Source organism: Toxorhynchites rutilus, chromosome 2 (assembly GCF_029784135.1).
Source record: "Toxorhynchites rutilus septentrionalis strain SRP chromosome 2, ASM2978413v1, whole genome shotgun sequence".
NCBI lineage: Eukaryota > Metazoa > Arthropoda > Insecta > Diptera > Culicidae > Toxorhynchites > Toxorhynchites rutilus.
The window spans coordinates 159,530,642-159,602,730 of NC_073745.1; the positions used below are offsets into that span (position 1 = coordinate 159,530,642).

Below are 72,089 nucleotides of genomic sequence, written 5' to 3' on the forward strand. Positions count from 1 at the left end.
GGACACAACTCTTATAGTCCTTACAAACATGAAAGGGGTTTATATTACTTTTTTCGTCGACCGGTCGGACACCGTCCAGTAGATGGGCAACATTGAGCCCGAAACCGGTAGAACAAAAACGTAGTTTTAGCTCTTCTAATGCTTCTAATGCTTCTAATGACTAGTGTTACTAATCAAAACAACTATTATGAAACCGTAGAGCGCGCCTGCGAAGATCTGGATCCATATAACAGATTCTGATGGAAAGCATGCCGAAGCGCCTTAGCAGGTTCTGAAGGCCAAAAGAACGACCATTAATTAACAAAATGGTTTTCTTTTATTTTAGGTTATTTTTTCTGGAGACAAATTTCAGTGGGCACTTTTTTGTCACAATTTTTTTTATACAAATTGATTGGTACCCAGGATCGACAGAACGACACATAACATCATTTATTCTTCCTAAAAGGCTGTAAATGTGCTTGTGATAGTCACGTTCGAATGATACACCGCTGTGGAATGTAATCGTACAAAAAGATTTTTGTGATATACAACCTTAGCAAAAATATTGCTGACACTTCATAATGAGATTCCTAGGGTTCCGGCTGAAGCCATTTCACAACTATATCCTATATTCATTCCACAATTTCTGGGGTAATATATGGTTTGCATGTATAAATCCACGTCATCCATAAACAATGTATCGCGATCGAGCGGTTTGTTTCCAAAAAGATGACTAGTAAACCGTCTAATCTACCACAGACGAATCCTAATTTGAAACGTTTGAATTAAATAAAAGATCCAACATGCCAAAATTTACTAAATATCGTTGTGGCTCTTTGAGAACACGATAATCAATTGCGAACAAAACTATTGAACATTTGAACAAAGTTTTGTGTGCTACATATAAACACCTGTTTGTCCTGTGTTTGTATACCGCAAGAATACTCTTGCGGTATATTGACAGTAGAAAAAAAAACAAAGGATAGGTTTTCCTATAAACCCAACCTAATGTTGGCAAAAAATATGCATTTTCGTGTGCTGAAGAGGGTGAAATGAACAAATAAAAGCATCTTTTTCAAATGCTTTAAAATGTTTGTATGGATGGGAGCAGACATCTCTTTCTCTCAGACTAAACGTCAGCTTGGGATTGTACCCAAACTTGGGAAGTTCAAACGACGTTAACGGGGATCGAACCATGGCCGGCTGGTATGCAATGTTGTTTTACACGACCACGCTACCCACATAGCCATTGCTGTGCTGTTGCATAAATTCGTGATAATATTACACCACATTATAAAATGAAGCTGGAAAGTGTTTTCTAAAGTAAAAAATATTCTTATCGGTCTGGGCCGTGTACGTGGCAAACTATGCGAAAAGCTTTAAAACGTACTTATTCGCAATGTGTCTCTTGTTTCGCACTCTCATATTGCTCTTATATTGCTATGTCATATATATCATACCAATGCTGTACCAGTATGTGAGAGTAGCACATTTTTTGTTATTTTTAGGTTCATTTGATGTAATAACTTGAGATGCCAAAACATGTGCTAAAAATTAATTCAGGGTGTAGTAATGATTTAAATAAGCGGTATTTTTGTAGAGGCCCTCAAATTTCGTACCCAGCCTACCATCTGCTAGTGATTATCCGTTAAAATGCCGTTATTGTACGCGATTCCTGCAAAAATGAAAAATGAAAGTATTGAGGTTGTTCTCTAGCATCCTCTCAAAGCCACTCCGTGAAAATAGGTGACACTATGGGCCTGATTCTCGAATACACTTCACGGTGGAAACGGAATAAAACGTATCCGCGATGACTACGGTACGGTGTCGACATCTGGATACGAGATTAGTTTCCCACTAAACTTATCATTATAATATCAAATTATCTTCAGATGAAATTTTTGTATGAAATTATTATATCACATGAAGAAAACAATGTTTTCAACTCACATTGAATACCAGTTTTATACGAAGAAGTTAATTTTCATTAATGATTTTTTATTTGAAAAGGGCTTATTCTGCCTAAAAACTCATTATTGTATTCGACACTTCACTAACTCGTAAAACGTAGTTCAATGGCGTGCCGTTTATTTCGTTTCCACCGTGAAGTGTATTCGAGAATCAGGCCCTATATCTACTCCTTTTCATGTACCACTTGTTGATCCTCAGGGCAGTCACCTGGGTTCATACATACTTCTGATGTATCTAAATGATGTAAATTTTAGTCTGAAGTGTCTCAAACATTCGGTTACACTTGAATCGAGCAACCCAAATTTCTGCTGTTTCAATTGAAGTCCAGTTTTGAGAATCTTCAAATTTGGTTTGACATTAGGCCTCCAAAAAGGGCAGTGAACATGATATTAATTTTGTCCATTGTAAAAATACTGTTGGCTTAAACCTTAAACAGCGAATGGATTGACAGATCTTTTGGAACTAGAGTTCATCAAAAAGTAGTATCATGATTATACAGCGATAACCGTATAACCTTTTTTTAAATTGAACATAAAACAATAAAAAGACAGATATTGAACAAGAAAACGGAAAATAGGTCAGAACAAAACAATTCGATGGTTTGTTTTAACTCATCCGTCTAATTTGTTAAACGGGGTTATGTCAGGCGACAATCCTTATGAATTTGTTTTTGATTTTATCCAAATTGTAACCAATATAAAACTGTGCCCTAAATACATACGATTGTCGATAAGTCTCTGTAGATTATTATTCAATAACCAGAATAAACAACAAAAACACTTTGAATTCGTGGATTCACATAAAACCTGGCTCGTGCACTACGGAACTATATTGAGATAGTCTTGTGAGAAAAGAAGTTAACTTTTATCATGCTCCGCAAAGATATTATAAACCGAAGGCGTAGGCTATTATATCAACGTCTCACAACTTCAATCCTTATTAATACATTTTTTGATGATATGATAGTTTTTATAATAAATGTCGAAACTAAAATTATATTCCCTCATTTTTACTTTTACATTCATTCAACATTGTTTGTTATCATGACAACGTGAGGATTCGAAAAATCAAAAATTGTTTCACAATGTGATGAGTTCACCTAAAATTGGATTTAGTTATCGTTATTAATTTACCATGTACAAGAGAATTAAAGGTTAAAAAAGGGTATTCATGATCGCCGACTTCGCATGCAAATGAACGGAAAATTTTGCGGTGAATGGTCTGGGTACACTTTTGTTTTTGTTTTCTACGTTATTTCCCCTAATGCTGGTTAGAATGATCCCGCTAATGGGAGCAAGCTGCATAAACCGCATTATCACATATTTTACAATCCATCAAAATGAGTTTTGCTGTTTTGCTATTTATATTTGGGTGACAAATTCGAGATTTTTCGTGTTTGCTGAATTGAAAGTTTTTACCAAGAGGCATTTGCTGAAATCTGAAATCACCTCAAATGGGTGAATAAAATCCTACCTGTGAACAGATTCTCCAATTTTCGTATGAAAAACTTGCCGCGTTTTTTTTTAATCACCTGATATTGTCAAACAGCAACACAATCGTACCATTCATAGAAACTGCAGTCATCAATAGTGAAGCATAACAATTGTGTTTACAGCTGGTTATATCCTGCAATATCGTAGACGTTCATGTGTTTCGCTTTTTTCTAGTAATATCCGTTATAATCTGCTACAAATTGTCAATCGATCACCTTCACCGCTCATTGAATATACACCATTGTTAATTTCGCACTGCACCAATTTCCAATCAATGTGAAATTTATGAATAATCTCCAAATTTTATATATTGCTGGTGAGATTCAATAACAATCCGATATTCACTGTGCGATTTGCATGGGCTATTTTCACAATTCACTAAGGAGCATCTCACGATGTTATAGCGTTGACACAGCAGAAACTTATCCAGCTTCTCAAGACTCACAATATAGTTGGAATATCATTATTTCACTTAACACTAAATACATGCATATCTTCTCTTCAAATATTCCCAATGACAGGATAACGTCATCCACTTTTGTTTGGAGAGATGATTTTCTCATTCACTATATTCATACACAGCAAGAAATTATTGAATCTTTTCTATCTCTCGCTAATCGGTGAGTCAGGAACCGGAGGCCAAACAGGCTTCTTCAGTCAAGGAAATCCATAGAATCCAACAGTCGCTCACTGACATTAATAACCACACTGAGAAAAAAGGACACACACCGTTGGCTACTTTCAGATGAAGCTTCGGTTCGCTACTCGAAGGAGGGAGCAACTGCTCGTTAGACGATTCGCGGTTTACTGAATTCAGAAAATGGATGCAGCGAGAAAATCCTCCACATCTCGCAAAGAGTTGAGTTTCTTTTTTTTTTGCTTGGAGCCTCTGAGAGGAAAACTTGTGCCTCGATTTGTGCGCATGATCCGCAAAAGGGCCGCTGAATTGGGAGACATCTCTGCTGAATGGAAAGGGGCAAACGCAATCCTGCCGCTGTGTCCATACGAGTGCACATGGATTAGGCCATAGACTTCGAGGGAGATTACATACTGACTTGATGTCCTACCGCACCTATAACCCACATATGTGAGCTGCGGATGCTGTGTGAGGTAGGGAGAAGAGTAAGAGGACCCGGCAGCTCGGAGAAGAAGTATCCCGAAGTACAATTTTTCCCCGAGCAACACACCTAGAAAAACAATCAACTTGATATTTTCTTTTCTATTGAATATGATTGATACAATTGTACATACATTTACTGGCATGACTCAATTCGTTGAATTAGTGGAATAAGCCGATCTTTTTCTGAGAACGCTCATGAACTGAATTTATAAACAAGGTTTCCAATTCATTAATATTGTGATATTCTATCATACATATTACAGAGTACGATAAGATTTTTAGAGAAATTTGTTCGCGCCTTTTTGAATTAGGGTATTATGAAAAATCGATTTTTTGAGATTTTGCGGAATATACCAATATTTTAAAATTCATAACTTTTGAACCACTGCTTGCCACTGCCAAAATGCTTGCTAGGTAAAATTACACCAAACAACTCTCGACTAACACTTGTAATACTAACCTCGAGTCAACCGCGAGTAATCGGTTACATATTACTAACATAGTCTAAGCAAACATTGTCAAAATATTGAACTCCCGGCCCCGTTAGGCTGACGCCATATGAGCCTTAATAAAATATATATTTTGGATAAAAAAAAACTCTCGACTCAGTGGGTCCATTCTCCTTTCGAAGCAACGCAATATTCAGGGTCTATAACGGTAATTCCGTTCTATTGTGATTACAATCTTAAATCAAATGATCTTCTTTTTGAAGAAATAACAGCAGATTAGATCGATTGATACCCGCGGTTATACTCTATCCTTCGATTTTTCCCGAGAAGTTATTTGTATTGCTCTTCATTTTCTTCCTAATTTCATTTATGTTGTGCAATAATCCTCGACCAAAATATTCTAATGTTTGGACAAAAGTGGGATAGCGGGAAAAATCTAATAATGGCGGCTGGGTAGAATGGTAATTGGAGGTTTGAAACCAAAAAGCCAATTAGCCAAATAAGACGCTTTAAATGTATTCTGAGTGGCAATCTCTAGAATACGCGTGATCACAGTGCAAGTCGGAAAAAATATCTTTGAAGAAACACCCGGCCGGAACGGGAATCGAACCCGAACCGCAGGTATGATAAATTTAACACTGACCACCCGACCACGGGAGTACAGTATTACACACATATGGTCGATGAACGGTCAGACCGGACTAAGTCTCAAAATAAGAAAAAAAAGTTAATAGTAGCAAACAACCAAAAATTTCTTAACCTACATTCTTCTTTTATCAGGTCACACTTATGTTGCAAATAGTCAGGTTTATGTGATAAATTTATTTTGACTGATCAGTAAAAACTGATAATAGTATGCAGTCAGAGTGAACCAAGTGCGACTAGAGAGAATCACAGATTATTGATAAATTGATCGAGTATACAATTATATCTTGTTCAGACAGAGTGGACCTAGTGCCATAGAGTAAAAATTGTAATTACTAAACTTTTCATGATTGATTTCAAATCCAACCCTTTCCAAATTCAAGCTAATCCGTTTCTCGTTGAAACATATTTTTTTAGAAAATCAAGAATTGTACTTGAAAATACATACTAATTGATTATTTTTAGTATGCAAAATACTGTTTCAACCCATAAAACCGGTTCTTTAATTGTATAGGTTGAGGAAATTTTACTCAATAAATGATGTAATTTCTTCATCAAATTGTTCAGTCATTGTTGATCAAGTCTCTGAAAATATGTTTTGGTTCAGTCAGAGTGGACCAAGTACAAATAGCCAGTCGTAAAACCCTCTTGATAAAGCTTAAAAGTTGTTTTTATTGTAAGAATACCATTGTACTACCATGCTGAAGAGTAACTAAGAGCTGTAGAAAAACTGTAGAATTATGTTGCTTAGTCCGATCTGACTGAACAACGACCATATTACGTTCAAATAATGGTACATAGCGTCGGTGCTGATCATTACTAACTCAATAACGTTGTAAATTGGGCGTCTCATTTGGGAAAGGTATCCAACGAGAGGATCAAAAAAGCAACTTACATTGCCCGTCAGCTGAGGTGAACTGAATCTGAACATTCCAATGCCAAAGTGCAAATATCTGTTATTGAACAGGTATTGAAGAAATTGTCCGGTAAGTCTCCCTCGAATTATCTGGAAATCCGCCAAGTATTCTGGATATTCCATCAAGTCATTTATACAGCTCTACTAACAACATCTAAAACATGAACCGGACAATTTTAACTTACACAAAAGGTATACCCAAAGTGATAAAAAATAACCCGAATACATATTTAGGGTAGATAGAAAATTTGAACATTTTTGAAAATGCAGAACAGTTTTCAATCATTTTTGAATTCGGAGTTGAATGTGCTTTCCACAAATATTTATTGAACCTGTCCACGTAGATATCTGCAGAACAAAAATGCTGAACAGATTTTATCTTGAGCATATTTTTCGAAAATATTTATTTACGGTTCCACGTGTACCTTCTCTATACCCCTTCTCTCTTCACCTTGGACAAATGTGGACATTTTCATTACCCCTACCCCCCTTAAAGTTGTCTAAGTGGTATGTGGACAGCCCCGAAGACTTCAACTGAAAATACCAAACATCGATGGTCTATTTTTAGGAGAAATCTTTTTTGACGTAGAACTACGTTTTTCATTAAGGGTGCCAAATCAGAAAACAGGTCACGTTTTTATGAAATAAAGTTGACGTTAATAACTATTTTTGCCGCGAACGACTTTTGGCGATTTGCATACCAAACGAATTGGAAATTCCCTAAGATTAGTTTCATATGCTATACATTACAATCCCATAGTGAGCATATGGTTTAAATTAATGAATATTGGAGGCATTCTCATTTCCTCATACATTTGTTCTGTCCATTTGTGTGCTTTCCTGAACAGAGCTGTCTATAACGAGCAATTTATCGACGAGTAACGAAGGGGAAATCGTAAAGGTAGGTTTAGAGTTCCCGTGAACGTGAACGCGGACAAACACTTTTTTAATTATAATTCATCAGTCCATATATAAAACGCGAGGAAAACATCTTGACATCTTGAAACAACGATAAGAAGAAACATTTTCTAGTTGAAAAACATGTCTAAACACAATTCATATTGATAAAAGTGGATTAATTCAATATTTCACAACAATTCTGAATTTCCACCGTGGAATCGAGATGTTGGTGAACTCACCATAGTTCACCGACTTCGGTGAACGTGAACGTGATAACAGTGGTGAATATAGACGTCAAAATATTTCCACGTTCATGTTCACGTTCGAATGTCCCAAGGCATTCTGAAAATTATTTCACCGCGAACTGTAAAAGGATATGTTTAGCAATTCTCAAGTTTTCAATGAAAATTTTGATATGGATGCAATTTCAATCAATCGGATCTCTGCGCGGGTTAAAAAATTGTAAGGGGTTGTATCTAGGACACGACCGCATATTTTCGACGTAGAACTACGCAAGTATATTATGCAATTTACTTGTTTACCACTTCGAATATTATTTTAGAATGCAATGAAATTTTTGTAATTGATTATGTTCTTCGTTACAAGTAAATTTGATGAACGTCCTTTTACGTTTGATATGATGCCTAGGACTACCAAAATATGTGAACAGAAGAATTGTCAAACGATCATTTTACGTACGATCATTTTACGTAGTTTACGTAGTTCCCGAACCGCGAAAGTTCATTCACCTCTAGTATCTGAAATGATGATTTTCCCAGACTTCTCAGTTTAAAAGTACGTTTTAGGGAAACATATTCCGGTCTGCACAACGACAAGCGAGTAAAAAAGTACTCAACATCGAAAAATATCCCCAACATGCATGTATTTGCAAAGTGGATTCCCCCAGACGCATTAATGTTGAAGTCCGTGTTAGGGAAACACAGCTCAGTGGGAAAAATACCCCTGACTTGCATGTTTTGACAAAGCGGATTTTCCCAGGCACATTGATTTTGAAGTCCGTGTTAGGGAAACACAGCTCAATGGAAAAAAATACCCCCGACTTGCATGTTTATTTGCAAAGCGGATTTTCAAAGGTACATCGATTTTGAAGTCTGTGTTGGGGAAACTGTAAACCGGGCCAATCAAAACTTGCCAGTTGGAGCGTTTAGATAACGCTTGACATTTTACAGTTACAGTTAATTGTTCATCTCATGAAAAATAACATTTTATTATTTGTGATAGAAATATTACCTATCAATTGATGCAAATCTTTCCGATCTGTTAAGAAATGTTCGAGTTAAAAGTATTCAAAATACGGGTAGGGTTAGCACACAAATCGGCAGAACTAATATATATGGGAAAAAGGAATTTCTTCCAGTTTTCATGAATTTAAACCGTTTAAAGATTAGCGAATTGTGATGTATAGCATATAAAACAAATCTTAGAGAATTTCCGATTCGATTGGTATGCAAATCATGAGAATTCGTTCACAGTGAAAATAGTTATGAACGTTAACTTTTAACTATTATAACTACCTGTTTTCTGATTTGGCACCCTTCCTGAAAGACGTAGTTCTACGTCAAAACTTCATTGGTTTGGGTTGATTCGTGAACAACTGTATATTTTATCCGAATTACTTTATTGAAGATCGATGTTTATTTACTTCACGTTCACTGTCGAACTTTCAATATGAACGTGAACGTGAACAAAATCATTCTATTCACCACGATTTTTTGAGTTGTTTGTTCGCAATGTAGTTCACCATGAAATGATCGTCCTATTCAACCACCTGTTCAAGTTCACGTTCAAGGATACTCTAAACCGGCTTTAAAACTATTGCATTAAAGTTCTGAGCTACACAATTGTGTGGGGAATCATCAAGCTAGGATATCGTCAGCTCACCAAGAAAATAAATGTTCTGGAATTTTGTCAGTGATTTGGTTTCGCATGACGGTACGATAACTCTCTTCACAAAGGATGATAGCTAAGCTAATCTAGACTGGCAATATTAACAGAAAGGGCTTCTGTTGAGAAGAGCGCAAAACAGAGATTAGTGTGTGTATATGTAGTTGCTTCAAGCCAAGGTCATTTGTGGACATTTGTGTGCGTACGTGCGTGCTTCATAACCCGTACGTAAAAATAGTGCATCTTCGCTACGCTGAAACCCCATTTGTATCTGCTTCCGTGTGCCGTGTGTCCTGTAACGATGCAACAATCGCCTAATTTTTTTATGCTATGATTGACGATTGTTTGGTGTTGCAAATTACGCAGTCGTAATGATAAATGAGGGGCTTAGAATGAAAGGGGTGTAAGCGATTTGATCGATTTCTCTACACCGACTCTCTCTTTGGGTCATAACTTAGCTGCAAATACATTCCCAGCTGTATTTACCAATGTGGAAAATAGGTCGGAACCTCATCTATCGGATTCTATAGCAAACTTAAATTGGAAAGTTTGTGCAGTTGAGTTATTAACTAAATAAAAAGTTGATGAAGAGAAATCGATCAAGTCACTCACACCCCTTGCATTCTGAGCCCCTCAAATATAAACGAGGAGAGAAGATAGCGGGAGGGAAATATTTACGTAATGAATCTCTCTTAAGACAAATATTCAGTGTTTTTCCAAGCAGTTAACATTGTTTGTTTTATGTCATCAATGCATTGAACTGACGCTATGGTGATGCAGGTATTAAGGTTGTGCACCAAAAAAATATTTGGGGAATACCAAGTTATTCAATAACTTATATTAAGTTATTAATTTATTTGGTCTCGCGTGCCAGTCACAAAACTGCTTTCAACTAGGATTACATTTGCGCTAATCTTGACCATAATGAAACAGTGCTACTCTTTTCGAGGTTGTTGAAATTAAAAGATAGAGTTTATTTCGTTTATTTAGTCACCAAGAAAGCAAATGTTCTGAAATGTTGTATGTGATTTGGTTTCGCTTGCCAGTAGCAAAACTTTCTCCACAAAGGATAACAGCTGCGCTTATCTCGAGCATGTATTTTATTTTATTTTATTTTATTTTATTTTATTTTATTTTATTTTATTTTAATTGGCAGACTTATCTCACTTCTTAACTAGGCGAACCTAGCCAGAATTTTCACCTGCCCCCGGGCTTCTGAATGCCAAAGGGGGACTAGGCTCTGCGGAATGCACGTATCTGCATGCTCGTGCTGTTTTAGTCCTGACCGAGGAATTGTCGGACAATCGCGCAGGTGCTAAGGATGACCGACTTTTGGATGCCGGCCAATTCCTTCTCGATGTTCAACACCTTTAGCGCTTCCAGAAGTGTCTTCGGGATAATTCCAGTTCCAGAGAGAACGACTGGAACAATTCTTGGGACCTCCCTTAGCCCCCACAGTTCCTTGAGCTCCACGGCCAATGGTCGGTACTTGCAGATTTTGCGACCGTGGGTCTCCTCCAGATTCTGGTTCAGTGGAATAGCGACATCGATGATGGTGACTTTGCGGTCGCTCTTCAGGTGCAGGCAGGTACCGGTAGTTTGGTACGTTGTCTTCCAGTAGAGCACATTGGAGCGCCAGTTGTCGATGAACAATACGGGCCACGTTGTTGTGGCGCTCGGTGTAGGCTGCGTTGGCCAAAACGGGACAGCCTCCCATAATGTGTTCTATGTTTTCACCTGGTTGATGGCACATCCGGCAAATGTCATCAACGTCTTGATGCCAGACGTACCGCCTGCAGTTTCTCGTCGGCATTATCCTGTCCTGGATGGCTATCATGTCGGCTTCTACTACTGAAGAGAGTTCACCACGCGTTAGCCACAGATTAGATGCGGCCTTGTCGACGTGTGGCCGGTCCAGTTGATGGGGGTGGGCACCATGCACTGCCTTCTGCTTCCAAGCTGCAATCTTTTCCTCCACTGTCTGCAGATTGCAGTTTAGTTGGTACTCCGCTTGCGCCAAGTGCAGAGCGCTGTATCCTCTGTCAGCGGCGCAGACAGCCCGGTATAGCGCGTTTTGGTTGGCGCGTTCTGCGAAGTACTCGCGCAGTTGTCGTACCTGGGCAACACACAGTGCAGAAATGTCGACGATTCCAAGTCCCCCTTCTTTGCGTGGTAGTGAAACTCTCTCCAGTGCCGATTGAGGATGGTGCATTCCGGCCTCTTTGAATGCTTTCCTCATCCTCCTCTCAAGGTCCTCTAGGTCAGTTTTGCTCCATTTGACTACACCAAAACTGAAGGTCAGCAGGGGAACCGCGAATGTGTGGATCGCGCGTACCTTGTTCCCCGCGTTGAGGAAAGTCCTCAGGACGCAGTTCACTCGACTCAAGAACTTGTCTCGCAGCTCCGTCTTGATGTCGGAGTGGCGAATCCCGGTGAGCTGTCGGAATCCAAGATATTTATAGGATTCGCCACGAACCATGTCTCTTATAAACTCGCCGTCATAGACCTCGTAGCCTCCGGATTCGGTAAGTTGTCCTTTCAGCAGGTGGACACAGCGACACTTGTCGAGGCCGAACTCCATACAGATGTCCCTGCTTATGTCTTCGACAACCCGGATAGCTACACCTAGACGCTGACGTGAATCAGCGTAGACCTTGAGATCGTCCATGTAAAAGGTATGGGTCACTTCTTCGTGGGCGCCGTCGCCATACCTTATTTTATAGCCATGACCGTTTCTATTGAGCGTCCTACTGAGGGGGTTCAATGCCAGACAAAACCAAAGCGGGCTGAAAGAGTCGCCTTGGAATATCCCCCTCTTTATCTGCAGCGTTCTAGACTGCAACACATTTTCCCCATCACTAAGGTGCAGAGACGTGCTCCACTGCCTCATCGCATGCTGCAGGAACCTAACGACGACGGGATCAATTTTGTAGAGCTCCAATACCCGGACGAGAAACGAGTGAGGTATGGAGTCATAAGCCTTCCTGTAATCGATATAGGCCATGCTTAGGTTCCGCTGGTTATAAACCGCCTGGCCGACTATGGCTGCGTCGATGATGGCCTGGTCTTTGCAGCCATGCGTATTTTTTCTGCATCCTTTCTGCTCTTCTGCGATGATATGGTGTTGTTCGCAGTGGGCAGAAACTTTGGCGGTTATGATGCTGCTTAATATCTTGTACAGACTCGATAGGCACGTTATCGGCCTGTACTTTGATGGGTTCAATGTGTTGCTGTCTTTCGGGAGGAGGAATGTGACGCCACGGGTGGCGAATTCAGGGAGGTTGTGTGGGTCACGTAGCACCTTATTGAAGCACTCAGCTATCTTTTGATGTGCGACGGTCAGCTTCTTATGCCAGAAGTTCTGAACACCATCGGGGCCCGGTGCTGCCCAGTTCCTCAGGTACCGCGAGGCTTCGCGGACATCGTTCTCTTCGACGATGATAGCTGGCATCTCTCCAATTTCACCACAACTCTCCTCCTCCCGTCTTAACCACATTTGCCCGTCGCGATGTTGTACTGGGGTCTCCCAAATACCAGCCCAGAAGTTCGTCACATCGCTAATATCTGGCAAACCTTCGCGGTAGTCGGGCTTCTCGTCGCTAATGTGGTCGTAGAACGCTTTTTCGTTATCTCTGAACATCCGATTTTGTTCCTGGCGCTTTGCAGAGTCAGAGTAACGTTTCAGCCGTTTAGTTAGGACGCTCAATTGCTGTACCAGTGTGTCGAGTTTTTCCGTCAGCTGGTGAGCTCCCAGCTGGCGAAGTTCAGTAGGCCGCACGATCACAGCAACTTGGCGACATAATTTCGCCGATCTGCTGCCTCTTTTGTACGCCATCAGTCTTCCAATTGCGGCGCGCTTGTTTAGGATCCGTTGCTCCAATCTCCTTCGCCATGGAGGCTCACGCCTTTCACGGAGATGTTGGAGCAGTCCGCCTCTTGGCCTAATACGGTATCCTAAACTTTTGGCGGTCGCCACAGCAGCACAGTAAACTTTCAGTTGCAGCTCCTCCATGTTCTCAGCATCAACCAAGTGCAGCGGAAGAACGTGCTCGTTCATGAGCTTTACTGCACTTGTCAGCCTGCGGGAATGCTGCAACTTCGGGATCCTGGGGCGCGACAATGGGTCTGTGTCGCGGAACTGTGAGATCGCCTCGTCGTAGTGGAAGACCAGATCGCGTAGTAGTTGTTGATCTGGCTGTGGGTCTTCCGGCTCAGGGGGTTGTAGTACTGTGGCCTCCACTGGTGCTGATTCGCGTGCCCCACTCGCGAATGAATTGCTCAGCCGTACTGAACTTCGTCTCGACACATCGCTTGCTCTGTTGTTCCTGGAGCTTATTTCTCTCTGCACCTGCTGCTTGATCTCGTCGATTTGCGTTTGGGAGAGCATGTTGTTGCGTACTATCGCTCTACGCCTCGCGTTCATCGCGTTCTGATCAAGCCTCCCGACGAACTCTGGATACGCTTCCTCGAACATTGTTAGTATTCGAGGGCGACCGCTCATGTCCGTCTCCAAAGCAGTGCAGATGTAATAGGCGCGGATCACGAATTCATTCATTTCGTGTGTCCACATGATCCGGCGCCTAGTGGTACCCACAAGTGTGGACGACTGTCGTCTGGCAGTCGCAACACGTCTCGTAGGCGCAGCGTTTCTTGGGTGATGTCGATGGCTGCTGTTTCCGTGTGGCGGTAGCTCTTCGGGTTGAACCCGGCTGGTGGCCCGCTCTTGCACCTCGCCCTCCAGCCGCTGGCCGCTCGCTCTTACGCCCGTTCCAGGACCAGCTCCAGTTCGGGGACCCTCCTCGGGTGATCGCATTCTAATTACTCTTCGTGAACGTAGCTCCATTTTCTGGGTGTATCTCCTTTGCCCGGGAGACAGCGGGTTGGCAAGGCCTCCATGACCCGGGAGGCCTTCCCCGGGAGAGATATAGCGCTCTGACTCGCTCGCACCCCCTCACTTAGCCACTTTCGACACCCGTTCTCGGAGCCAAGACCAGGTGTGTGTTTCCAGTTCACGCCCGATCTAAAAATGTCGTCATATGATCTTCGTGGAGGCGTGAGATAGGAACATTTGAGACCAACAGGCAGGCTCCTACCCTATGTTGATCCCCATTTGAGAACTATTTTATTTTATTTTATTTTATTTTATTTTATTTTATTTTATTTTACAAACATCACAGGCTTAACATGTTTGCCCTAATGACCGAGAATTAATTATTAAATAATAAAACTAGTGAACTAAATATTAAACCTATAACAATTATAACTACTTAAGAACAGCAGAATAGAGCGCTTTGAGGGACGAACGGGAAAGGTGATATCCAAAAGACGAACTACAAAGATTGAACACACGACACATACTGGTTACGGGTTCATTGTAGCCGTAATTTGTTCGAGATGGTGGAAGGTACAAGTCGTTATGGGTACGCAAATTGCGACGACTAATGTTAAAATAAATTAAGTATAGCAATTCGGAGCAATCGATATTAGATAAAATAATATCAGATACAAAAAGCGCTTTTGTACCATTCCTTCGAGAGCCCAATGAATCCAATACTATGAGACTACAGCGATCCTCGTAGCTGGGCAGATTAAATGGGTCATTCCATGGCAGATTACGCATGGAAAATCGAACAAATTTTCGCTGAATCGACTCGACGTTGTACACTATTTTGGTAATATGGTGACCATACAACGCAAGCATATTCTAGAACGGATCGAACCAATGCACAATATAGGGCCTTGATGCAATGTACATCTGTGAATTGCTTCGTGACACGGAAAATAAAGCCGAGGACTTTGGATGCTTTAGAAGTAATGTAAGCTATATGATCACAAAAGGTTAGTTTAGAGTCTAACATAACTCCAAGGTCTTTAATAATGTCCACACGTCTCAAAATTTCACCGTGCAGTCTATATTCAAAGCATATCAATGTGCGCTTTCGAGAAAACGAAATAACCGAACATTTGGATGGATTTAAAACCATTCTATTCGTTGCGTACCATTCAGCAAAAATATTCAGCTGCTCTTGCAGAAACTCCGCATCTCCAGTGGAATTCACACGGAAAAACAACTTGAAGTCATCGGCGTAGGAGAGCTTCAGGCACTTCAGACGAAAATTAATGTCATTAAGGTATAGCATGCTCCCGGTATAGCATGTCATTGTGCTCCCGTGGCCGAGTGATTAGCGTCATAACTAACATGCCGGGTGTTCGGGTTCGATTCCCGTTCTGGTCGGGGGAATTTTTCGTCAAAGAAATTTCCTCCGACTTGCACTGTGATCACGCGTATTCTAGAGTTTGCCACTCAGAATGCATTCAAGGAGTGTTATTTGGCATAGAAATCTCAACTAAGTACTAATAAAAAATGACGCAAGTAATACTACGTTGAGACGGCGAAGTTCCTCTAGGAACGTTAGTTCCATTGAAGAAGAAGAAGAAGGTATAGCAGAAAAATATATGGGCCGAGGTGGCTCCCTTGCGGAACACCAGACGTTACAGGAAAAGGAGAAGATATAGTGTCTCCAATTTTTACCGACATAATACGATCAGTGAGATAAGACCGTAGCCAGAATAAGAAGGGACCTTTAAAACTGTGCGATGCCCAATAAAAGTCCCACCGATATGTACATATGTTGTCCTAAACATTAATCACCGCAGGCGTACGGTTAACTGTGTCGACATAACGGCGGGGTAAAAGTCCGACACCGCATAAACCGTTGCTTAGCAACCGTTGGCCCTCGACTTCACTTTGCACCTTCAACGAGCTCGAGGTAAGACGTTCTTGCATTGATACAGCTACGCTGGGTGATTCCCTAATAATATGATATTTAAGAAACGCACAATGGCGATCCTGCCAGGAGTTGCTTAATACAGCAACATCTAAAATCTTGTAACCTGATAAATTATTATCAAGGTTTCAGTAAATTAATCATTGTAAAAAGGGAATCAGCCAGACGCTCGAAAAATAGTTTAAAAAATTAGATCGAGGTTATGTAATTTTTTTTCCTATCAACAAAAAAGTAAAAGTGTTGTAGCGGAACGGGATGTCCGCGGAAGATAGAAAGGTCAAAATGGCCTTTGTATTACAGCGGAACGGGATGTCCGCATAAATTTGACGGAATGGGATATCCGTAGAGTTGTGGCGGAACGGGATGTCCGCATTGTAATGAAAATTTAAGAGAAGTGACTTCAGCATTATGTCGAGATGTTCATAAATTGCTTGTAGTCGAGGAAACTCTGCGTTTCAGCGGAACGGGATGTCCGCAGTGATTTTTCGGAATAGAATGGCCGTAGGGTTATAGCGGAACGGGATGTCCGCAGCGGGATGGCGGAACAGGGTGTCCGCAGAGTAAAATGTCTGATCTCAATGTCATTGCCAACAGAAAACGGTTAAAAATGTTACTTGAATGAGAAATTTTTCGTCGTTTTTTCGAAATAGGCGTCTGTTTCATCTGAGTAGGAACAACACGCTATATACTCAAAGTTAATGTTTCGATTGTGTTGGAATACATATGACAATTTTTCAGATAAAGGAAGTTCTTACAAAAATAGAAGCACCAGGAAAGTATGTTCGAGGCCCCGTCAGCTCCGAGCTAGCAAGTAGCTACAATGAAGGTGACCAAGACCAGCCGGAGCTCCCGGAGAATGCAACTAAAGATTACGATTCCGACGACAGCAGCGAAAGAAACGTGTGAAGCACTGAGTCAAACATGACCCCGACATGCCATTGACCGAACTTGAAAACTCTGGAGACGAAATCGACGAACCCAACGCAAATTCGGATGACACAAACAAAAACCCTGCTAAGTCTGGCGGCAGCAAAAGACGAGCGAACGTCTCCAAAGAGTGGAAAATGTCCTCGCTGATCTAACAAAGGCTTTAGGTATGTTCCAAGCGAAACCCAATGTTCATAAGGAAACCGATCAGAATTGGAGTAGCTCCGTTGCTCTAAACAGCTCATCCAATACCACTGCACTGAGTATTCGCTTGGACAACATAAAACCATTTCCAAGCGGGGTACCTGCTAACAAGATGTGGGAAGAGTGGAACCGCTATATCGAGAACTTCGAAATAGCGGCCACTCTCAGCAATGCCAATGATCCTATCCGTAGATCTCAGCTGTTATTCTTTTCAATCGGAGACTTCCACTATTGAATTTTGAAAAAGTTCACATCGACGACGAACTTTTAAACGAAAGAGATCGAGAAGCTAAAACGAAAGGAAAAATACGCGAGGATAACCGCCGGGGTGCACGACAAAGTCGAGTGCAACCCGGAGATACGGTATTTATTGAACGGCACACACGCGGTAAGGGCGAATCACGATTTTTTTCAGAAAAATATTTCGTTATTGAGGAGAATAACGGCAACCTCACGCTTAATGACGAAAATGGTCATGCAATAAAACGTCACCTCTCAAACCAGGATGGTTTCAGAATGGCGAAAACCTGAAGCACCACTGGTCAAGAATCTTCTCGATAATCATCCAATGCAATCAGAATCACCCTCGCGGGAAGTTCGTGAAAGAAAAGCTCCAGCGTATTTAGAAGATTTCGTTCACTCAATAGACACCGATTAGAACTACGGAACTCCTACCAAAAATAAATAAATTTATATTTCTCTAGTTATGTCTATACTGGGAAACACAAACGCCGGATTTAATTCGTCGTACTTAGAATAGGCAGGTATCGGGTTATTGTGTCTGTTTATCCCGTCTAACGGTAATTTTCACAACACTGATGCGAGAACAGCCATTGAGGAATGAACTTCCACTTAATGATTCTTCTGTGTTGTTTATTTACCTTCTGAAATTCTTTGGTTATTCGTCGAAACGTCAACTTTTTTTGTTATCATCCGATCATCCCTTTTTGCATGCCATTTCGCATCTATTCCATAGAGGGGAATGGACAGCAGCATTCTTCGGTATCGCTCCCAGTGCAAAAACAACATGACAAAAGTGGGTACCCGATAAAAAAAAATCAGGGCGAAATACATCGAGCCGCCATATATTGAGGATCCTTTAATCGAACATAGAATTTTATTTTCAGAAATATTTTGCATCTAACATTTTGTACAAACGAAAACGATCACTTGTAGCAACATATACAAGTTTCGCTTCTGTTCTCATTTTTTTTTGTGAGTAGAGGGAAGATGTGCGATGCCCAATAAAAGTCCCACCGATATGTACATATGTTGTCCTAAACATTAATCACCGCAGGCGTACGGTTAACTGTGTCGACATAACGGCGGGGTAAAAGTCCGACACCGCATAAACCGTTGCTTAGCAACCGTTGGCCCTCGACTTCACTTTGCACCTTCAACGAGCTCGAGGTAAGACGTTCTTGCATTGATACAGCTACGCTGGGTGATTCCCTAATAATATGATATTTAAGAAACGCACAAAAACCAAGACGTTGAAGCTTAGCTACAGCGATGTTGTGGTTGATTTTGTCGAATGCTGCGGAGAAATCGGTATATACCGCATCGATTTGCTGTCGCAGCTCAAGTGAACGAGCGATGTATGATGTGTACAGAAGAAAATTCGTGGAAGTCGACCGTTTAGACACGAAACCATGTTGTTCCTCGACGATGTAATTGTTGCACAAAGGCAGATGGCACAAAGGCACGCGATTCCTCTATAATTAGTTACATCCTTTCTAGAGCCTTTTTTGAAGACAGGGAAAACAAAAAAAAAATTTCCAAGCAGTCGGGAAAGTCCCACTCAGGATGGAGCGGTGGAACAAAATACTCAACGGTAGCGAGAGGCTACTGGAACACATCTTCAGTACGATAGATGGAATGCTGTCGGGTCCAGCATTCGTAGATTTCTTCAATCTAGAGTAGGCATCTTGTACAACATTACGATTAATCGAAGGGCAGTATTGTTCTGCGAGCACAAGAATGAATCATCAAACAATTATCGTCAAATGATTCTACAATAAAAACAACATTTCAGGGCGACCAAACTGGTAGAATGATTCTTTCAAAATTTTCGTAGCATTATAAAATAATATCCGCAGTTATAAACAAGCGACTTGAATTACACTACAGCGTAGTTCTACGTCAACAATGCGGTCGTGTCTTGAACACAACCTCCTATATTTTTTATAAGGCCGTGGCCACTAGGCAAGGACTTTTCAGAAAAAAACATTATATGAGGTGTTTGACTATTTTTGGGCGAAAAGCTCTAAAATGTTTGTTTTGAGGTAGGATTATGTCTTTCTGGATCATATTTGGGGTACAAATTGAAAAACGCAAATCGATCGCATCGTGATAAAAGTCCAATTTAAAACGTTTATCGCTCAGTCATTTCATGATGGATTGACGAGATTTTTGCGTCAATGGATTTTGGCACTCCATAACATATTTGTTACACTGAATAAAATAAAATACATCATGTAACTAACTATCGAACAATTGAAAAATCTCAACCCCTATCCAAACGGGAATACCCGGTCGAAATCAAAGATACAAGCTTCCTGTTGTATTTACAATCATCGCTCGGTCATTTTTTATAAATTTATGAGATTTTCGCATTAAACGATTTAGGCACTCCATAACAATTCATTACAGTGAAAACGATTGAAATTATATATTTATGAAACTACAGACTTCAAAGCCGAATTGCCTGGAGAAATCGGCATTGCAAATACATGGAAGTAGGGAGAGCTTCTGTTTCCACCGAAATGTGTTCCCTAACATCGATTTCAAAACCAAGGTGCCTGGGGGAAATGGGCATTGCAATTAAATGTAAGGCGGGGGCATTTTTATATTGCAAGTAAGGTGGGTGATACGATTAATTCTTGAAAATAAAATTTAAATTTGAAACTTTATGTTGGTTGCTTCGTGAAATTTCATATCAATGACCGAGTGTAAAATAGTATATTTTAGCGGTTGTGTTAAAATGACTTGAAATATGAAACAATTTATTTTAATTTTCATAAATAACAACCAATGTGTGTTTCCGCTCGAGAACGGATTGTCCGATTCAAGCTGCCTGTTTTGTTGTGTTCTTTTTATCAAAGGAAAGTTCATGCGGCGAAAAAAAATTGGAAAGTGAAGAAATATTCGTGATTTCCTATATGCTATACGGATCGTATTAGGTGCCGTTAGCCCAATTGAAATTCGCATTGAGGCATAGTGCATCGTGTTCCGTAGGGTTTGAAGCGAAAATAGAACACTCATTAATTAAAAATTATGAAAGAAAATTACCTTTTCCAACGTAAACGTATTTACTCTATAATAAAGTAATTTTTTTCTGGTGAGAAAAATTGATAATTGTGTTCGATAATGATAATTATCTTATATTACATTAGTGAGTTTTGTTTTATTTCATCCATACATAACACAGGAGCCATCTCGTTCAGGGCCACAGAGGGCGCCTTTCATCATCTCATTCCATCTTATATCTTAACGCATCATCCAACGAATAACTACCATCCTTCTGTCATAATCACTTGAGTGAACAAACAATACCCAACAACCAAACAAAACGGCCACCAAATCATTATCAAAGAGTTTAACGATGTAATTCTTCAAACATATCCAAAATCAGCATGCAACAGATAGCCTAACGGAATCCTACGTCAACTATGTGGTCGTGTCTCGGACACAGCCCTCCTGTGATTTCGTTTTTCGAGGTGTCGAAACCTGAGGTTTTAGCCATTTTTATAAAGATATTTTTTTATTTTATGAAAATCTCAAGAACGCTTATTTTTATTAAACGATACAAAGCTGATACAAAGCTGCAAAGTTACAAAGCTACAAACGTACATACAGTAACGTTTGTAACTTTATAACTTTGCAGCTTTGTGTCTTTGTAACTTTGTCTGTAGCGCTGTTACATATTATTTCGTTCTCGAGATATATTTTTATAATATACTCATTTTTAGAATTTTGAAACATCCAAACCGACCTATTTTCAATCTTTTTACTTGAAATGATTGGAATTTGAATGAACTTTCTGGAAAAAAATATAAACTGCGTCCAAATGTCTAGTAAAAAAATGACCATGTAAGTTTTTAGCAGTAGCGTTTCTCCAATGGTCGACCTTTTCTTCATATCCAAGAATATATGCGATTGAGTTTACATTAGGGTGCCAACGGATGTATGGGAAAAAGTGTCCCCGAACTTCAAACGTAAAATTCTTAAAAATGTTGATTTGCATGATAAAATACACTATGCAAAATATAAGCTCAATCGGAGTTCACTTACTCGTGTCGCAAGCGTCAAAATTTGAGTTTTTTGAAAAACAAAAAATCACCCAAGGAGAGACTACATGAAATCGGAGTTTTCAAAAAAAAAATATGTCAAATATCTTAAAATTGCATGAAACGTCGAGGCTTACTCTTATATCTATTTTTTTGTCAATAAGCGACTATTCAGACGGAAAAACAAGTGTCAAAAAGTCAATTTTTTCGAGATTACAGTGAATCTCAAAGTTTTATGTAATTTTGGCATTATTTTTATGGTGAACACCGATCTCGTGTACTCTATCCCCCTTGGGTGATTTTTCGGTTTTCAAAAAAACTCAAACTCTGACCAATGTGCGATGCTAGTAAATAAACTCCGATTGAGCTGATATTTTGCATAGGGTAGTTTTTGAAAATTCGTGTTGACCATTTTCATTGGCACTCTAGTGAACATCAACCTGATCCAGTTCTAGAGAATAATCCAGCTTCAACGGCACGTCGTCTAGTTGTTCGGTTTGATACATATAACTGTAATTCTTGTCACATTTTTGAGGACGATTATTTAAATGTTCTATATATTCTTCGACGCATGACCACGGCCAGCGGAATGTGGTTTTTCACCTTTATAGTCAATAGCAATCATATCAGATGAACGAAACCTTAGTTTTTATGTGGCCGATTTGTTTATGTCATATTTTCCACAAGTTAATATCATCACAAATTGTTCCACTTCAATAACACTGACATTTTTTTGTAGTTCTAAACTGTCAGGAGATATCTCAGGGTTAGTCATCACAAAAATAGGATCTGAGTTTCTTAAGACTCTTGGAATTACTTCTTAACCTGCCAACACTAAAATAGAGAAAATAGTTCAACGAATTCACTCACTCTGTCACTATGTCGAAATTAGCTGCATTTCGATTGGACAAGATTGTTTGTTGATGTTTGTCTGGTTAAAGAATGGAGCCGCATCATTCATTATAATGATGCGCCTCCATTTTAAACAAAGCTGTCCGTAGATTGGAATTTTGACAAATAAGAAAAGATTGTTCATTATTCACCGGAATTGGTTCCTTGTTGCTGTTTTACTTACTGAGGTCAAATGGGTAATGAATGGGCACTTTTTGGAACAACATTAAACATCCAAACTACTTCCAAAGATATTTTGACCTATAGTAAGACCGTTGTAAGATCTGCGTTTCAAAAGAGCATGCATCAAAGGTGATCACGGATTTATCAATTTGTGAAAATCCTGTGTGACGTATTGAATCGCATAGAGGTGATTGAGAAACAATTTTGCAGAAATCCTACGCCTGACATAATAGAATGCTGGCTTCATAGCACAGAACCAAGCAACGTTATTCATCCTCGAATCAGCCGAATGTAATTTTAATGAGAATCGGAAAGGCTCTTTATGATATGAACGGAACCGTAACCGATTAATGGTTGGTGTATTGAAATCGCCAAAACTCGATTGCAAATTTTTATTGTCGACGCAGCAGCTGCAAAAGGTTGCACAAAGAAGTACCATCAACATCCTAAAATCTGGAAAGCCATAGTTTCACTCGTGCGGCGCTTAACCTGGGGCCAAGTTTGATTGTACTTTTAATTGAGATCGTGCAATAATTCTCTACTGCTTGCTGTCAGCTGGAGGTTCAATTTTGGAAATTTACTCCATTCAAAGCATCTGTGCTCAATTAAACGAAAACAGTCCAACTCCACATTTTTTGTTCGATTAAGTATCCTTTGCTATGGGTGATGATTTCCGTCTGTTGTTCCGTCTTCTTCCACAGGCCTTTTGGGAACTCATTTTTGGTACGTATAACGAGTGCGCGCACCTTCCTTCTCTAGAGGCGATTCAGTAACGAATGGGGTTCTAATCTGTGAGTGAAAAAAGCGTACCGTTGAAAGAGGCGAGAAAATGGAACAGGAAAATCCAACAGTGAAAGCTTAATGCTGCTGTGACTGACATCGCTGACGTTTGCTACTGCTCTAAATCTGCGAGGATGACGGGAATGATAGTGATGATGATGCTGATGATGACGGCAAGGCTGATGACTGCTATGGTGAGCAAGGATTGCGATGCTATCGTATGGAACGCTGAAGAGAACCAGCATCCGCGAGATCTGTTTTGCAGAGAGCTGAAGAGCATCCATCAATGAATGGGAGAAAATGGCTGAAAAAAATATGCAGCAAAGCAGCGAAAGATGGTTGACTGAGCGAGAGGAAATCGTGGAAAACATACGAGAGTTGGGAAGATCTTCGATTAATCCACACACATATGCAGTTAGAGTGGTCGCTCGAATTCCTTGAATACTGTGTGGAGAATGGCCACAAGGGACGTTTGTCTGTTTGAAAATGGCAAAAGTCATTTTCTGAAAAATACAGCAAATAGGGCGCAGTTCCATTTCCCCTGTGTGTATGCGAGTGCGATTGGCTCCCTTAAATCAGCACTCAGGGGAATTCATTGTTTGGTTAGCCGACACCTCGTGCTTAAATATGTGAGGACATTACGTCAAAGCGATGATCATTTATACAATATTGCTAATGGCAGTATTTAACTGGGTTGTATAAAATGTGATAGATGTTGTTTATTTGTTGAACAAATCCAAACATATCTCAATTTATTCTACTGGGTGTGTTTTCTGTCTCTTGCCATTCTGAGGAATTGAGCTTGTCAAAACAGTATGGCAATAGTCATGCTATTATTATATTTGCAGTTAAACCGATTCGAAAGATTCATATATTCGATAATTTATATATGAAGTAAAATGCGCTAGTGCAATTATTGGCATGGAATCCAAGAATATTGAATGATCACCTTTTCAATTATCTCATATTTCATATTCATATTTATTTATTGTTCGGCTCTTAACATTTACAGATGATTCTCTTATTTTCTAAAAGGTTCACCGGGGGCGAGTTGAAACACGGGTTAAGATAAAACGGAAACGGAACTATAACATTGAAACTCGTTCATTTCTGATATTCAACGTAGAAAACTTAAAACAAATTGTCACATGCATTGTCTGAGAGCCACATTCAACTATTGTGCAAATGTGTGAAACTAATAGAGCACAAGATAGATTCTATTTACAATCTACGATTGATGTGACGGTTGGAGTAGTGCTGTTGATTGAGATAACAATTAAAGAGCAATAATTTCCTGTGGTGCATGCGGAGGCGCCGTCAGTCGAGAAAGGCGTACTCTCTACAGCAATTGTTCAGTAAGCGATGCTTAGGTGGTGGGAATGGTTTTAAAAGAATTTAATAATTGGTTACCGTTCGTGTTCACCGAATACGGCAAGTTCAGAATGCATAGCATCCTTCCTTTGCAACATCCACTTTGGAATTCATTTCACAACAGCCGGATAAAACGCCTACCCGAATGAGGTGTGAAGAAGGGTGCAGAGAATTTCCTCCGGTTTGCTTAATCTCCTGACCCGAGCGAAAAATTCATCAAGAGGAGCTGTTGCTCCAATCCTTTTCACAAAATGCAGCATCTGTATTACGGAAGAAGGTACACTTCCGTGCCAAAGGCAAAACGTCTACTGAATCTGAACGGCATCGCAGCATCGCTGTATTATTCTATGCGATGCTTTAATTGCTCTCGCTTGACATAGGGAAACGTAAATACAGCCAGTAATTGCCTTTCCCCAGAAAGCCACAAGTTCCATTGGGTCGGACAGTTTGTTCGTTGTAATTTGCCTATGCAAATTTAAATCGTTTTTTTTCTTTTTCTCTCTCTCTCTCTCTCTCTCTCGAAGTTCATTGACCGGAGACGGTGCAATGTAAACGCCAATACATTATTAATTGTTAATTGATTAGCCTGCTGCAATAGATGGTTCCAGGTTTGAGTCGTTAAATATTTCGTATCATGTTTAAGTCCTGTGGTGCATGTGCTATCCTTGAATGACTTGTTTGTTATATCTCATAGTATTCCTTACTTCGAAGTACTTCGTAGTATTAAGCGACGATAACAGTAAACGAAAATTTCAACAATATAGTTTGTCCGAAAATAATTTCTGATTAAAATCTTCAGAGCTATTTTCACGGATTACTCGTAAAAATCCGGACACGAAAGACTAGTTGGAGTTTAAAATTTCGTTTTGTTTTACATGATTCAATATACTAGGTCAACCATACTCAATCTGCCTATTTACGTTAGTGAATAAAAATGAGAATATGAATCTATATAAAGGGTGTGTCACATCAAATTGCATCACGGAAAAAAAGCTGTAGAAATTCGCCCAGTAGACCGATCCTTTTGAAAATTTTAGACAGTAAAATAAAAACTATTAAACAACTTTTGGCATTTTCTTTTTATTCATACTTCGAGCCCAAGCCCGTATGCTCGCACCTTCCTATTTACCCCGTCCATAAGGTTCTGTACAACGTCAGGTTGTAGTTTTTTTTTGAACAGAAATCCATTTTCTCTTGAAGTCCGCCTCCGATTTGACAACTTTTGGGTTCTTCCGGAGGGCCTGCTTCATAATCGCCCAATATTTCTCTATTGGGCGAAGCTCCGGCGCGTTGGGCGGGTTCATTTCCTTTGGCACGAAGGTGACCCCGTTGGCTTCGTACCAATTCAACACGTCCTTTGAATAGTGGCACGAAGCGAGATCCGGCCAGAATATGGTCGGGCCCTCGTGCTGCTTCAATAGTGGTGGTAGTAAGCGCTTCTATAGGCACTCCTTAAGGTAAACCTGCCCGTTTACCGTGCCGGTCATCACGAAGGGGGCGCTCCGCTTTCCGCGAGAGCAGATCGCTTGCCACACCATGTACTTTTTGGCAAACTTGGATAGTTTCTGCTTGCGAATCTCCTCCGGAACGCTGAATTTGTCCTCTGCGGAGAAGAACAACAGGCCCGGCAGCTGACGAAAGTCCGCTTTGACGTAGGTTTCGTCGTCCATTACCAGGCAATGCCGCTTCGTCAGCATTTCGGTGTACAGCTTCCGGGCTCGCGTCTTCCCCACCATGTTTTGCCTTTCGTCGCGGTTAGGAGCCTTCTGAACCTTGTATGTACGCAGGCCCTCCCGCTGCTTGGTCCGCTGGACGAATGAACTTGACAAATTCAGCTTATTGGCGACATCCCGGACCGAACTTCTCGGATCACGTCTAAACTGCTTAACTACGAGGGGGCACGAAACGTTCCTATGGTAGATAGACACACTCTGAAGGAGAAGGGGCTGATAGTGTGATAAAACGCACTCCTATGTCTTCTTCTATCTATATAAATAAAAATGGATCACCGAATGTGTTGGTAGGAGCAACACTCGAGAAAGGAATTGTCTGATTTAGGGCTGTCTTTATTCTATCATATTTTCTGTATCAAACATATATTCCATGTAACGAATAAACATGTTATTTGCAAGTGGTTGAAAAATCTTAAACGAGAATTGTGTCTGAAAATAATCTGATATTCTAATGACGAGTTTTGGTAGAAGTACTAGGAATTTTATAGTAAAAGATAATTTTCAAGGTTAGATTGGAAAATCAATCAATGAACAGTTCTGCGATTGGACCCATGAACTAGCGCTTAGTAAAAAACGTGAATGTGATAACTAAAAATAAATTTCGGGCGGGACGAAGCTTACCGGGTCAGCTATTTATCTATATTTTAACATAAAACTCAGTAATGATACCAAAACAAAAAACGGGTCATGTTTTTTATGAAATAAAGGAATAAGGAGTATAAGGAAAATATTTCAATCTTAGCTCCGCCGTATTATATTCAATATAAATAAGTAATTCGCAGTTTACAGATTTCACAATATCTCAGTCATATGACATGAATCGTCACCGTCAATTTTTGCAAACATCATCGAATCAACTCATTACAACTATCGTAAATCGAATTTCCTACTGATGAATCGTTTCTTCTCAACCATTAACTGGAATGGTATTCTGAATGGCCACGATATTGAAGAAGCCGCATCTTCCATGTCCCATGTGATCCTCTATGCAATTGATCAGTTTGTTCCTATGAAAACAACCAAGGATCCTCTTCATCCACCTTGGACAAATTACCAATTGAAACGCCTTCGAAAAGAAAAACGATACACTTCGAAGAAATATTCGAAATACCGTACTGATTTTTGGAGGAAACATTATTCGTCGCCAACAAAAACAACAAATGGTTGAATAACACCTTATTTAGAGCTAATCTGAAACGTATTCAAAATAATCTACGACTCAATCCGAAGGATTTCTGGAAGTACGTAGATGAACAGAGGGAAGAGTCTGGGCTTCCTACTGTGATGACACGTAATAATATGGAGGCTTCGAACAGGGATACCATTTGTTCACTGTTTGGGGACCAATTCAGCAGTGTTTTCGTCAGTGAAACCCTAGACAAAGATCATATTGATGCAGCTATAAGAAATGTACCTTGCCTTCCGTCTGTTTGCACATTGGCTGCTATAAGTTCTAGCAGAGTACAAGAAGCCTGCCACGTTATCAAAAATTCTACAAATCCTGGACCAGATGGTATCCCTTCTATATTGTACAAAAAGTGCTCCAGCAGTCTATCGTCGCCTCTGAGTCTCCTGTTCAGCCAATCACTGTCATGTGGAACTTTTCCAAAGGCATGGAAAAATTCTTTTGTTTTCCCGGTCTTCAAAAAAGGCTGTAAAAGAAATGTCAATAACTATAGAGGGATCGCTAGCCTTTGCTCGGTTTCCAAACTTTTTGAACTGATAATTCTAGACTACATCTCCCACGCCTGCAACAATTACATCGCTGATGAACAACATGGTTTCGTTCCCAAACGATCTACATCCACAAATCGAGTATTGTATACCTCAAGGAAGTCACCTTGGCACTTACATCTTTCTACTCTACCTCAACGATGTTAATTTCTGTCTGAAGTGCCACAAACTCGCTTACGAAGATGATTTCAAACTGTTTTGCACCGTTAATTGTCTTGATGACGCTGCATACCTGCAGCAGCAACTCAACATTTTTGATGAATGGTGTGACATCAACAGGATGACCTTGAATCCAGCAAAATGCTCAATTAACACCTTTTCACGGAAACGTTCAGCTATTATCTACCCGTATAAGTTACGAAATGTCAGTGTGAACCGTGTTATGGCCATCAAAGAACTTGGCGTCATTCTCGATTATAAATTAACGCTTAAAGAACACGTAGCTTATATCACCAGTAAAGCATCCAGAGTCCTAGGTTTCATCTTTCGCGTTCGAAAGATTTCAGGGACATACATTGTTTAAAATCTCTATATTGTGCTTTGGTCCGCTCAATCCTCGAGTATGCTTGTGTGGTATGGTCGCCTTATTATCAAAATGGCGTTCAGCGAATCAAAACGATTCAACGCAAATTCGTTCGTTTCGCTCTGCGAAATTTCGCTGGAACGATCCTTCAAATCTTCCAAATTATGAAGATCGCTCTAATTTAATTGGACAAGATTCACTAAATCTACGTAGAGACGTCGCTAAACAACATGGTTTCGTTCCCAAACGATCTACATCCACAAATCGAGTATTGTATACCTCAAGGAAGTCACCTTGGCACTTACATCTTTCTACTCTACCTCAACGATGTTAATTTCTGTCTGAAGTGCCACAAACTCGCTTACGAAGATGATTTCAAACTGTTTTGCACCGTTAATTGTCTTGATGACGCTGCATACCTGCAGCAGCAACTAAACATTTTTGATGAATGGTGTGACATCAACAGGATGACCTTGAATCCAGCAAAATGCTCAATTAACACCTTTTCACGGAAACGTTCAGCTATTATCTACCCGTATAAGTTACGAAATGTCAGTGTGAACCGTGTTATGGCCATCAAATAACTTGGCGTCATTCTCGATTATAAATTAACGCTTAAAGAACACGTAGCTTATATCACCAGTAAAGCATCCAGAGTCCTAGGTTTCATCATTCGCGTTCGAAAGATTTCAGGGACATACATTGTTTAAAATCTCTATATTGTGCTTTGGTCCGCTCAATCCTCGAGTATGCTTGTGTGGTATGGTCGCCTTATTATCAAAATGGCGTTCAGCGAATCAAAACGATTCAACGCAAATTCGTTCGTTTCGCTCTGCGAAATTTCGCTGGAACGATCCTTCAAATCTTCCAAATTATGAAGATCGCTCTAATTTAATTGGACAAGATTCACTAAATCTACGTAGAGACGTCGCTAAAGTGATATTCGTATCAGACCTGATTCTCTCGAACATCAACTGTTCTAATCTTCTTCAATTCATTAATTTTAATATTTCCCCTCTTCACGCGCTAATTACGGGTATAATGAATCCGTTTCGAGTATGTGCCGAGTTTTCAACCGCTCGTACATTTCGTATGATTTTAACTTGACCCGTTTACATATGAAGAAGATTTTTTCTAATGCCTTTAGATATTAAGTACAATTTAAGTTAGATTTAAGTATATCATTAAGGCACTCTTGTTCAGGCCTGTTGATAACAAATAAGTAAACAATAAACAATCTAACCGGACGACAGTAAGGCCGAAGTGTTTAGTTTAGTTTTCCAAGTTGGTCCTTTTCAAGACTAGAGGAGAATGAACTGATGAGTTTTAAAGCATCTATAAATCAAAAGTAGAAGGGTCTAGGTCTAGAGGCACGGACGGAAACTTGGCGTAAAAACTCAATAATTGCATTTATATTGAGTTTTTGTAACTGTTCAGAAATCCGGAAATTTAACTCATCTTCTTCTTCTTCAATGGCACTAACGTTCCTAGAGGAACTTCGCCGTTTCAACGTAGTATTACTTGCGTCATTTTTATTAGTACTTAGTTGAGATTTCTATGCCAAATAACACGCCTTGAATGCATTCTGAATGGCAAGCTCTAGAATACGCGTGATCACAGTGCAAGTCGGAGGAAATTTCTTTGACGAAAAATTCCCCCGACCAGAACGGGAATCGAACCCGAACACCCGGCATGTTAGTTATGACGCTAACCACTCGGCCACGGGAGCACAAAACTCATACAATACTTAAAATAGTGGCTCTAGAAAAATCATTCGTTATATGAACTGAACTGAACTTCAAACGGATTGTAAGAACTGCAGTGGCGGGAAGAATCCGGATATTAAACTGAAATATTAAGTAATAGTAAGATGTTGAAAAAAACAGATAGATGTTGTCGGAGTGGAAATCGTCCACCGATTACTCGCAGCAGTACTAAACGCACACACAAAGCGTGATGAGGTACTTTCTCCCGCGAATCTAATGGTCATACAGACATACTCACAACCAAATTGTATGGAACAATTCAATAAAGAATAGTCTGAATTTATATCTTGAAGATAAAACACGCGTTTTTCATTTTTTACCCGCATTTCGCTTACGACAGCTAAATCTCCACGAGTCGAAGATTGATTCCAACATATTGGTCCTTCGAACCGGATAGGGACCGTCGGCGAATAATTTACGCGTTATATCCGTGAATTTCCTGAATCTCTATCCGGATAATCGATCCTAGAGTAGTGGACGTATAATAATCGCAATATGTCGAGAAGTGATAAAGCTAGCGTCTCGGACCAAGCTCATGAAGACAATGCCATTGTATTCGGTAAATTATTTCGCGAAAAGAAATCGTTTGACGCGCGGTTGAAACGAGTTGATTATAATGTGAAGAAATTTTGTGAAGAAGGTGAAATTGACGACGTAGACATCCAATCAGAACTGGAAAGTCTACAAAATATATGGAATGGTTATCTGAACGTGCATAAGCGGATGGTAAATGTATGTGTCGATAGTGAGATGGATACGGTTCTTGATGAAATGTCCAATTTAGAAGAAAAATCGATCGAGTTAAAAACCACGCTTCTAAAATTATTGCGAAGAGTCGAACAATCCTCGACACCGCACGGTAGCCACGCTACTGCAAAAGTTGGCGCCGACGCCATTCAACAATTGGCTGAACAGCAAGCAGAGTTTCTACGAATCTTTTCATCTACTTTCACCAATCAATCACTAAACGCTACAACCGCTACTGCCAATAGTGATATTAAATTACCGCGCGTGAATATTCCAATATTCAGTGGAAATTTCCTCGAATGGCAATCGTTTATCGATTTGTTCGAAAGCTCAGTGGACAATAATGCATCGCTACAAGGTGGCCAAAAATTGTACTTTCTGAAATCTAACCTAGGTGAGGCAGCTTCGCTAATATCGCACCTCCGCATCGAAGACGCCAACTATTCTACAGCGTTACAAAAATTGAAGGAAAGGTACAATCGCCCGCTAGAGATTGCCGCACAGCACATCCGACGCTTTCTGAAGCAACCAACGTTGACATCAGCTACCGCAACTGGACTAAGGTCATTGCACGACACTTCTGATGAAACAATTCGTGCTCTGAAAGCCATGCAACGCGAAGACCGTGATGTTTGGCTAATGTTCATCATCGAGGAAAAATTAGATCCCGAAACACGGCAGCAGTGGTATCAAAAAAGAGCAGACATGGATATCAACGAGGTCACATTCGATCACCTATTGAAATTTGTGGACACCAAAGGCACCGCACTACAATCATTGCAACAAATACGCTCGCAACACTCATTCGCTCAAAATCAAAATCCTAAATTTCGCAGCGCGAATACTCTCGTATCGTCAACTCAAAATAGTGATGAGAAAGTTTGCCAATACTGCTACACATTACCACATTCGCTATATCAGTGTGGTAAATTTTTCCATGCGTCTCCTAAAGATCGACTTTCTTTCGTGCGCAAACAAAATTTGTGTTTCAATTGTTTGAAGGCACATAGAGGCCAGGTGTGTACATCCAGCAGCTGCAGGACGTGCGGAGAATCGCATCACACTCGTTTACATGAGGCTTTCACATCATCAGCATCTCCAGATCAAACGAATCGTACACCAAGGCAATACCCGAACTTATCGTCGGCGTCGCAATCGCTTATTTCATCTCTCACGCTGGTCAATAATATCATCGATACAAATGTACTTCTGCTAACCGCTACAGTGAACGTGTATGATAGATACGGTAGACCACATGCTTGTAGAGCAGTTCTCGATTGTGCCTCTCACACAAGCTATATCACGAGTGATCTATGCAGAAAGCTTAATCTGCCAACAACTAGTGTTAACTTCGAATTCAGTGGCATTGCTGGCTCGAAAGGTCACGCTCATATGGGTGCACTAGTAACATTTTCATCGCGTTGTTCAAACTATAAAAATGTTGAACCTTGTGTAGTTTTGGATCGTTTAACATCCGAATTGCCACTAAAACCCATAGACATCAGTCAGTGGCCCATTCCTGATGCCATACACTTGGCTGATCCATAGTTTCATCACCCGAACAAAATCAGTTTGCTATTGGGCAATAAGTTATTTTTCGAATTACTCGAACCAGGCACAATTCGTCTCAGCGCCGATGACTCTCTACCACTACCACAAGCAGCCACACTGTTTGAGGCCCATTTACGTAGGTGAAAATTCCCAGCAGAAAAGACTTCACAGAGTTGCTTGCGTAAAAGTTTAGCATTTTCCTCGGTATCAGCGCCAACAAGAACGTCGTCGATGTACATCCCCTTCAGGGCCTTCTGAGTTGCCTCTGGGAACTTGTCCTGATGATCTAATAAAAGCGTCTGCACACACTTTGTCGCTAAGTAAGACGCGCTTTTGGTGCCGTAGGTGACGGTGTTTAACCTATATTCTTCGATGGGACTATCAGGACTCCAACGCCATAAAATGCGCTGACATTCACGATCATTTTCGTGAAGCAGCACCATGCGGTACATTTGTTGAATATACACAACAGCAGGAAAGCGAAAACGCAAAAGTATATTGATGAGCGAGTCCTGCAATACTGGGCCAGTGAGGAGGATGTCATTCAGAGAGCGTCCGGTGCTTGTTTTCGCTGAAGCATCGAATACAACCCGACACTTTGTGGTTGAACTTGCTTCCTTAATAACGCAATGGTGTGGAAGATACACAGAACCAATCGGTGTGGGCGTTGTCGCGAGTGACATATGCCGTAGCTGCAATTTTACTTCCTAGAAATTGTTTACTTACGTCTCTGATACTGGTTGACGTTCACCATAGTCACCATCACTGCGGACCCCAAACATTACTCGCTGTGTCACGACGTCGTTTCTGGATAATTCGAGGAGCAAGCGTAGCAAGAAAGGTATATCGACAATGCATCACATGTGCTCGAGCAAAGCCATCCCCCATCACTCAAAAGATGGGTCAGCTACCTTCCGAACGAGTGCAACCAAGTCCACCGTTCCTGTATACTGGTGTTGATTATGCTGGACCAGTCAACATCGTAGGGCGATGCACGCGAGGGGCAGTGGTGAGCAAGGGATACATTGCCCTATTCGTGTGTCTCTCCATAAAGGCGGTCCATCTGGAAGCTGTGTCGGAACTGAGTAGCGCTGCATTTCTAGCAGCATTCACTCGCTTTTCCAGTCGCTATGGTTTACCAGCGAAGCTGTTTTCGGACAACGCGACTAACTTTCGAGGAGCTGCTAAGCAGCTGAAGGCGATCCATAAATTAATCAATTCTACCGATTACAACCAAGAGGTGACAGATTTCTTAACCAACAAAGGTGTAGAGTGGTGTTTTATACCTGCACGATCCCCACATCACGGCGGCTTGTGGGAAGCTGCGATCAAAAGCGCTAAAACGTTTTTAGGAAAAACTACCAGCAACCATAATTTCACGTACGAGGAATTATCTACACTTCTCTCCCAGGTGGCGGCCACAATGAATTCGCGGCCTTTAACTCCATTATCAACCAATCCCAGCGATCCTCAACCTTTGACACCGGCACATATGCTCATCGGGAGACCACTCACTACGGTTCCAGAAGCCAATCTCTTGGAACGCAACATTTCTTCGATGTCCCGGTGGATCTATATCCAACGACTCGCACAGGAGTTCCGGTGTAGATGGCAAGCAGAATACGTTCGAAACCTGCAGCGTTTAAGCAAGTGGCAACAACCATCGTCGAACATAAAGGTTGGTGATTTCGTGCTCTTAGTGGACGACAATGCGAAATCAAAGCAGTGGCCATTAGGACGGGCATTTGAGGTCTTTCCGGGCGATGATGGTTTGATCCGCGTAGTATCACTACAAACAGCAAACGGAACGACGCGTCGAGATTTGCGACGAATCCGTGTCCTGCCCATTGACGATGACGAGTTTGTACCAGGTAGATCGGGAGCAGAAATTCCCGATCGGAATTTGTTGGGCGGCATATGTCGGAGTGGAAATCGTGAACTTCCACCGATTACTCGCAGCAGTACTAAACGCACACACAAAGCGTGAAGAGGTACTTTCTCCCGCGAATCTAATGGTCATATAGACATACTCACAACCAAATTGTATGGAACAATTCAATGAAGAATAGTCTGAATTTATATCTTGAAGATAAAACACGCGTTTTTCATTTTTTACCCGCATTTCACTAACGACAGCTAAATCTCCACGAGTCGAAGATTGATTCCAACAGATGTTACAACATCAACACGAAAAGCATAAAGTGCTCTGGTTTTCTTGTATCGATGTTCATAAATGTGCATAAAAATCCTTATTGATAGAACCGTTTCTTCAGAAATATTAATCAATCGGTCGCCTTTTCTCATTAGTTTATTTCATTTAGCTGAATAGAATAAGCCATCATCTTTCAGTGTATTCATAAACCTAAGTTTAAATAGCTAGTTTGCTTCGGCGATATTATCCTTGTCTGAAACATTGTCGGTGGTGAATTGTAATAATTACATCGTCAGGTGATGCAGAATAAATATCACTTCTTTCTATCAAAATCATTATCAAAGTTAAACTCTTTAAACCAGGCTCTCGTCGGCTTTTATTGATTGTGTAGTAAGAATTGCAGTCGTTCAATCTCTACCTTCGCGTATATGTCGACCATAAATTGTTGGCACAGCTTACGATATCGTGAATAGGCGTTTCTTGACCATGTCAAATCACCATATGATAAACATAAAAATTCTTCGAGCGCGCCCTCTGTTTGTTTCGTCGCATGTTCATAAATATTAAATCAAAATGAGAAATGATGTTCATAATGAATTAAGTATCTGTGACGGGGTCTCGTTGGTCTAATGTTTATGCAAGAGATTCTTCGTTAAAGAAACCCTTCTGACTTGCACTGTAGTCACGCGTATTCTTGAGCTTGCCACTCCAGAATACATTCAAGGCGTATTGTTCGTCATAGAAATCTCAACTATTTACTAATAAAAATGACGCAAGTAGTACTACGTTGAGAAGGCAAACCTTGGGAACGTTAGTGCCATTGAAAAAGAACATAGCGAGGGTCGTATGAACGGTGTGTGTCAACGATGAATTCCAGATTATTGTTTTTTCTTCGCATTCAATTTCTCGTGTCACCGTGCTATCATGATTCCAGCAGCGCTTGTGCTTTGGATCTACACACGTGCTCTCCAGCTGATGTTTTATCAGGGTTGATGGCAATAGCGTGATTGTCATTTTGTAGTCCGAGCAAATGTGATTTGAAGAATTTCGATAACTCATTGTGAATGAGCAAAAGGCTTCCAGCTCGTCGGAGATGCTCCCTGCTTCAGATAAATTGATGTTACTTGTGTATTTGTAGATGGATGTTCAATGAAGCGGGCGTTACGCCATCAGTCATTGAACAACTTAAATAAATTCGTTCTGTTGAAAAAACGAACAACGGTTAAATTATTAGAATATTTTTGACACAAAAATAATAAAATCGCAATTAAAAATAGGGAAATGGGGTCAAAATTTAAGGTATTATGTATGGTATGAAGTCAAATTTTTGAAAAAAATATCCAGATCTTTTTTTCTGCATAGAGCCACCCTATTCGGTATTATTTAAATGTATGGTTATCGGTATCCTACTGGTATCATATATAGTTTACAACCTATTCTCATACCTACCAAGTATTTTGAGTATAATTTCTTCAAAATCGGTCGAGCCGTTTCGGAGGAGTTCGGTAACAAACACCGTGACCCGAGATTTTTATATATACAGATTTGATTCGCGCATTTTTCTTCTGGGGTTGAACTTAAGTTCGATCTATTTATTTATTCATTTATTTTTTTTCCAAAATAGGGTAAATGATCTTGGTTTGTCCAATTTGGGGTGTTTTTACGCAACTAGTGAATGCAAATCGATTTTTCTTCATGAAAATCACACATAGTCGATACGAGTTTGGGTTTGTTGAAAAGCCCCAAGTCTCTAGTTGCTAATACTACCATAAGGTGTTGAAATTATTCAAATATTTATGTTTTTAACGATTTTCATTAAAGAAGAATTATGATCATGGTTTGACCACCTCTGATCATGGTTTGCCCAAAAAAATTACCATGGTTTGTCCGGTTTTAGAAATCTCCATTTTTGAATGAAAACATTCGAATTCACAATTAGATGTTGCATTTATCATTGCTTGAGTTTACTGTCATCATATTGATTCATTCATAATTTAGGCTTTCTTCAGAATATTGCCTTTTCTTGGGCATTTTAGAAGTGTTCATCTCAACACAATCAACACAGAAAACCCATACTTCTGCTATGCGCGAAGCACACCATAAACAAACATAAACAAACTGCAGCGCGCCAAGCGGTTGCCATAGAAATCATGTGGACAAAACAACATTATTGAATTGGACAACTCATGATCAGAATTGAGTTCATCAAAATGCGTTAATTTAATGGTTTAGCTATGTAAATCCTATACAAATGGTGAGCAAGCATGATGTTTACAATATTTATGAGTGTTGTAATCCAGAAAAGGTCTGAATACGTGCCAAATAATCATCTGGTGATCGATTAGAATAGATCGATTAGCTCGAATGAGGAGCGCATTGACACAAATAGAAGGTGTATTTTATAATCATTTAAAACATGTGATTTCGTAAAAATATACTATCAAACTACTATAAATCATGTAAAAGGCAATTTCATTTATATGTTTCGAAACATTCGAAGGCCTTTTTTGACACAGGAGCGCTGAATTAGAGCATTCAAAAAAGTGGGCAAACCATGATCATATTTTCGACTGGACAAACCAAGATCATTTACCCTATATATTAATAATTATGAGGGCTCATACGGCGTCAGGCTGACAGGGCCGGGAGTTCAATATTTCGACAATGTTTGCCTTACAACTATGTTAGTTATACGTAACCGATTACTCGCGGTTGGCTCGAGGTAGTATTACAAGTGTTCTTATGATTGGGATGTTGCAGTCTGCAATGCTCTCTACGTGCGCCCTAGACAGGATACTTCCTATTGGGATGTAGCTGACGATTAATCAGCAACGCCCCCCTAGTCTGTACCCCATATCTAGCGTGGTGCGTCTTTCTCGACTCGGGGAATTCAGGATAGAATGGTCACTAGCCTGCAGAATCATCAGCTCGTGTAGGGTAGCCATGAGCGGTACAATCCTCAGCTCTTGTTGAATGATCAGTGGGCTACACAACCTTCGGCCCGTGTATCTGTAAAGAGTACGTGTATGTATTGCCGCGACTAAGTAAAAGTTTATCGATCGAATAGGAGCGATATGATACAGGGATACAACGGAGATAGTATCATTAAACATTGACATCGTCGTCGTTTCTGAGGAACATGTATATATGGAGCAGAAGATCAGGATCACGGCTACCTAAAATATCCCGGACGGGTATATCCGATTGTCTGCCTTGTGCCCTCAATGCTCTGGAGAGCTGAGAGCGGGCAGCATGGAACCGGATACACGACCATACAACATGCTCGATGTCGTGGCAGCCATCGCCACAATCACACAGATTGCTTGCTGCGAGCCCAATGCGATAAAGATGTGCGTTTAGGTTGTAGTGATTGGACATAAGCCGAGATATCACGCGAATGAAATCACGACCTACAATCAATCCCTTGAACCATGCACTCGTCGAGGGCCCTTAGGGATAATCGTATGTAACCAACGACCGACTCTATATGCGCTGCCAACTTACGAGTGTGTGCTGACGAGGAATGTGGAAAAAATCGTTATAAGCAATTTGCCTTTCAAAAAGTGTGCCTTCTGAAGCGCCCACCTTAGCTAACCAGTCCGTTTTCTCATTCCCCGGAATCGAGCAATGGGAGGGAACCCAGGCTAAGGTAATGTTAGGAAATAAGATGAGCGTTTATCAACTTTCATTGAGCGGATTGCCTCTATTGAGCTGAGACTTTCTGAAAAAATAAAATAATGGTCGGTGGGCAGTGTTTCAATGATCTCTAGAGCATAGTATATCGCACCCAATTCAGCGACATACACGGAACAAGGATCTTTGAGTTTGAAAGAGGCACTGGAATTTTCATTGAAGATGCTGAATCCTGTGGACCTGGTTATGAATGCACCGTCAGTAAAGAACATTTTATCAGATCTAACATTCCTATATTTTTCCAAAAAAATCGACGGAATAGCATTGGATCGTTGATGATCTGGTATTCCATGGTTTTTTTCGCATGGACAGATCAAATTTTTTCGTTATTCATATATTATTTAACTACATTTTTTATGCGAATCAGAATGTGTTCTATATTAGGTATTTTATGTGCTGTTCATATTTATGTCTTACCTTTTCATGTTTAAACTAAATCGTTCTTCTTCTTCTTCAATGGCACTAACGTTCCTAGAGGAACTTCGCCGTCTCAACGTAGTATTACTTGCGTCATTTTTATTAGTACTTAGTTGAGATTTCTATGCCAAATAACACGCCTTGAATGCATTCTGAGTGGCAAGCTCTAGAATACGCAAGTCGCAAGTCGCAAGTGCAAGTCGGAGGAAATTTCTTTGACGAAAAATTCCCCCGACCAGAACGGGAATCAAACCCGAACACCCGGCATGTTAGTTATGACGCTAACCACTCGGCCACGGGAGCACTACTAAATCGTGTCTACACGAACTTAGGTGTGGCTCACGTGATTCCTTAAATTAGGCAGTACAAGTTGGTGTAATTACCTCAAAGGTTCCGTGACAATGAGACATCGACAATGCAGGTTTCCTACTAATGGCACACCAACAGGATGTTAGAACTTCAGGAGCACACAACAACAGAACAACATTTTACATCACTCTCTCATCTACTAATCTCTTTCAAGGGTTAGCCGCGGTATAAATTCCATTTTGCTGTGCTCCGTGGCTAATGAATGAAAAAAATTCCATTCACGATAGCTGTGGTGCCGAATATTTCCTAACTGCAAGCATCCAAAAAATTCCCTTGTTTGCATGCGCATTATGAAAATAAGAGCATTATGGCAGCGGAGGATAGTGGAAGAGGATCGTTTGTCGAAACGCAGGGCCCAGCCAAATTGCTGTGCACACGAGTTTATACACGGGAGCACAATGCACAAGCTCATTATGATATGCGGAAATATTCTAATAATAAGAAAAGGCGGTAATAACATTATTAGGTTGATTCCATTCCCGGAGCATCTGCAGCTTCGCCTTACAGGAATACCAAAAAAAGCTATGTGAGCGGGAATGTACTTTTTTTTGCCACAGCGTTTCTGCGGTGATGGCAGCAGATCCCCGGCGCTATGCATATGTTTCCTTTGTATAGAACTCGTTCACAATGATTTACCCTGATTTTCACAATTCTTAATGAGAAATATTCATTACAACTTTTCCTTCCACGAGAAGAAGGTATTATTTACTCAACAATGAAGTAATGGGATTTGTATGATTTGATTGTATAGCAAATGTGAGGTTCTATAATAATCACGAAGCAGAGAGCTCCGCGATCACCGAGAACAAGTTTTGAAATATTTATAACAAGCATTGAATCTATTACATCGTATCAGTATCAGACGTATATATCGTATACAGTGGCATAGCGTGTCCATTACGTCTTCGTGAAACGGTATCATTACACTGTCCAGCAGCTCCAAATCGGTTTCAGAATTCTTCGTTTCTTTGTCGTTTTTAGTATAAATCAAATGTCCAGATCCTCGTAAAATTTGGGATACACGACTTTTAGATATAGGAAGGTCAAGTTCCTGCTTTGTTCCCGAGGCATTGAGCTTTCCAGTTTCTCCAAGCTGTATAGTTCGGTCCCGGTCCCGATTTTAAGTCTTTGTTTTTCTTTTGTATGTCATATTAGGGACCTGCCATGAGAAAATTTCTTACCACTGTTTCTCCTCTGTTGATCCTCTTTGCTATTATCCGGTTCCTCGAACCGATATCCTTCAATTCGAGGATTAACCTCCGCTCAGTTTCGTTTAAGAACTTTCCGTTTGGAATCGTGCTTAAAAATCGGCATGAGTGTACACACATACAACCTCATTTTGGTGATTTGACAGGTGGTCAAGATATTCTCATTAAGGTTGGGTAAATACTGAGATGTCCGAATCAAACCAAGTGGTGAAAGTCACCTCTCGATTTGCGCCATCGAATGGTGAAGTGAGTTACTCGAGATGTTGAAATGAATGGAAACTATGAAATTGGAGGAAATACGTTTGAAGCCAATATCGTATCTTTTTCATCTGTGTATTCGCTTGTACGTAATCGCAAAACTTAGCCATCGCAGTTCGGTGCCATGTTTGCAATTCTGAAAAAAGTAAAATCACTGAAAACTTAAATGACAACCATTCGCTCGATTCAAATTCACAGCTCGCGTTCCCAGGTTTTAACACGTGTGGAATATGCAAAAGTGTAAAATTTATGACGTTTTTGTCACTTTTGTCGCTGTCACCATGTCACCCGGAGCCAACAAATAGAACGGCAAAGGCAAGCGCTGAGAATGATATATTAAACTTGGAAAATCATTGTCACGTGGGAAATCACCGTATCTAACTAAAAGGGACGAAAAACTTCAACGAGAAGTTCGTGATCGTGATTGAAACCGCGTTATGCAGCGGAAACAAATATGTATTCAAACGGTGGCTATGTTTCTGCAATAACTTCCATTACGTTCAGCTTGCAGCGCTCCATAATGAGCCACAAAGACGACAAGCCTGGGTTGTTTCCCGCTTTTTTTTGTGGATTAATTGGGGGCATCCTTTCGGGCAAAATAATTAATCACTTCGAGTGTAAATGACGCTGATGCCATGAGGTTAGAGAAGCATCGAAGCATCGGATGAGTTACAGGGAAATAACAACGTGAAAGTCATTGGGACAATTTGAAGTCGCATTGGAACATTGAAATTTAGGTTATCATCGGGTGCTTCTATATATTTAGACTTTCAACATTTTAGAAAGACAAAATGTATTTATTCAGTATTTAAAATACTATACTACCATGATAGGAGGATAACCGGAATTTATTCATGAGAAACATACATGTACAATCTTCGAAATTTAAACTATCGCCTTCGAAGTGGTCCCCGTCTGCGATTTGATTCACTTCTCGACGGTTCTCTGGAACTGTGAATCGATGATTTTCTTACTATCAACACTCTTTGCAGTTTATGGGTTCATCAAATAGAAATTTTAATTTTTTTATTGAAGAGACTTTCAGTCTCCTGAACTTTTGAACATTCAAAAAAAATTGTAAGAATATAAGTAATGCGAAAAGTTTCAATGTTCAATGAGCAACTGTACACCCAAACTAGCGTTGGCTGAAAACAATTCATCTTTCGCAGAAATGATGCCATTTCGTGTGCTGGAGGTTCAAATGCGCAAAAAATGAGCTATTTTAAAAGCTTAAAAATTGTTTGTATGTATGCGAGCAGACATCTCTTTCTGTTTTCTTTTCTCATTTCATTTGGGATGGTGCAAAAAAAAAGTTCATACGATGTCAATGGGGATCGAACCAAGGCCGGCTGGAATGCAAAGCTATTTCACAAGACCACGCCAGCGCTTTTATATGGAAGCGTGACAATATTACACCTTACCATAAAATGAAGTTGGAAAGTGTTTTCTAAGAGGATGAAGAAGAACATGAACGAGAATATATCTTTCTCTGTCTGAGCCGTGTATTTGGCAACTATACGAAAAGCTTTCATATGCTTTCATTCAAATGTGTCTCCTGTTTCGCTGTATTGGGGAGTAGAACATTTTCTGTTATTTTTCAGCCCATTTAATGTAATAAATTGAGATGCTAAAAATTAACTTTGGGTGTACGAAATCGACAAGGATTCGATGCTGCATATTTACTTTTCTTCCTATTTAAGCGGAAAATTGAAACACAGTATATGCAATGTTAACACAGTACTAATTGAAATTGTAAGCGACGTAACTCGCTATCAAGATGAACTATTCAAAACAGTTGGAGTCATTTTCTGAACACGAAGCGAACTAAAAAAAAAACACTGTCGACAGTTTTTGGGGAAAATAACAAGTTGACCATTTAATATGTAATTGGAATGGAAAATAACCATGTTTGTACTGTCGAATTATATCACTGGAAATTCTTCCTGGATATGATTCTTACAACAAAACAATCCTCGTTAGTCGGATGAGTAACGGTCAGAGCGATAAAAAATAAGCTAATCAGCTTCAAGTATTGCGGGCGGGAAGCGGGCGGTTGGTCTCAGAGAATCAGTCATAACATATGACACATATTTATTGCATCGTGGAAGCTATCGACCATGTCTTAAAATAAATTCGCAGTTCTATTTTTGTACATTATGCAAATATATAAGATTCGAGCAAAACAAAATTCCATGATGTATGATTACGGATCAATATATGACGCAATCGCCTGCAAAACGATCACAGCGAGTAAGCAATAGGGTAACACGGGGTGAGTTGGACATAGGGAGTGTTTTTTCACCAAGCAGTGGACTGTATTTTGCTGCGATCATGTTTGTGCGTGTTCGAACCAAACTTTTTCACAGCCGCCCATGCGGCTGACACGCAAGGTCAACGAATATGGCAATCTCAACCAAAATAGCAGTTATGCTACTTAGGAGAGAATGCGTTTCCACGGAATGATTCCGAGCGGCCCAGTGCCGCGTGCGATGCGAAGCAAATGGAAAATTCCATTTGGTAATTTGAAGTATTGAAGTATAATCATTAAACATTATTGATTGAGAGAAAATAAGTGTAGCTCAGTATACAATGTGACATTTTTTATTTAGACCGTATTGGTTTGGAAATATTAGGCGATTTGCTTAGGTGGTCCGAATTCCCCCCATTTCCCCTACATGTCTGGTCTAAGTCAGCTCAATTTGACTGGTTATAATATTTTCGTCTATCCGGCCGCGCTGAGGATAAACAATATATGGTCATAATAATCGTTAGCATCCCAAGAATCTGTTCTGTGATTTCCTTTATCACTCCTTCGTGCATTTGTCTTATTTTGGCTAGGAACGACCGGTCTTGGAACATTCCTTTGTTCCTTCTGCCCCCATTCGTTTGGTCAACACAATCAAGTGCAGGATTTTACGAGTGCCTGATACGAGAGGAACCAGAACCAGACAAACGAGGCAAAAAAGATACATTTCACGCAAGACAAATTAATGCTTACTGTTGCCTCTTCGTGCCTGAATCATTTGTATCATTTATTTATGCTTCGAAATGTTCTAGATGGTCGAATCGATTACATGTTGAATCTGTGGAAAGGGCACACCATATATTAGGATAACCTGTTAGGCCACCTTGAAATTCCTTATACAACCAATATTTAGTTTGGAGAGCAGCGAAATCAATTCATTGCCAAAGCTGATTGCAGAGGTGTCTGATATGAATATCTTCTTCTTCTTCAATGGCACTAACGTTCCTAGAGGAACTTCGCCGTCTCAACGTAGTATTACTTGCGTCATTTTTATTAGTACTTAGTTGAGATTTCTATGCCAAATAATACGCCTTGAATGCATTCTGAGTGGCAAGCTCTAGAATACGCGTGATCACAGTGCAAGTCGGAGGAAATTTCTTTGACGAAAAATTCCCCCGACCAGAACGGGAATCGAACCCAAACACCCGGCATGTTAGTTATGACGCTAACCACTCGGCCACGGGAGCACACTGATATGAATATACACTCGACAAAAAAATTAGGGGAACAGAATGCGAAGTCAGAAATTTTAAGTGATTTTTGACATGCTTTAACTTCGTGAAAAATGAACGCGTATCGATGGGATGCACATCATTTTGAAGCTACAACTTTCAGGTATTAGAATATTTTTCGTACATATTTTTATCTTGGTGAGTGTAGGTGTAGTGGACAACAATATCGGGAAGAAATGAAAAATCGATTTTTCTTTTTTTTTTTCAAGAATATTCTGGACTAACTCAATTCTTTTCCGATCAACTCAACAGCTAATCCAATAAACCTCATCAATCAGCTTTTTTTGGTTCCAAGAACGTTCCGGTAGGACCTTCCCACACCGAGATATTTCAGATTGAATAAAAAATTCCTTCTTGTCTTTGATCAATAATACAATAAACAACCATCGCACCGTAAATCGAAAGGCAGTTTTGAAATCTCCAATAAATTTTGCACAAGGATATTTTGTTACTTTGACGAAAAAAAATTATTTAAATTTTTTTCATCGATTTAAAAAAAGTGTCAAAAACAGGATTTTCATAGTGCTTTACAAAATCCACTGCAGTTCAGCAAATATCTCAGTAAGTTCTAATGTTTCCAGGCAAATGTTTAGCCTAGTGTATTCGCTAAACATCTGTGAACGTTTTATATTGATACGTTCAGCCGTTTTTTCTAGCCGATTATTCAAAGTTTGGAATAAATTAGAGAGACAAACATAAAGAAAAAATGATTTTTCATTTCTTCCCGATATTATTGCATATTACACCTACACACACCGAGATAAAAATATGTACGTAAAATAATCTAATACCTTGTTGTAGCTTCAAAATGATGCGCCTCCCATAGATATGTGTTGATTTTTCACGAAGATACAGCATGTCAAAAATCACTTAAAATTTCCGACTTCGCATTCTGTTCCTCTAATTTTTTTGTCGAGTGTATATGCTCACAGTCATCCACTATCATTAGATCTAAACCGTTTTTCAATATTGCAGTTGATGTGATTTTGCATAGTTATCAAAATATCGGTTTGCCTAATTAATATTGATCTCTAGGAGGATTAATTCCAACTAGATTTCCGATTTCGTAAAGTCAACTTTAATGTGCTGTCCTATCCATACTTTATCCATACATAGGTGCACCTAATCACAAATAGGGATTACTCATTTAAATGTTCACATATTCACATTGAACTAATAAATATCCATACAGTTTTCAGTATCTCAGTATCTTAACAATCCTACATATGCAACGCTCCCAAAGCACTATTTCCCAGAAAAAGAAACCCACAAATTCAGCCATGCAAAATCATTCGCGTAATAGCAAGGTGGCTTATCAAACCAGAAACTTCTTTCGGAACTTTGACTTCTTTTTTCAATTTTTGGATGTCATCTCCTCGTTTCATGGCTGAATTAAATTCCTGACCAGGGAATTGAGAGAAGTCACACAATACATAGGTTCGTCATCCAAAAAACAGTTTTTTTAGACAAAAAATCTGATTTTAACTTCTTGCCAGTTGTCTAGTTTCTATATATTGTATTGCGTTTCGAACAGGAATTATATGAACTTTGAATGTCTTCAGATCTGCACTGGCTTTTATTCGCCGAACTGTTCTCTCACCACAATTTTGTTTTACGCTATTTTACGATGAGAGAGTCCAGTATTTCTCTGTAAGCAAACTTCTACTGTCTTCACAGTTTCTGGATATTTAAATCCTTTCTGAGATTCGAACCAGTTATCCTGTTAACATATTAGGGACCGCACGCTTTGAGGCAAACTTGTACGCTTCATTTGTTCGGGTTCCACGAATGCGATCGTTTCTTCGGAGTGGATGAGACGAAGGCGAGCCATCAGTAGGCCTTGTTTGATTCTTCGCAGACTAAGGATTCAACCATCAAGTGTAGAGAACACGGGTTATTTTGTGATCCATCCGTAACAGATGGAACGCACAACACGAGAAAATTCGTGAGCGGTCCGCAATATGTTAACATATAAGTTGTGTTTGAACGTTTTAATCACTCTTGACACAGTACTTTGATTCATTTTTGCTTTATTGGCGATTGTTTGTAGTGACCACCGCGAATTTTGTTGAAATAGTCATTTATTTTATTTTATTTATTTATTTATTTATTTAATTCACAAATACAACAGGCTACACATGCCCTAATGTATGATATAAAAAACTAAAACTAAAACTATTTTTCACTAAGCCTACTAAAACTAATACATAAGAAATTTCAAATTATGTAAGAGCAATAACATACAATTTTTTGAGGGACGAACGTGAAAGATGACAGTTAAAACAGGAGCTACAACGGTTAAACAAACGGCACATACTAGTCACAGGTTCATGGTATCCGTAATTTGTTCGTGTTGAGGAGATGTAGAGAAAATGACGAGAACGCAAGTTACGACGATTAACATTAAAGTTGATTAACCGGAGGAGCTCAGGACAGTCGATGCTAGCGGTAATTAAGTCCGAAGTAAATAGGGCCTTGGCAACGTTTCTCCGTGAAACTAATGAGTTAATCCCTATTAGTTTGCATCGATCCTCGTAGCTAGGAAGATTTATTGGGTCATTCCATGGTAAATTGCGTAGTGCGAATCGGATGAATTTCCGCTGGATCGACTCAATTCGATGAACACTATTCTGGTAGTACGGCGACCACACCACACAAGCATACTCTAGAATCGAGCGAACCAACGAGCAATAACAAGTCTTGATATAGTGCACGTCCTTGAATCGCTTTGTGACGCGGAAGATAAATCCAAGTGTTCTGGACGCTTTAGCGATGATATAGGATACGTGGTTGCGAAAAGTGAGTTTCGAATCCAGCATAACGCCGAGGTCCTTAATGGTACTGACACGATCCAATTTAACACCATGCAGCTTATATTCGAAGATTATCGACGAACGCTTGCGTGAGAACGATATTACCGAACACTTTGATGGATTCAAAAGCATCCTGTTGTTTGCACACCATTCGGCGAAGATGTTGAGTTGCTGTTGTAAAATCTCAGCATCTCCGATGCAGTTTACTGGGAGGAACATTTTGAAGTCATCTGCATACGAGAGTTTGAGACACTTCAAACTGAAATTCATATCGTTGAGATACAGCAAAAACAGGTAAGGACCAAGGTGACTGCCCTGAGGAACACCAGATGTTACCCGAAAAGGAGTGGATATTGTGTCGCCTATTTTCACTGACATAACGCGGTCATTGAGGTAGGAGTGGAGCCATTTCAAAAGTGGACCGTTGAAACCAAGACGATGAAGCTTGGCTACTGCGATGTCGTGGTTGATAATATCAAACGCTGCAGAGAAATCTGTATATACCGCATCAATTTGTTTTCTCGATTCCAAAGAGCGGATAATGTACGATGTATATAGAACGAGATTAGAGACAGTTGATGGGGCATGAAACCATGTTGTTCTTCTGCGATGTAGTTGTTGCACGCATGCGATATGAAGTCCAGAATTATTATCTCGAATAGCTTGGAGATAGCGCATAGGGAAGCAATTCCTCTGTAGTTTCTGACGTCTTTTTTGCAACCCTTTTTAAATACTGGGAAGACAAATGATTTTTTCCATAGATTCGGAAATCTTCCGCAGAGAATGGAGCGGCGGAATAAGTTACTCAACGGTATCGAGGGGCTGCTAGAACACATCTTCAAGACGACAGACGGGATACTATCGGGTCCGTAATTTGAAGATTTTTTCAATTTTTTACACGATGTACAATAGCTGCATTGATCACGGGATAATATCTGACATATGACAGGCTGGGTACGTTGTTCATAGCTGCAGATACTTGATCGCAAGTAAGTTTTTCGTCGACAAAGACTCCGCTAAATTGTTTCCGGAACAACTCGCAGATACCTTCTCTGGTGGTAGCCACATCATTATCGCGCATCATCGTAGTAGGCAAACCAATCTCTTTCCTCTGGCTGTCAACATAACTCCAGAAACCTCTTGGGTTGACACGCAAATTCATTTGTGTACGATTTTGATAAACTACATACAACGCATTGTTCAATCGTTTGTAACTTTTGTTCGAAACTGAATACCGGTTTTTCTAATAGTCACAGCGATATTGAGAAAAAATTTTCTGAAAAGATTTTTTGATTGACTTTAGTCGTTTCAAATTACGATTTGTCCACGGTGGAAAGGGCGTTTTACTAGTCATCCTTTTGGGAACGAACTGCTCAATTGCGTAAACCAACACATTTGACATGGATGATGACGCTTTGTCTATGTCATTATCGTTCATAATTTCATTCCAATCTATGCTTAGAAAGAAACGGTTCATTGACGAAAAGTCGGCCTTGCGATAGTTGTAATGAATTAACTCCGTAGTGTGATCGAAAACAAGCGGCGGACTAATGGATACAGAGATCAGTAGTGGTGGATGATGACGGCATTGTTTCACCAAAGGGGCGGGAGCTTCAATCACTTCCGTCATGAAAACGATCTCTGCACTACTAAAACATAGGTCAAGAATACGGTTGTTGTCGTTGAGGATGCTATTCATTTGACATAAACCGGCGGTGCTAAGGCAATCTAGCAGACACTCTGTAAACGAATTTACAGATGAATTGGAATAATCTGGATATAGATATTTCGATGCACTTAAAGACCAAGCGATGCCAGGCATGTTGAAATCACCCAGCAAGATGATACTGTCATTCATCTCCACTTGTTCTGTGATCCAGTGAATAGTCGAAATATGCTGATTAATAACCACCGAGTCATTGGTACGATCAGGAGGAATGTAAACGACACCAAGGTACATCGTTCGATTATACAACGAAATAGCTGCCCATATTTGCTCAACAGAACGGCCGGCTGGATGGAAAATTTCTCGTGATACGAATTTTGAGTTTACTGCCAACAAAACTCCACCGCCAATAAGTTTACTACTATTTTCAATGGATCGATCTAAGCGATACATCGTATACGCAGAACCGAAAATTTGTTGTGACAATGTATTATTGTTGAGCCACGTTTCTGTGAATGCGAACACATCATAAGAGGCATCGGAACAGGCTAGGTAATAGTCTGCAATAGTACTGTTCATGCCGCCGACGTTCTGATAGTAAAGCAAGAGTTGATTATCTACACGAGCGAGGTTCTCGGTGGATTTACGTATTGCGGTGTTGGACGAGGGGCTCTTCGAGGGAGAGCTGCTGCATGCTGCATTTCTAGGATGGTTGGTGGTAGCAATCGAGCAGGAGATCCGATTGGAAGTTGTTGATATTCTTCTTGGAATTTGTGTTGGTTTTGTGTTAGAGGAGTGGTGGGGTTGCGACGAGCCCGAGTTGCTGATCGTTCTAAAAAAGGATTGATCGAAATACCAGCAGGCCAAAAGTTCTTGGAACAGACAAAGCCTTCTAACGATTCAGGCACGTTCAATTTGAATGACAGGAAGGTTATCGGTCTACTATCCTCTCTATTCTGACGTAGTAGTTTGTGGCACTCATATTAGAAAAATAGCGTTTCTTTACTTCTAATGGGCTTTTGTCAATAATTGCTCACATATTGATTGAAACCATATGAGAGATTATTAGAAATTCTCTAACGAAATCTTCAATCCGCTCTCAATTTACTCTCACATTTTTCGAGATAGTGTCGTTTGAATTTATGCATTTTTTCCTGGCTCAGTCTTTATGAACATACACATTTAAAAAACTTGCAATACCATTTGCAATTTCGCAGTCCTACGTCAATTTATCTTATACACCACCCTCTATATTTCTGTCAGATAATTGATTTCACAGAAATGAAAACTTCTATTTTGTAATCAAAATCAAGATTTCTTATGTCCTCATATCAACTCACATCACACCATCGAAGTGCTGCTCAACTATTTATCTTCAATCGAAATTGTATGGCTTTGAAGCCAATGCTTATGGTTAACGAGTGTCATGGCGATTCTCACAGGGTTCAGTATGGGCGTCGTAGTGATAACATCACAAGGATCAATACGCTTCTCGCATTGTTCAATGTGAGTTTCAATATGCACAGCCTAGCTGCAAGGAATCGGACGGGTCGCAGGTTGTGGATAGCGAAACGGCCTCCAGATATGGAGGGTAGGTGCGAATACGATGGATAAGTACCCCGAACAAGCAACAGGAGTTAGTTAGGACCGGGAGATGCGTAGTGGGCTCTACACAATCTCCCCTAACGACTCCTAAAAGGTGAGTTGACGCGTCATAGCTCAAAAAAATCGGTGCGTCCGATCTCCAGGAGAAGCGACCCAAACAGCATCTATTTCGGAGCGAGCGGCTGAGAATGAAATGCTGTATCCCGCCAGCTACATCTAAGATGGCAGCCCCATTAACAGGATGCAGATATCGCGACCATGGAAAGGTAGCATACCGAAACCCATCATAACCACGAACAACGAATTTAGAGTTACGGAACGGATTAATCGGCAACGACATAGGCAACGAACACGGAACACGAAGAAGGTAAACGATTGGAAGTTAGGTACTTGGAACGTCAGATCTTTCATTGAAACAGCGCAAGCGGGCTTGCTTGCTCGAGAATAACAGCGGCAGGGAGTCGAAATCGCAGCGATTCAGGACGCTCGGTGGCCAAATTCCGGAGAAAGGGAATTCCGTGCAGTAGACACTATTGCACATACTTCTTCAAGTGCCAGATCTACTACTATGGCGGCAAAGCAGCGGAACGGAGCGTCGGTTTCGTGGTGCTGGGAAAACAGAAAACAAAAGTCATCCGGTGCCCGAAGATGACCGTATATGCGTGTTGAGGATCAAGGGCAAATTCGTCAACTGCAGTTTTATTTACACACAAATCTGTTGAGGTACGCACAATGCATGGCAATAATCTTGAACAAGTTTGTGTCTGCCTGTATTCGTGGGAAGCGTCTAATGCCTTGCGCCGTTTATATACCTCCCGATCGAAGTCAGAATGTAGGTGTTATTGATGCTCATCTATCTACCCTGCATGAGCTACGTGACATAATGCCTGATGGAGATCTTCTTCTTGCTTGTGGCGACTATAATCAGCCTAACATCACATGGGATTCGCTTGACGACGAAGCTTTAAGTCAGGAAGCTTCCACGATGTCTACTGCCAGCGCTGCTCTAGTTGATGGTTTTAACTTCCCGCACTTTCGGCAATACAACTCAGTTCGCAACTATCGGGGTCGGATCCTGGATTTGGTTGTATGTGATGCTGATTGCAATATTGTTGTGAACGAAGCGATACGCCCATTGTTACCTATTGATCTGTATAATCTCCTTACCAACTCTAACAGATTGTGAGAACCGTGCTAACTGTGAATCATCTGATCCTATTCAACAGCCGCTAGACTACTCAAAAATCGATTTTGCCATGCCAACGATTATCTGCAGAGTTGTGACTGGAATAGTAGGCTGGCAACCAATGACGTTAATGAAATGGCTGCAACATTTTGCCATATTATTTGCAATTGGCTTAATGACAATACTCCAAGACGAAAACCTGCTGCCTCTCCTGCGACTTTTGAGACGCGACAAAAATTCCTGTCAGCGTAACTTCGCCAATATCGAGCCACTAAAACTAAACGCAACGTTCATCGTGCTTGCAACGCCTATTGAAAGCTCAATTCAGCCCTTTACAAGTCGTATGTCTTGCGTGTTCAGACCAATTTGCGTCAAAATCCCAAAAGTTTCTGGAACTTTGTGAACTCCAAACGTAAATCATCGACTATTCCAAAGTCCGTGTTTCAGGGCAATTTGGAGTTAACATCTGTGCTCGAATCATGCAACCTATTTTCTTATAACTTCAGTTTCGTTATTTCGAATACGACTGCGAATACGGATGAAATTATAAAAGCTGCTAGCAATGTTCCAGAGAAGCTCATTGATCTGCGCTTATTTGGGATTCGCTCTACGGATGTCACTGAAGCCGTTAAGAAATTAAAGAAATCGGTCTCTTCGGGTCCCGACGGTGTACCTGCAATAATTTTTTGCCGCTGTGTTGATGCTTTAGCCGACCCCTCAGCCTGTATCTTTACTGCATCGTTGGATCAGGGAATTCTTCCCGAGATATGGAAGCATTCCTTTATGTTTCCTGTTCATAAAAAGGGCGACAAACGAGACGTAACAAACTATCGGGGTATAACAAGTCTTTCTGCTGCTTCAAAAATATTTGAGATAACTGTGAAAGAAGCTATCTTCTTTCATGTCAAAAGCTACATATCTCCGTCGCAACACGGTTTTATGCCAGGGCTCTCTGTGTCATCGTATGTGTTGGAAATTACGTCAACTTGTATTGCGCATTTGGAAAACAGAACTCAAGTGGATACCGTTTATACAGACCTGAAAGCAGCCTTTTTTTTTCCAAAATATATATTTTTATAAAGGCTCATATGGCGTTAGCCTCACGGGGCCGGGAGTTCAATACAATTTTTCTTATTATCTATGTTAGTAATATGTAACCGATTACTCGCGGTTGGCTCGAGGTTAGTATTACAAGTGTTTTCGTAATTGGGATGTTGCTGCTCTGTACGTGTGCCCGACACGGGATACTTCCTATTGGGATGCAGCTGACCATTAATCAGCAACGCCCCCCTAGTCTGTACCTCATATCTAGCGTGGTGCGTCTTTCTCGACTCGAGGAATCCAGGATAGAACGGTCACTAGCCGGCGCAATCATCAGTTCGTGTAGAGTTGTCATGAGCGGTACAACCTTTGGCTCTTGTTGAATGATCAGTGGACTGCACAACCTTTGGCCCGTGTATCTGTAAAGAGTGTGTGTATTGCCGCGACTAAGTAAAAGTTTATCGATCGGATAGGAGGGATATGAAACGGCGTTTCTGAGGAACAGGTATAGATGAAGCAGAAGATCAGGATCACGACTACCTAAGATATCCCGGACGGGGATATCCGATTGTCTGCCTTGTGCTCTTAGTGCTCTAGAGAGCTGAGAGCGAGCAGCATGGAACTGGATACACGACCAGACAACATGCTCGATGTCGTGGTAGCCATCGCCACAATCACAAAGATTGTTTGCTGCGAGCCCAATGCGATAGAGATGCGCGTTTAGGTTGTAGTGATTGGACATAAGCCGAGATATCACGCGAATGAAATCACGACCTACATTCAATCCCTTGAACCATGCCCTCGTCGAGACCTTAGGGATAATCGTGTGTAACCAACGACCGAACTCATCTCCACTCCACATGCGCTGCCAACTTACGAGCGTATACTGACGAGGAATGTGGAAAAATTCATTATAAGCAATTTGCCTTTCAAAAAGAGTGCCTTCTACAGCGCCCACCTTAGCTAGCGAGTCCGCTTTCTCATTCCCCGGAATCGAGCAATGAGAGGGAACCCATGCTAAGGTAATCTTGAATAATTTTTCGACCAAAACACTCAATAGTTGTCTTATTCTTGTTAGGAAATAAGATGAGCGTTTATCAACCTTCATTGAGCGGATTGCCTCTAATGAGCTGAGACTGTCTGAAAAAATAAAATAGTGGTCGATGGGCAACGTTTCAATGATCCCTAATGCGTAATATATTGCACCCAGTTCAGCGACATACACGGAACAAGGATCTTTGAGTTTGAAAGAGGCACTGGAATTTTCATTGAAGATGCCGAAGCCAGTGGACCCGTTTATGAATGAACCGTCAGTAAAGAACATTTTCTCAGATCTAACTTTCCCATATTCTGCCGAAAATATCGGCGGAATAGAATCTGAGCGTAGATGATCTGGGATTCCATGGATTTTTTGTCGCATGGACAGATCAAAAATGACAGAGGTATTGCAAAAGTATGGGAAGCAAACTTGGTTGGAGATGCCTGGTGAAGGGTGCACGTCGTGGGTAAGGTACTCATGGTATAAAGACATAAAACTTGACTGAGGAATCAGTTGGAGTAGATTTTCGAAGTTATCAATCACCAATGGATTCATGATCTTGCAACGGATGAGAAATCTGTAGGATAATTCTGTGAATCGAAGAGTAAGCGGGGGTACTCCTGCCAAGACTTCGAGACTCATCGTATGTGTCGAATGCAAACACCCCATTGCTATACGCAAGCAACGATATTGTATTCTCTCCAGCTTGAGAATATGAATCCTGGCAGCTGATCGGAAGCATAAACTGCCATATTCTAACACTGATAATATCGTTGTTTTGTATAACTGAATGAGGTCTCCTGGATGGGCACCCCACCATGTTCCGGTTATTTCAAATACGCAATGTGTATTCCCCAGGTACATTTAGAGTCAAAATATACTCCAAGGTATTTGAAACATCGAGTGCTTGATCGTTTTGCCGGATAGGTGAAGTTGGAATTGGGCGGGTTCGTGCTTCCTAGAAAAAACGACCATTTCGGTTTTCTCCGTAGAGAATTCGATACCCAGCTTGAGAGCCCACGTGAACAGATTGTTCAGGGTATCTTGCAAGGATTTTTGCAGAACGGCGGGATTAGTACCCATGATGGAAATAACTCCATCGTCTGCAAGTTGTCTCAGCGTGCAGTCTCTAGTTAGACAATCATCTATATCATTGACGTAAAAACTGTACAAGAGGGGGCTTAGGCAGGAGCCTTGTGGTAGGCCCATAAAACTGTATCGAGAAGATTTCAAGCTGCCATGATTGAAAAACATGTGCTTTTCTGACAGTAAATTGTACAGGAAATTATTCAGAATTGGTGAAAGTCCACGATTATGAAGTTTCTCTGAGAGAATTTCCATGGAAACTGAATCAAATGCCCCTTTGATATCGAGAAAAACGGAAGCCAATTGTTCTGTGCGAGCAAATGCGATTTGGATTTCAGAAGATAGCAGCGCGAGACAATCATTTGTCCCTTTGCCTCGGCGGAAGCCAAACTGCGTATTTGACAGCAAATTGTTCGCTTCAACCCACTTGTCCAAACGAAGTAGAATCATTTTCTCTAACAATTTACGAATACAGGATAACATTGAAATCGGCCTATACGAGTTGTGATCGCTAGCCGGCTTGTTGGGTTTCCGTATGGCTATCACTCTCACTTGTCTCCAGTCATGCGGGACAATATTCAGCTCCAGAAACTTGTTGAACAAGTTCAGCAAACGCTGTTTTGCCAAGTCGGGAAGATTCTAGAGCTTGGTGCTTTCGAAACCATTCCACTAGTCCAGTTTTCCGGAATTTTTTCAAAGCGGATGATTTTTCAAGGTAGACCTTTGAACACTCCTTGTCCCACCAAAGTGATGGAGGACGACGTCGTAAAGTGGTAGCAGGAACACGTTTCTTTTGAGCTTGAAGTGCGCTTTCGTAAATCAAACTCGATATAAAATTATACTCTTCGAGTGGAGGAAGTTCATGCATTGAAACAAGTGCTTCAGATATTATTTCTGCAGATTTTCTCCAGTCAATATTTTTCGTGAGGTCATACGCAATATCGACTGACTCACGAGAACCTGATTCATTGGCGATCGATAAAATTATTGGCAGGTGGTCACTACCGTGGGGATCTTGGATTACCTTCCACGTGCAATCCAGGGATAACGAAGAAGAGCAAAGTGATATGTCTAGCATGCTTGCCCGTGCAGGAGGGTTGGCTATTCTAGTTGCTTCCCCAGTATTCAAAACTGTCAATTTGAAGTTGTCACACAGATCATAAATCAAAGTGGCACGGTTGTCATCGTAGAGTGAATCCCATGCTGTTCCATGGAAGTTGAGGTCACCTAAGATTAGCCGCGGCTCCGGCAGTGCCTCGATGATATCAAAAAACTGATGGCGGCCAACCATAGTTCTTGGAGGAATATATATCGAGGCAATGCAGAGGTCTTTGCCATTGATTTGTGTCTGGCAAGCGACAACTTCAATGCCTGTCATCGATGGGAGAGTGACTCTATAGAAGGAGTGGCATTTTTTGATCCCCAATAGTACGCCACCAAACGAGTCATTTCGATCGAGGCGAATAATGTTGAAATCGTGGAAATTCAGTTCGTCGGCTGAAGAAAGCCATGTTTCACAGAGGGAAAATACATCACAGTTAGAACTATGAATTAAAAATTTAAATTGATCTAGTTTAGGGATGATGCTTCTGCAATTCCACTGTATTACAGTGGTCAAATCCTTGACCTCTTGCACTGAATCAGGCATCGAGGGAAATGAACGCTGCTAAAAAACCACATTTTTCTTTCAAAAATGTTCTCACAATCGGAAGCAAACATAATACTATGCTTTTAAGAGGGTCATTTATATTTAAAGCATTTAAAATATTGTCCACCAGGTCAGAAAGCGCAAGCAAGCCAGATTGTGGCTGTTGCCTCGACCGCGAAAAAGGAACAGACGAGTTGGGCTCTGCTCCGGGAAGTGCTGAGGACCCCTGGTGCGTAGAAGAACCGCTTAACCAGGAGGTACTTGCTTCGGTCTATTCTCAGCACGTTCGATACGAGGTTTCATTCCAACTTGGGAAGTTTCGGTCTTCTTTCTGGGGAGTGATGGAAAAGAAGTAATTTTTCTTTTCCTAATGGCACCTTGCGATGTACCGGAACTTCCTGCATTGGGAGCGTCTGCAACAGGCTCGTCGTTCTGCAGAATGGAGTAGAGATTGTCCTGAGTCGTTGAGGCGGAACTCTTAAGCATTTCTGCATAAGTCCGCTTGGAACGTTCCTTTAAGGAACGCTTGAGTTTTTCCCCTCGTTGTATGTACACCGGGCATTGAGAAAGATCATGGGGGGCCCCGTCGCAATGAAGACACTTGCACTCTTTTGCGCAAGAAGTCCCATCATGACTCTCTCCACAATCTGCGCAACGTTGTTTATTGCAACAATAGGCGGCCGTGTGACCGAGTTGCATTTCATTACCCGGGGTACAAACAACCGAACAGGTAAACGAAGAGCACCTATTGCAACGTAGTTTGGAAGAGCGGAACCCTCAAATGTCACTCGAAAAGAGTTTGTCCGATTGAGAACTCGTTTGTCATTTTTAAGTGACACAGACTTCAGTCGATCGCATTCAAGAATCTTCACAGTTTTTAGTGAAGAGTTCTTGAAGCGACCGACACCATCGAGTATCTCTTTTCGAGTCAAACCCTTTTCGTTTATTACACCGTCTATTTCAACGTTGCAACAGGGTACGTATACGCGATACTCAATCGCAAAGAGATCACAGCGCGTTATTGCATTCGCTTGGGTCCTGCAAGAGACGACAACTCGTAATTTGTCTGGCCCCATCCGAGTAATTTCAGTAACTTTGGAAAATTTCTGCGTTAGTTCTTTTGAGATGCGAATGACATTAAGAGGTTTTGATTTTCGTCTAAAGTATACAATGAATGGACCTTTGAATCCCTCCGGGTATTCCTTTAGACGAAAATCATGTTTTCATCAATTTCCTCATCTTCAGAACTTTCTACTTCATACACAGAATTTTCCTCCTCAACGTCTGCTTCATCCTCCTGCTCTTCAGGAGGTGGGTCAGCATCAGAAACATTCAATGACGTGGATGGGGGATCCTCCCCACCCTCAGCCATAATAATGAATTAGTCACCTGTTCGATGTGAACAGTGTAGAATAATAATAAAAAATAGAAAAAAATAAATGAGTAAATAAATTATATTTGTATTCAAGGTATATATAAATTATATTTATTTCAATTTTTTATTGTATAAAATTCAAAAATGAAAAAAAGTTTCAACAAAAGTTCAACGGTAATATAAGAAAGATGTACACCCCTAATGCCAACGCTTGCCGATTTGGTAAATACAATGTTGGACAATGGTGTAAATCGTACACAGGAGGTTGAAGGAATGATATATGGAACAATAGAAAAATAAACTTCTACTTGCCGCTGCTGTGTAGCGTGTGATGAATGTGTGTTGATCTGAACTGGATCCTCAGCGTCTCGATCGTGCACCACTTTTAATTGAGCTCGCTTCACTCGCAAGCACTGATGAAAAAAAACACAATATAGATACTTGTCCCGACAGTCTCGCTTTTCACTGATCTCTCCAAGCTGGTGTAAATGTTGTTCTACTCACAATCGGCTGTAGTAGCAGCAAGCACAAACAGCCAACTCAATGTTCGTTATTATCTTGCTTATTTATAATTTTTTTGTTTTTTTTTTTTTGCTCCAACTATTCCACGCCGCTTCGATTGGTCGCGGTGCAGTCTCTCTCGCGTATGGTCCAATGCGCTTTGTATCAAAGTATAAAAATCTGAAAATCTGCGGAAGATCCTTCTCCTCCCAAAGTGCTCGAAAAGCTGCGTTTTCTTTCCCCTTAGCGAAGGTTATCACTCCCTCATTCGATTCCTCTTCCGTCCACGGCAATGGCTTCTGGCTAACTCTGGCAGCCTTTGATCGCATCGATCATGGTATCCTTTTACGGAAAATGTCTCGATTGGGAGTCTCTGATGGTCTAGTGAATTGGCTCGAATCATACCTGCTCAATCGAACTCTCCGCGTTAGGCTGGGATCTTGTATGACTTTTCATCGAACATGGAGACCGATCACATTCGACTACTCGATTGATGAAGTTGTACTGGAGAGTTGAACAAGTAAGTGACTTGGGGATAACGTTGGACCCAAAGCTTTCGTTTGATTTGCATCGATCAATGGTAGTCACTAAGGCGAATTGGCAGCTAGGATTTATATTTAGGATTTCGAGGGATTTTTCCGACCCGTACTGCTTAAAGGCACTATACTGTTCACTTGTGCGACCAATTGTCGAGACAGCGTCTGTCGTTTGGATTCCGTACCACCTATCCTGTAACATCAGGCAACCTCCTTGGAGAGATCCTTTAAATTTGCCTTGGTATGCTGAAAGGTGTCGTTTGCTGAGTATGGATACATTAGAACGCCGACGGAAAATTCAACAAGCAACTTATGTCGCAAAGATCTTGGCCAATGAAATCGACTCCTTTTACCTATTCTCGCGCTTGTATCTGCGTGCACCAAGCAGATCTCTCCGGTCAACGTACCTGTTGCGGCATGACCCACACCGCACTTCATATGGACAACACGAGCCTGTTACGAGCATGATCCACACATTTTCTTCAGTTGAGGAGCTTTTCGAGTTTGGAGAACCTGCAGCTCGTTTCCAGCGACGTATTACTGGTTTTAGGCTCATATAATATTAAACCCTCTAGTTCATTAAGACTTATGTCAGATGAATGTAGGGGTAGTGGGGGCAAATTGGTCATGGGGGGCAAAGTGGTCACCTGATTGTTTGGTAGTATAACTATTGACTATAGTTGCCATATTAATAATCGCCTTATGTTCGAAGATTTTAATGACTTTTGAGTCACCCTGTACTTCAGTAGAGCTGTCGGATATCAAATTATAAATAAAAACAGAAATTGCTCTCTCGATAGCCATAAGGCCGTAGCTCTGTGCGCATGGTATCTAAGAAATTTCTCGTGAAATTTAGTTTATTCAATCTGATATATTGGACAAATAATGAGTTTGGACAACTGTTCACATATTCTAGGAGAGGTTAACAGATATTTTGTTTAATCTAAGCGATTAATTAGCATAGAAATCATTTTGATGTTTGGGGGCAAAGTGGTCATAGGGGAATAACAACTTACAATGTTCTGTTTACTAAAGCTGATATACCGCATCACATTATGCTCTTAAAAAAGATCATTTTGTGGCTTTGAAAATGGATAAATATGCGACTCCAACTAAACCAGGCCTCATTATGCGAAACGTTATGTGTTTCTTACTACGTTTTTGTATGCATAAGAAAATTTTAATTGAGACTCTAGGTGAATAGGCCAAGCTTATTTCATGCATGTACCTACTACAACAAATACGATTTGAACAAATTTGGACGAAAAAAACGCATAAATCTATCCCAGTTAGCTTGATATGGGCGGGTGACCACTTTGCCCCCACTAAGTGACCACTTTACCTCCAAGCAAATATAAAGTTCGATTTTTCACTTTTTTTTTCTAATGATGAAAAGTGTACTGTCTTGATTTTTTTTAAATTATAAATTATTTTATAAATTAAATTAAATTATCTTGAAGAACAATGAGTTGAACTATAATATTCTTCGAGAAACGGGAATTGAATCGGTAAGTGGACGCTGGAAATGGGCACATTCCTTAGGGTGACCACTATGCCCCCACTTCCCCTATCTTTTAATAAATAAAATGCGGTTCAACATACAGCGGTTGAAAGCTGATGGCGTGGCAGAAGAATACGCCAGAGAGCTGGATCAACGGATCGCAGAACAGCAGGAGGAACAAGGTATAAATGGGCTGTGGCGTACTATTCACGATGCCATTGAAACGACCGAAGAGAGGTGGTAGGTATGACGCGAGGAAGACAGCGTAACGGCTGGTTTGATGCCGAGTGCCAGAGAGCGACAGACGAGAAGAACCGTGCCAGGAGCCGCATGCTCACTGCGGCTATGCGTCAGACCAGCGAGAGATACAGGGAGGCAAGAGCTGCCGAAAATAGAGTCCACCGTTGGAAGAAGCGCGAGTACGAGGAGCAGGTGCTCGCCATTGCAGATGACAACTTTGCTAGCAACGACGTTTGGAGCTTCTATAGAACAGTCAACAGAGTCAGAGGCAGGAATTTCCCTGCGCCGTTGATGTGTAATGATAAGGGCGGCAACCTGCTTACTAAGATGGTTGCAGCCAGGTGGAAAGAGCACTTTCAGGCGCTATTGAACGGTGAGGAGTAAGATGAGCAAAGCAGGAACAGGATGAGGATTATGAATGACGAACAAGCTGTGGAGCTACCAGCGCAGTAGGAGGTTAAAAAGGCGATTAATGAGCTGAAAACCGACAAGGCCGCTGTGAAGGATGGTATCCCGGCCGAACTTCTAAAAGCGGGAAGCGAGCGGCTGTACGATGCGATACATCAGATCATACTGATGATCTGGGCGGATGAACAAATGCCGAACGACTGGTTGGAAGACCTCATATGCCCAATCTACAGGAAGGGCCATCGACTCGATTGTAGCAGATTGAGACCGCTAACGGAATCCTTCGTCGGCGAATACCAGGCTGATTTTCGGCAGGGGCGTTCCACGACGGATCAAATGTTCACCTTGTTACAGATCCTCAACAAGTTTCGGAAGTATAACTTGGAGACTCGCCATCTGTTAGTAGATTTCAAGGCGATATACGACTCAGTGAGAAGAAACGCGCTGTGGCAGATTATGCTGGAACACGGTTTTCCGAAGAAACTGATTCAGTTGAGTCGTTGATGAATTCGTTTATCTTGGTACGCTTCTGACTTGTGACAACGATATGAGCCGTGAAGTGAAACAACGAGTTGCAGTTGCCTACAGGGCCATCTACGGTCTACATAACCAGCTAAGGTCCTGTAGTTTACAAACTCACACAAAACTAGCGCTGTATAAGCGCTGTATGATCCTCCCGGTGGCACTTTACGGACATGAAGCATGAACGCTGAAGGAAGCTGACCGACGAGTGCTCGGAGTTTTTGAGCGTAAAGTTCTGCAATCAATACTTGGCGGTAAATTGGAAGATGGGAGTGTGGCGCAGGCGCATGAATCACGAGTTGTACCAGGTATACAAACGTGCTGATATAGTGAAGGTAATACAGTGTGGCAGGCTGCAGTGGGCTGGACACGTAGTCAGAATGCCTGACGAGAGAGCCGCCAAAACTATCTTCAGCAGAGAACCAGGAAGAGACCGTCGACTTCGTGGTAGGCCTCGCACTCGGTGGATGTGCGCGGTGGAAGAGGATGCACGATCTGCTGGTGTACGAGGTGACTGGAGAACGGCTGCCCAAGACAGACGAAGCTGGACATCTCTAATTCGTTAGGCCCTAGACCGGTGAACGGTCCGTCGACCAACAATGTAAAGTAAGTAAGCTTATGGTTAACCTGGATCGATCTAATAGGTTTATCAAAATAATCTCATTTTCCATCGTGTGCAAACGCTTGGCAGCACTTTCATGAGTGAAGTCTCCTTCGTCAAATGTGTTGCGTGTACGCTCACTAAACGAACGATCGTAGGTTCAATCCCAGAACTCTCCATTCTCCAACTTCTGAATGGCATTTTACAAGGGGAGAGGGGAACGAACTTGCAACTTCAATACCTCTTTACTAGCAAAAAATCACGTCACTGTCTATGAATCTCTTCAAATGATGAAAACCTTTTTTAGCCCGTGCAGATTTTCAAAAGTTACGGGTTAAGTTCTGACACCCTTCTGAGTTTGAAAGCTAAATTAGAACACGTCATGAGCGTGGCTAGTAATAGATTTGTTTTGCTAGTATATTTATTTTTCAAGGATTATGAAGATATGCATCCTTTAAAAAAGGTAACAGACTTCCGTCATGAAAAATTAGGTGTTGAAAAGAATTGAAATGTTGAAAAGAATTAACATTCATTATAGAGTTTGAACAGCAGTGTATTCAATTTCGGAATATTTATAACGATGAACACTTACTCTACAATACGAATGAATGCTTTGAAATGAAAATGAAGCATCAGGTACTAATCGAGTGCGAGTGCTTATAATAATCAATGAGTGGAAAATTTAGATTGGTATGAAGCACAGAAGTAAACCCACAGAGACGAATGACTCTGCATGGGTTAAAGTTTCTCTAAGCAAAATAAATAAAAATGGACCACGAACAACGGCGCAGCTAGCGAGGTGATTGGATCAGATGGAATACTATATAATATCAATTCTCTAATATTGAACCCACAATTTAACGTACATACTTGTATGTTTTGGATCAAAGTCCCTTTTTTCTGTACCCATTTTGGAAGACGGATATATGATAGATGATACTAACGAATGAATTTTTTTTAGGTATTAGCCATACAGATCTTGCAAAGCAATTGAATTCTGAAAATATATATAGAATAAAATTAAAAATTTTCCGCTAAAATTTCTGTAGTACAGGGTCTTTCAGATTAAACGCTCACGCAACAATAATTTAATCACTTCTACAAAAATGAACCGATTTTTATTTTAAAAAACGAAAATAAAGCTTTCGATAACGCGTTTTGAACGGCGAACAAAATTCTTCATGCACAACTCTAATATTACGACTTCGATGGTGTTGAAAATCCGAGTTATTCCTTCTTTAAGTTCCTCTAAATTTTGTGGCTTATTGACATAGCAACGGTCCTTCACGTACCCCCAAAGAAAGTAATCGACGACGAGAAATGTTGAAATTCTTACCATAAGGGGATAGAGTTTCATTAAGACTTCGGTTGCTCGAGTAATAGGTATTCACTAAAAATACACGTTCTTGTAAATTGTACAACTTCACACTAAAAACCATCCGATCAGACTGAACGAGTAGCCGAATATCATTGTCCCGAAGATGCAATGTTACCATCGACGGAGCGAAAAAAAAATTTTATGAGGAGCTATTCGATTTTTTTTGCGTGAGCTTTTAATCTGAAAGACCCTGTATTATAAGGGACCGCTAGCAAAAAAAATATATCGTATATATTGAAAAACATATATATATTGAAAAACGTTACAGTATTGGGGTGGATATGTTTGTCCAGCCCAGTGTCTATGTTTGACTGGTCGCTATCTAGGCTTTGATTTTTGCCTTTCATTATGTCGGCTGATTCATCCTTGAGGTAGCTGACATGATAGTCCGGGAGAAAGCAGCATGGGTGCATGGGATATCCATCAAGTCAGCAAACAATCTCAGCTATATCCCCATTTGATGTGATGTAAGCGTTAGGAAGCATCATTCAGTTTGAAATGGATTTCATTTTCTGTATGGGTTGCAGCATGAAAAATTCAAAACACATGAACAATATAAACGAATGCATCCGTAGCTAGAGGAGCAAGGTATCAATTTATGCTTGCAGTAGGGGAACTGAGGGTAAGACCGACACCCCTTGAGTTTTACGGAAACACTCTAATTAATTATGTTTTTGAACACTGTATACGTTAGTATTTATTATTTCAGACGTTTTAATAAAAACAAATGCGAGTGCCGATGATGTGCAACCGGATGTAATTTTTCGGTAGTGGAATTTAAGCTTTTATTCTTGAAAGAGGTTTCAAATCCTTTTTCGTTGTCACGTTGTTGTTGACTATCTATCACTATCACTGGGACTCGAGTTGAGTTAAGTTAAAGCAATAGTCTCGATAAAAAACGTATGCTTTTGGCGTAAGACCGTCATCCTTTGAGTGGAGTAAACCCGGCATGATTTCCAGTTAGTTGGAGGTTATTGTGACACATTTTCCATCTATTTCAGATGTCTCGTAGCTCCCAAGCAAATCGAATTGTGAGAGTGGGTCCCAGGAGAACCTCACCTTTGCAAAAGAGGCTATTGTTGGTGGAGTTTCTGTCAAACGTGCTTCCAAGGCTTTGGAATCGCCAGGTCCACATTACATGATCACGTTTTGTGAAAAGTGGTAAGTTCGAAACTAGGACCTAGATTCCATCGAACTAGTAATTGCATTGTGGTGTGGTTTGAGGTGTCGCATGATAGATTTGCATAATATCAAATACCTTTCTTTTCTATATTCCATGTTCACCGGAGCTTGTTCCGACCATATCTCCGGAATTAGTTGGGTGATTCGAACCATATTCGATAGTGACATCTAGAAATAGAGTACCTTTCATTTGGCGGTTGCCACATTCAAACTGGTTCAGCTGGTGTCTAGTATATTTATTTACAAATTTAGGGGGCCGGTGTTACCTCCATGGGGTGACGGTTTCACCCGCACTGGTTAGTGAACTCTGTTTTTATGTCAGCTTTGAAAATTGACTATTAATGAAAAATTGCCATTCAAAAGCACTGATATGTCATGGAAAATAATCTTGACAATGATTCTGTGAGGGAAACATAACAACATGTGTCCTCAGATCTCACAAAACAATACTTTCCCTTAGGGGGCCGGGCTTACCCCCAGTTCCCCTAGCAATGGTACAAGCCGAAAACATTCATAAATCAAGTGGACTAATTAAACATATATCGTGATGATTCGATCTACATTAATAGTTTTTATCTAAGTGGGGCGGACTCAATCCACTTAATTTTCTTGCGATTTCTTGCAATAAATTCTCAGATCACCAGAGATGCCAGATTTACAAATATGTTTGTAAATTTACAGACATATCTGTAAAACACTTTCAATTTTTGTTGTAGACTTTTTGGATATAACAATATTTCAGAGGTTTTTGAAAAATAAGAGGCTCTATCCATCACATCAAAGATATTTGACTCACCATATGACATTTTTCCACAGTTTTAATACAGAAAAGTTATTATATTTAGTTTATATCAATACACATGACGTTAGACCAGCGACACTCAACCTGCGCCCAGGCAGTGTTTCTGGTTGGCCCATCTGGTGTGTATAAAGTTTGGAACTCATACATAAGTACTTTTGCCATGGCATCATTGCAGACGAAAGAGAGGATACGGTTATACACAATTAATGAAAAATTGCATTCTATGCAGGAAAGGAAAAATCTTGAACGAAAATTGTCTCTGATAATTATTTTCTGTTCTAGAAAAGATAGTTTTGCTGAAATGCAAGGAGATCTATTGAAAATAATTAAGTTAGGGTCAGGATTATGTCTTCTAAGTATTTGAACAACATCGAATAAAAATTTTCATTTTATTTTCAACAACTTACATTCGCTTTCGGGTCTGCTTATGACGAAATATGGGTTACTGTTCGATATTGTTACCACAGAGATGGTTCATGGCCGTGTGGTGATCTAAAACTTGTATAGTCTTGCATGGCGGATGGAAAATATACACTGCATTTTCTTATAAATTTCATCAACGACAAGAGCGCAAGCCTTGGTGGATGTCCAATATATCAACGAAGAAATACTGATTTTTATAAAAATTTACAACGCGTATGTATGTGTATGTATGTATGTGTAGATCGTTGAAACATTTAAACACACTTACAATACATAAGTTATTAAGTGGTCCGAAAAATCAATTTTTTCCACTTTTTCCCAAAAATGACAAACGAAAATTAATAACTTTTGAATCACTGAACCGATTTTGATGATCGACATATAAAATTGAAACTAATGACCTAGCTATTATTAAAAAATATTTAACTTGCGAAAAGAATAATTATATTTTAGTATTTATTGATTTTAGTCGTTTTTTATTTTTTATGACTTTGGCGCCATATTTTTTTATATTTTTTTTTTGAAAGCTGAGGATTTTTTACATAACATATCTCGATATCAGAGATGCTATTTTTTCGTTTTTTAGATATGATTTTTCAAACCGGTGGTTCAAAAAATCATTTTTCCCCCTTTGTCCAAAAATAACTTTCTGCAAAAAATCATAACATTTGAACTACTGCACCTATTTAGATGATCGATATATTAAATTGAAGCCAATAAGCCAATAAACCAAGCCAATAATATCACACTTGCGGGAAGATTGGATTCTAGTAGCATAGGTCTAGTTTAGTCACATATGAATGTTAAATGTTAAATTTACAAAATTATAACTTAAAAACGATAATTATAGCATTTTTGATATCGAGATATGTTAGGTAAATAATCCTCAGCTTTCCATAAAAAATATAATAAGATATAGCGCTCCTATCTTTAACCTAGAAAACTATGAAAAACTAACTCAACCAATAATTACAGAAGCAAAAATTCATTTTTTTCGCAAATGAATATTTTTTCAAAGAAAAATAACTCGTAAGCTTCAATTTGATATACCGATGATATGAAAAGGTCCAATAGTTCAAAAATTATGCCTTTTTGTAGTGGGAAAAATTGTTTTTCGAACCATCGATTAGTTTTGAAAAATCATATCTCAAAAATGAAAAAATTGCATATCTGATATCAAGATATTTTATGAAAAAAATTCTATGCTTTCAAGAAAAAAATATAAAAAAATATGGTGCCCCCTAGTCCAAAACCATGAAAACATTAAAAAACGACTACAATCAATAATTACGAAAATAGGATCCATATTATCTGCAAGTTCAATATTTCTCAATTAAAGCTCATTGGCTTCAAATTGATGTGTCGATCATCTAAATCGGTTAAGTGGTTCGAAAGTTATACATTTTTGAAAAAAGTCATTTTGGGAAAAAGTGGAAAAAATGATTTTTTGGATCACCCTAAAATGGAAATGGGCACCCTAATGAAAAAATAAAAAAAGAGTCTAATGTTTTGCGATAAAGAACAAAATTACAACTTTTGACGAAGATCTGAGAACCACTATATTGGTTTGGCATGGAATGGTTGAATATATATATATATATACAAAATACAATCTTACGTGCATCGCGATGTACAAAGTATTAATGAATATGTGAAAATTACCGTTAAAAGACATTTCTATAGATCTGCACACTTTTACAGACTTTTCCACATTTTTGACAGACATTCACATGTTTTTACAGACTTTTTTTAAAAATCATCTGGCATCTCTTCCTTCAACTTTTTATAGAATATTTTCAAATCGCAGGAGTAAACATTTACGTGACTCTGACTTCGTTTGTTTTTATTTCGTTCGGAAAAACGTTATGTCAAAGAGAGGGGACATTAAAAATGCTTACTTTTGTCTGAAGATTGTGTTGCAGTATGGGAAGAGCAGAGCTTTAACGTAGAATATGTGTTTGTTCTAACAGAATTAGGAAAGATGGTCGGGTACTTTGGTAAAAGTTTTGATAACTGATCAAGCACTCAACATTCAGGTGAAATTACTAGGAACTCAAAAAAGAACCTGAAATTCATGTAAAACACTTTGACTGATGATGAAACCTGGTACACACTTATTTTTTTCGATGCTAAAAATGTGTGTTTCCCCAGATGAAGACAACAACATAGACATTTGAAAAAACAAAGTTTAGCGGTACCATAAATTGATGTTGAGACTAAGAATATCGAATTAATTATCGATAACGATGGTCATTTGTAGGTTCGACCTTTATCAGCAGTTCAAAGTACGTCATATATTTTTATGCCATTAAACGCCGTTTCTTTCAAAAGTTAACGGTGTTGATTTCACCGGGTAAACTCCACAATTTTCTACATTCAAGATTTTTGAAATATGTCTAATTCAAACAATAACAACACAATTCTCCCTTTCCAGATAATATTTCTACAGGAGCATCTTCTAGAAATGATTTTTTTCAAGGCTGAAGACGAATGAATTTGAAAATTCATGGCCACTATAGTATTAAATAAAAACGAATAATTAGGTGCTTGGAAGTTACATTTCTTACATTTTTATATTTTCTGAAGCGCGAGCTAATTTCGAGCCCGCGAGTACATCCACCTCGTCGATTTCATATTACAGTTTTGTTCGTCAGCCAGTGTCGCTGACCAGGTTTAATTATTTTTACTGACACTAACTTCAGTACAGCGACTGAAAAAAATAAGCTCGGGTTTCTATGTGGCTCGCAGCCGGCCATTTCAATATCCGCGCGACCTTAATTCCGCGTAACCAAATTAATGCTTACGATTATATATAGCCAATTCGATTGCAATTGGTTAATTTTTTCCCCTCTCTGAAGGCGACTCTAAGCACCTCCCGTAGGAATTTGAATTCAGAATGAGCTTGTAGGATTAAGTATGTATAGTGTTAGATTAATTTTATATTTAGTTGACATAAAATAAAGAGTCGGGAGTTACACGTTAACAGGATCGGTCGTGTTTTAGTTGTACGGAAAAAGAAAATACAGTTGTCCACTAGGCAACGCTACATATGTAACATCTCTAAGATCTCACGAAAAGACCCTTTTGTTTTTCATGTTGATGAATTCGCGTCATAATACACTCCAAGGTAGATCATCTAAGACAAACACACCTTAAAATTTGATTGAATGAGCAAAGCTGTTCTCTCATCGCATGGTATTCTGAGAACGAGCTCAATTTATTGTTCATTTGTACAGTATGAATATTACTTCAAAGAGTGGTGTTATTCTTCAAATATGCAGAAAATCAGAGTATATTAGTCACATTAATTCGTGCATTCTTTGAATTCTCAACAATCATTTTGCATGCGATTTCACAACACACATCAGGTGCGTGTGCTTGAATATTTTCCGAAATTCGTATCCAAACATAGAATAAAATCAGTCACGTAGCTTCTAATTGTTTTGATTAAGTTGAGATTATTACTGAGCGCTAACCATTTGGCTGCTGACAAACCCACTAAACGTGAGTGTCAATTATATGTTTTCACTTTTAAAATAATTTACGCAACAACTGATACCAAATTTTGTGCTGATAAGGAAATCATCCGAGATACAGCTGGCGATGGCAGCTAGCATTTCTCATTGTTGGAAATGCAGTATTATACGATAAAATTCATGGTCATCCCAGTGCAACTTATTTTTTCGCCTGGCCGTAGCCGACGCTTTCAAAGGCGACTCAATGGCATCCAAATATTTTTCCCTTATGCATATGAAAAGCCACAAAGAGGGTTCATCCGACAGGATGGGAGTGGGAGTTATCAGGGGAAAAGCTTGGCAACAACACCAGCGATGTGCAAAAAAAAAAGGAAAAGGGACATTCCTTTTCATTTTGCTTAGTTTCCGTTTCTCGCTAGCGCTTTACACCCATACTTTCAGTTATTCAATATTAAGCGATATTTGCCAACGGATGACGACGATGATTATAGTTTCTTTCTCGCCACTTCTGCTGTCTGCTGGAATGACACACAATTGCAACAGCGTGCGTCACGAAGGACGCATCAATGGGGGTGGGTGATGTCGTTAGTGTTGCATAAGCAATAAGTTGCAATAAGGGTTTGTCACAGGATTGGGATTAAATAGAACATTGTCCGGAACTCGATCAGGCAGGACGCAGAAATTGTTTTAGATTCGTATCCTACTCGTACGAGTTCCCACTTGAATGGAAGCTGTAGAAGGAAGTACACGACGAGCAGAAAATAACAATCTCTTGTGTCGTTTTCCATCCTGGTCTGAATGCATGCAATGACGTTATCATGCTCTACAAAAGAGCGGAAACGAATGATTAAAATTAACTTGTTTGGAATGGTATGAAAATGTGAATCGCGCCTGTTAGCTATCATCATCGAGTAAACTCGCTCCTTACCGGAGCGGGTATCTTCTCATCATGCGGGTTATGTTAGTCATGTGCTATGGAGGTTTTGGGAAAATGAAGATAAAACATAAAAAAACTTTAAAGAAAGAATAATTCGTTACCATGAATTTGAATGAACCCTGTTTTTCAATAATAATAATAATGTTTATTAGACTATAGGCTACAAGGCCGTTATCTCTCTTAAAAAACTAAACATGGAAACGGATATAAAACACAACTTAACTTATGTTGTCCTCTTAAAAATAATCGTAGTCTTCTTCGAATTTCTTCTGTTGTCATATTTACGGAAATCACTTCTTGCAGCATGTTAAACTCACGCATGAATCGAGTTGTAGGTTCGTGGTGGGTGTAATTTCTGGACCTCATGGGTGAATCAAACACCCTCCGGCGACGAAGAGAAGCGGGGTTAGTGTTAAAATTTATCCATTCGTAAAGACACGGACTTCTTATCCGTCCGCTCAACAGTTTAAGGAAGAGTACTGTATCAATTGTAATAGATGTCTAGTTAATATTAACGCGATCTAATCATATAAAATGGAATCACTACAAAAATAGAAAATCTGGAGATGTAAAATTCTAATACTGAAACGGAATAATCTTACATCGTGTATCTATAGTGTATCCTCGATTATCATCCTATTTTGTACAGTGTATTCAAAGTTTAGAATATTTTCAGAAATGACAAGATGGTATGACAAAAATAAGAAAAAAACTCTCTCTGTATTTTGGAATATTCGCTATAAAAATGGGGATTTGTTTTATAGCAGGTTCGTTTCCATGCGTTCCTATCCTATGACAATGCGATTGTTATTGTTTTGATTCTCAATGTTATTGTTTATATTGTGATAAGTGTTTGTTGTTAACGACGAGTCCCGAACGGAACGGGTAAGTGCTTTTTGTTATATACTTAGTTTAATATAGCAATATTTATATTGTTGCAGGTTATTGTTCCCGACGAAAAAGGTAAGTGGAAATAAGTATTATTTCATATTCAATACTTTCTAATCCCTTTTCCAGGTGCGGATCCAGGATGTGTTGCGGATGTGGTAGTATTCAAGTGTTATTTAGTGTTAAGTTTTAATGTTTTGGTGTTAAGTGTTTGACAATATCTATGAAATAAAGTGATTTGAAAAACTAATGCGTCTAACATATCCGATTGTTCAAGCCGGGCCGGGCCGTAACAGCTACTTTTTTTTTGCATTTTACTTTGGAAATGTATGTACCGTTTTGTCTCATATTCCGAGCAGTCTCAAATTGCGAACACTTCATTTTTAAATGTAAATTTACTGAACTTTAATGTTACAAATATTAGAATAATAAAAAACCTGGCATTCTTTGTGGTATAGGTTTTATTTTCACCTCATTTACAGGTATCGATACTGCCTATAACTTTTAATACTAAGCATCCGCATAAAAGTGACTGTCAAAACCAGCGAAAAAATGTTTGCGTTAGAAAATTCGAAATTTGAATCAAGTTTCGAAGCACAAAATCCAAATTTCTGGGAGCATAGTATTTTTCCAAATAATAATAGCTAATTGGTTTTAACTTGATATATCGATCATCTGAATCGGTCTAGTAGCTCAAAAGTTTTTTGTAATCACAAATATTTTTTGTTTTTTACCA

At 40.0% G+C, this 72,089-nt stretch overlaps 2 protein-coding genes across 2 annotated transcripts; both read left to right on the plus strand.

Moving 5' to 3' along the window:
• The first annotated feature begins 31,062 nt into the window (after positions 1–31,062).
• On the plus strand, positions 31,063–32,862 carry LOC129766281 (uncharacterized). The gene has a single exon (XM_055766801.1). It carries the CDS (start codon positions 31,063–31,065, stop codon positions 32,860–32,862), a length of 1,800 nt encoding a protein of 599 aa, XP_055622776.1.
• Positions 32,863–33,763: 901 nt separating this feature from the next.
• LOC129766282 (uncharacterized) lies at positions 33,764–34,852 on the plus strand. The gene has a single exon (XM_055766802.1). It carries the CDS (start codon positions 33,764–33,766, stop codon positions 34,850–34,852), a length of 1,089 nt encoding a protein of 362 aa, XP_055622777.1.
• The last annotated feature ends 37,237 nt before the right edge of the window (positions 34,853–72,089 follow it).

Coding starts and splice junctions, on each gene's coding strand:
- LOC129766282 (XM_055766802.1), top strand. CDS start 33,764: ATGGGTCAGCTACCTTCCGAACGAGTGCAACCAAGTCCACCGTTCCTG.
- LOC129766281 (XM_055766801.1), top strand. CDS start 31,063: ATGTCGAGAAGTGATAAAGCTAGCGTCTCGGACCAAGCTCATGAAGAC.